This window comes from Coptis chinensis, chromosome 5, assembly GCF_015680905.1.
Source record: "Coptis chinensis isolate HL-2020 chromosome 5, ASM1568090v1, whole genome shotgun sequence".
NCBI lineage: Eukaryota > Viridiplantae > Streptophyta > Magnoliopsida > Ranunculales > Ranunculaceae > Coptis > Coptis chinensis.
Genome location: NC_141460.1, coordinates 52,917,108 through 52,989,196, shown reverse-complemented (window position 1 = coordinate 52,989,196; position 72,089 = coordinate 52,917,108). Strand labels below are relative to the sequence as shown.

Sequence of the window (72,089 nt, the reverse complement as noted above, 5' to 3'; positions counted from 1 at the left end):
AATGTCTCAAAAGCACTATCTGAAACCAAGAAGTGTTCAAGGCCAAAATGAACACAAACGTGAGAACCAACAGTATTCAAGACGGTACTGCGTGAAGATGATTGTCTAGGTTTATACAAACGGCTGACAGTTCAAGGACATTAATTGAAGTCTACTGATCGTCCAATTAAATCCGATCGTCTTTCACTAAGGCAAGTTCAAGGCCTCCCATGCTACTTGACGACTCGCGGTATCTTTTCATTTGTAAAAGAACAGAAATCCGATGTTTATGATAGAAGAAGCCAAATTTTCATTCATATGGGGGATTGTTAGAAAAATGATTTGCTCAAATCCATTTAAATATGAATGAGTAGTTTGTCTCCCAAGTTACCCCACTTAAGATGAAATGAGTTTTTTTTCTTGAAACAGTACGTAATGTGAGAAAAACCTTTTCAAAATGATGCATTTGTTTGAAACAATGCATTATGCCGAAAAGGTGCGACCTTTCGAAATGTGCACTGGTTTGAAATAGTGCATCATGCCGAAAAGGTACAACCTTTCGAAATAGGCACTGGTTCGAAACAGTGCTATATGCCGAAATGGTATGTCCTTTCAAAACATGTGACTTTTCAAAGAGTTGCTTACTTTTTCCCAAGAGTCACTGTGTTGTTTCGAAAAGGCACCACTCACCTATAAATAGTGGATGAATTTGGAGAGAAAAATAAACTAGATCACACAGAGTTCTGATCTTTCTCTTCTCCCTCTGTTCTTAGTCAAATGCTATGTTGTGTTCGCTGAGTCTATAGAATTGAAGTGCTAGCTTTCTATAGAAGGAAATCCGTTCTATCTTGGGAGATAGTTTCCCATCAACCTTCAAGCACCGTGAGGGGGAAAATCTGTCTTAAGGACATAGTGTATCTACACTAGGCTCGGATTTAATTAAGAAGTACAAAACACTTACAATACAAAAGGTTTGTATAGTTTGGTAATTGGTAAAGAGTAAGTACAATTAAGTTGTATATTCCTAACAGCCTCCACATACCATCTTCAGTAGCCAAGGCGAAAATGAAACATTTTGTGCTTTTATTAAGTAACGTGCTATGAAATGTACAAACCACCTTATAACTTCACAAAAGGTTGTTGTAAAGGCTCGATTTGGTGTGAATCTTTACGTCTTGATTGGAGAGGGGAATGTGGACTGTATTTGATTTTGACTGAGTTCGCGTTACATGCGAACTATCTAGTGGCGGAGCAAGGGGAGCCCAGGGTACGCCCTGGCTCACCCTCAACTTTCGTTAAAAATAATAATATAGTAGCACTCGAAAAAAAAAAAAAACGCTAGAAACCCAAACAAAAGAAACCCCTCAGGCACTCAACTTCTCCTCCCTAACTCCCTTCTCAATTATTATATTAAAAGTCTTTTACTCTTCTTGACTTCTTGTTAACCTTGCTTTGTTTAATTTATTGTCTTCTTTCTGATCTTTTTGTATTGATTCCTAAACCATATTATTTAATGACAACTCTTATTTAATTTCTTGTCGTGAATTCACTAAATACTTGGGTTTGCAACTGTAAGGGCAATTTGTCAGTTGTCTATTATGGTTAATTAGGTCCATTTCTGGTTGTATTTAGGAGTTTTTTAGGGGAGTCAATGTGTTCTAGTGTTAATTATGGCTGTCATTATTGCGACTGCCTGAGACCTTAGGTGTGTTTAATTAAATGGCGGAGTTTACGTTTTTTAGTCAAAAGAGGTTGTGTTAGGGACTTAGGGATGAGTTTTTATGGTAGGTGAGATCCCATATTGGTATTTCTTATGAAGATTGAAGATGTTCCAACCCATGCTAGGGTGTTGGAAAATAATGACTGTAAATAGGTCCTTATGTGGATATGACGACTTTTGGTTAGAGGTTGTGGAAATGGACTCATTACTCGTTAGTGAAGCTGGTAAACTCTGTATGTGATCCTGGTTAATGGGACGTGTGCTGCTTCTGTAGGTGTTCATGAAGGAATTTGCACTGTGATCTTGTTCGACTAGTGTTTTCATTATTTGTTCAGTGGTGGGTTTTAAAATGTTAAAATGCTCCTATTGAGATCTTTTACTCGCGAACATGAGTGTTACGGTTGCGGTCCCCGCTTCTCAAGTTCGCAGAGGGTTGCATACCTTAGCGTTGACATTTACCCTTTCACTTCAATATTTCTCGTTGTCTACTGCTTTCTACCGGCTCTTGCCCTCTTCTCTGAGCATTTCATTTTAGAGACTCTTGATCCAATGTTCTTATTGTATCGTTTTATAAGATATTTGATGTTGGAAATATACTTGTTTGTGATTGGGTTTGAATTATTAGTTAAAAGAAATTAGTTATTATTTTTTTTTGTATGTTTGGTTGTCTGGGTGGCTCACCCTCACTCAAATTCCTGGCTCTGCCACTGGAACTGCCTACGTATCAAGTTCTTTAGCCAAACTTGAATCAAGTTAGACGTAGTTCCTCTTCCCTTTATATAGGCAAGATGCCCGTGCTTCCTCCTCTCCTGCGTTAGGCAAAGTTCAGGACTTGAGGTCATTTAATGAGCCATGATGGCGAGTGGTGGCGGAGTAATGGAGCGCGCATCTGGAGCTCCGGTCTTGATGGTGACAATTGTGGCGAACATTACTGTGGTATCACTTACTACTACACTCTCTTCTCTCTCTCTTTCTCTAGGTCTAGCCCTCTCTTGATATGAAAAAACCACCCCTTTCTCTCTCCTTATCTTTCCTCTTTATACAACACTCCACTCTTCCCCTAGCCATCCACCTAGCACTCCATCTTTCGGTCTTATTCTCTCCACGTGTAGGGTTTCCATGCCGTACCTACGAGTCTGTGGTTTGATCCTGTACACCACACCTCTGTATAGTATGTGACTTCGGGCTCATCCCACCACTGATCTCCCATGTCGTGGATCCTACCACCACATATGCCCCCTCTTGAGTCCGCGATCATGGTTGCGATCGGGGGTTCGAGAGTCCCTGCTTTGATTTTATCTTTATGCCGCAGCCTGTCCCTCTATCGATATGCGTCACTGGCCTCACATGTTCGACACGTGCATGAGGTAAGCGTTTCTTCGTATTCTATGCATCCACGTGTCGCCCTTATTTAGGTTCCTTTTAGTGCCCCCTCGATTTCAGCACCTTTCCCTTCCTGTTTTACCCCTCCTTCTTATAAAATCCCACTCAATCTTTCTTTCTCTTCACTTAGTCCCTTGCTCTTCCTCTCGCGTTTCTTCTTCCTAGTTCCTCACACTCTTGCTCTCATCCCTTCGACTGGTGGTGCTGTTACTCTATATTGCTTTGCCAGTCACTAGCGTTCCAGTGTCCGAGATTCAGACTAATTTTTTCCTCTTCCAGGTTGGTTCTTTTCTCTCACTTTCTTTTTCTTGCACTGTCTTGATCTGTTTCTTCTTTTCTTCACCATTTTTGAACTGTGTGTTCTTCTTTTGCCATCTGTTCTGATGTCGGACTCCTACTCCGACAACTATTCCTCTTCTCCTTCTAACACCGTGGCGTCTCCCCCACCCATCGATCTATCAGAGGCCCCCTCTACCTCTGGGCAACAATTTGCCCTTCCACCGCCCCACCTCACAGTCGTAGACCTAATTTAGAAGCGGTCAAAGCTGCTTATGGCATCCTTGCTGACGTCATATTAGAGCATGTGCCGGACTTAACCTATTATCTTCACTTAGTTCCATACATACCGGGGTGTCTAATAGTCACGGTGGGTCAGATTGTTTCTGGATTCTGCCTCCCCTTATCAACCTTGGATGTTGAGGTATGTAACCATTTTAATATTCCTCCTTGCCAAGGCATTGACAACTTTTGGAGACTAATGTATGCCACGAATCACTATAACAAGTCCGAGGTACCCAAAATATCTTGTCGTGACATGGTCGCTCATTATTAGATAAAGAAGAGCACCAAAGATGTCAGCGTGGGTGGGTTACCACTCCTTCTGTGTCCGTCCTAAAAAACAATCGTTTGTCCTTCGTATCACCACCTCGGACAAGACTTGACACCATTATCCACTGTATATATCTGGAAATTTGCTATCTGCGGATCTCCCACCTGAATTGACTCTTAATCATTTTGCCTTTCTGCCCTGTGGTGAGTCCCCTTTTCATCCTCCCTTTGTACGCACAGTTTGCGGCATGAGATCTAATGTTGTGATTTCCTTGTACAGGTTGGAGACCAGACTCAAAGTCGCGCATCTACGCCGACGTGACATCTACCATTTTTCAGAAGCTCCACTAACTAGGATCTTCTCAACCCGCGGTCATTGGAATTGACCCCACCACTGGCACTACGATGTTATCTGACCCTTAACTGTAGACCATCGGTGGATACAACGCCCCTTTTTACTTTCCACCTCCCCCTAAAGAACAGAAACCTTGGGCTTCTCCCCCTCCTGTGAAAAAGCCTCGAACCTAGAAATACCGCCCCACCAAAGCTGATAATCACAGACCCACACAACCCTCTCTCAACTCCCCATCAGCCTCTGCCGACCTTCATTATTACAAATCTCTCGTTACTTGGGAGGATCAATATCTAGCCACTCACTCTCCTTCCGTGGATTCCCCCAGCTCTGATATGGACATCTCGAAGAGGAAATTGTTCGACAGTGACTCTGATGACGATGTAGTAACTGAAGTTCATCCCTCTACCACTATCCCTTCTTCACTTGGACCGCCTCCCAAGCATCTGCGGACCTCTGTGTCTGATGAGCCACCCTCTACTGTGCATGCTCTAGTCCTTGCCGCCCTTGTCCCTCCTGCTCGCCCAGCTCAGCCGCCTGGTAAGGAGCTGGCGGGTAAATATGGCAAAGAGTCCGCTGACCCTCTAGCTGCCTTTTGCCCCACTTTCAAGGTCTACAGCCGCACTGTCAACATTAGTGCCTCGGCCTTGGAGAACTCTGTTGTGGCTTCAGCTCTGTTATACGGGTCGCACCTTCCTAAAGATATCGCTTATGCGAAAGGGGGCTCGTTTGATCAACACAAGACTTCCTTTTATACCAGCTGGGAGAAGGTACTCTTCACTCTCGACTTTATTTTTATTTGTGTCTACTTTTGGTTGTTTTACCCTTTTTCTTCATTTTAGGTGAGCCTGGATATATCCTATATGATCCACGGGCTGTTTGGCGCAAGATCCAAAGTGGAATCCCTGGAGAGGCGCCGATTAAGCCTTGGAGAATTTGAAGGAGACTTGTTCTCGCTTCCAACAAGAGTTAGATGCTGTGGCCCTGTCCAAGCTCAACACCCAGGATCAGCTCAAGAGTGCTGGCGAGTAAATATGGCAAAGAGTCCGTTGACCCTCTAGCCGCCTTCTGCCCCACTTTCAAGGTCTGCAGCCGCACTGTCAACATAAGTGACTCGGCCTTGGAGAACTCTGCTGTGGCTTCAGCTATGTTCTACGGGTCGCACCTTCCTAAAGATATCGCTTATGCGGAAGGGGGCTCGTTTGATCAACACAGGACTTCCTTCTATACCAGTTGGGAGAAGGTACTCTTCACTCTTGACTTTATTTTTATTTGTGTCTACTCTTGGTTGTTTTACCCTTCTTCTTCATTTTAGGTGAGCCTGGATATCTCCTATATGATCCACGGGCTGTTTGGCGCAAGATCCAAAGTGGAATCCCTGGAGAAGGGCGTCATTCACCTTGAGAAGCTGAAGGAGACTTGTTCTCGCTTCCAACAAGAGTTAGATGCTGTGGCCCTGTCCAAGCTCAACGCTCAGGATGAGCTCAAGAGTGCTGGCGAGTAAATATGGCAAAGAGTCCGCTGACCCTCTAGCCGCCTTCTGCCCCACTTTCAAGGTCTGCAGCCGCACTGTCAACATTAGTGACTCGGCCTTGGAGAACTCTGCTGTGGCTTCAGCTCTGTTCTACGGGTCGCACCTTCCTAAAGATATCGCTTATGCGGAAGAGGGCTCGTTTGATCAACACAGGACTTCCTTCTATACTAGCTAGGAGAAGGTACTCTTCACTCTTGACTTTATTTTTATTTGTGTCTACTCTTGGTTGTTTTACCCTTCTTCTTCATTTTAGGTGAGCATGGATATCTCCTATATGATCCGCGGGCTGTTTGGCGCAAGATCCAAAGTGGAATCCCTGGAGGAAGGCATCGCTCGCCTTGAGAAGCTGAAGGAGACTTGTTCTCGCTTCCAACAAGAGTTAGATGCCATGGCCCTGTCCAAGATCAACGCCCATGATGAGCTCAAGAGTGCTGAGGCTTCCTACCAGGCTTACATGGATTCGGTAAATGACTGCCTGAGCCATCAGTGTGAAACCTTCCTTCAGCAACACAATGAAGCCATGGTCGCACTCTCTCAGAAGCATCAAGACAACACTACGGCCCTACTCCAGCAGCACCAGTCCGACATGGATAAACTCCAAGAGCGCTTCAAAGCACTAGCTGACAAACGGATGGCCAAAAAGATTAAGGAAGAACATGATCGCCTTATCAAGGAGGGCTGTCTACTTCCGGAGATGCCTGCCCCTACTGCCGTGTCTGAGGTTGCTATGATCCCCGTGGATCCCCTCTCCTTTACTGAGGTCTTGGTCTCTGGAGATGTCGCGGAACAGGTTGCTGAGGCCATTAAAACAACTGTGGATGCCGCCATTGAGGAAGCCATGGAGGCAGTGATTAATGAAGATGTCTAAGTGTTGCATTTTGTGTCTCTTTAGTTTATTCCCTGTCTTTTTTGGTGTACACTGTGTATTTAGCTACTATATGTTGAATAGGTGTCAAGCATTTGACCCTTTACTCATTTATTCACTTTTACCCTCCGATTGGCTCTTTGATGGGAATTAAACTTATTCGAGTAGTTTTTGGAATGTTTTGTTGGCTCTTTTAGCAAGGGTCATTGTATTACCTTCTCTTGCACATGCCCTTGTTGTCCACTTTTCTGTTGTTGTAATAACTTATATGTTTTTCTGTGCAGTGGGCTTCATGGTTGTATGTTTCACCCCTCCTCTTGAGGGCAGCTCAATTTGCTCTCACATACAATTTAGAACACTACTCCGTGGAGGACTCGTTTCCCCCAATGCCTCTAGTTAATTTGGAGGCAACTCGTTTTGCCCCAGCTCACTTTGGACCTCATGTCCATGAAATGGGCAACTCACCTTGCTTCTAGTTTGATTCGGACTTCATGTCCGCGAAGGGCCAACTCATCTTGCCCCTTGCTTGATTTGGACCTCTTGTCCGCGAAGGAGGCAACTCATCTTGCCCAAGTTCGAGTTGGACCTCACGTCCATGAAGGGCTCATCCCCCTCGCTGTCTTCAGTTGGCTTTTAAGCTTTTCACTAGTAGCAGTATTACTCTATCAAAAGTGCCATTGTATTATATATTTACAAATAGCTCAACTCTCTTGCATTAGACTCACTTTACATTCAAGTGTGAAATTTCTTCAATAGTCTCACATTCCACGACCTCTCTATCAACTTCCCTTCCACAGTTTGTAGCTTGTAGGTGCCGGCCCCTCCAGTATCCACCACAGTATAGGGCCCCTCCCAATTTGGACCCAACTTTCTATAATTCACCTTCTTGGTACTGGGAGTTACTCTGCGGAGTACGGAATCTCCCACTTGAAATTGTCGCAGCTTCACTCTCTTGTTATACTGCCTTTGCAGGCGTCGGTGATATTCCTCTAACCTGATGCGCGCGAAATCCCTTCTCTCCTAAGCCAGATTCAAATCCCTTCCTCAATAGCCCTTGTTCGGGTTGTGGATGCCACCATTTCCGATGGAATTACTGTCTCAATGCCGTAAGCTAGTGAGAATGGAGTCTCTCTGGTGGTTGTCCGCGGCGTTGTTCGGTACGCCCATATGACATGATTCAACTTATCGGCCCACGCCCCCTTCTTATTTTCTAGCTTTCTCTTGAGGTTGTTCATTATGGTTTTATTGGAAGATTCTGCTTGTCCGTTGCCCTCAGGATTATATGAGGCAGAGAATCCTTGCTTCACGTTGTATGCTTGCAAGAAATCTTTAACCTTGGACCTTGTGAATTGAGTTCCATTGTCTGCGATGATGGCATACGGCAGCCCAAATCTACATATGATATTTTCCCACAATAGCTTGATCACCTGCTCCTCCTTTATCTGCTGCAATGTCACGACCTCTATCCACTTAGTGAAGTAATCGGTGGCCGCTAACATGAATCTCCTCTTGCCACTGGCCATGGGCAGCGACCCTACTATATCCATGGCCCACATGGCTAATGGCCAAGGACTAGATACGTTATGCAGCGGTTCGGCGGGAGTGAATATAAATTGAGAGAACCTTTGACACTTCCCACATTTCTTAGCAAATTCTACAACATCTCTTTTAATATGGGGCCAAAAGTAACATTGAGTCAACAGCCGATGTGTAGTGGTCCTTCCCGCTGAATGGCTGATAAAATGTAAATTAGACTTTTCTCTCATATGAATAATTATTTATGCTAGGAATAAGAAACGCTATATGTTTCTACGTTTAATCAAAGTTTCTACTTTCAATTATCATGTAATAAACTTAGAGTAAAGATTTTGTTCCACTCCTAGTTGCTTAGAACGCAACAAGTCTAGCTTTACTAACGTAATCAATTATACAATACCAATGAGAGCAATGTTTTTAATAAGACTAATATGTGGGAATAACTAATTAAGATATTCTAAATTATACTATGGCAATTAAATACAAAGATGTGAATGAGAAGGAATTAGGGAGATTTGAAATCCACCGTGATTAATCTCTAATATGCTAGTACGGAGTTGTTACAATCCTAATCTTTAGGTTTTCACATAAAGATTAGGTATTTTTATCCCTAATTATTCACGACATCTCTATCAACTAATAATTAGCATGTGAGGCAATTGAAATCCATTCTCATGGTGAATTAACTACCCTCTAGAGTGGAATATCTTACTACAACTATTCTACACTAACACATCAAGTCTTCATCAAAGCTTCAATCAAACCCCTCTAATAGAGGTTTAGCTATGAATCATGGGACTATCATGTACATAATAATAGAAAGAAGAAGACATAATGAAGAACTACTTTATTAAGGATAATTTGAATTGAATTAATAGTGGCTAGGCTAATAAAACAATAACTAAGTTTTTAAAACTAAAGAAGAAAACTAATTTATTATATAATGGGAGTCTCCTTAGAGTTGTTCCTTAGTCCTCTTTATATAGGAGAGGGATAGGTTTACAATTTCGTGCATGGGGTTTGGAGCTATGTTTTGGGCCATTAAATCAAGCCCAAAACCTAATTACTTGTTGGAAATTACTGCAATAGCCTTGTTGTCAACTTTTACTCATCTGATTGGATAAAGGCCTAAACCATTAGAATGATCTTTCAGAGCCGGTCGTTTTGACATATAGTAGGCCCAATTCCGAGGTATGAGTCCAAAGATACGGCCTGCAGAAGTTCTGTTGACTTTTATGCTTTATTTCTGCCCGCGTTGACTTTGACTTTTCAGCTTTGACTGGGCTTTAAAAAGGCTTTTTCTCCTTGAAACTTGGGCTTTAACCATAGAACTTCTTAGCAACCAACCTTTTCTCCTTTCTCTTGCAAAAGTGACATATTTCTTCACATATTTAACTCCAATACCTGAAATACACAAACGTACGTAAACAGTACTAACTCTTATTTATTATAAACATAATTAGTCTAAATGTAATATTATTAAGGGGTTAACACTATAGTTTTGGGCTCTTATCAAACCACCCCCAAACAGCATTTTGCTTGTCCTCAAGCAAATATGAGAAATTAAAATAAGTGACAAAAAATAGAGTTCTAACTAATCTCGTTTCGCCGAGTGCGATCGCATAGACCATATGCAATAAGGCCTTAAATCACTATGAATTCCCTAGTGGACGAGTTATAGCCTTGTGAGAGTTTTCCAGAAAAGGTACTCACAAACTTTATTTATACTACAACGACTAAGAAATAAAATTACTGTTTCCTTATTTATTCTCAGATATCTATACATCTCACTAGCAATAAATACAGAATAATTAATTCGAAATCTAAGCTAATACGTGCATAATAATCAATCATCTATGGATAAACATATAATATGTTTTGATGTAGACACTTTGGAAAGGGCTACTATGGAAATAGCCTGCGTCTCATTACTTCATTGTGGCCTGCGAACTCTCCATAACGAGTATGAGACGATTCGTATAGGTCAACGCTCTCTGCATGACCTCTATGAGGCTATTCAGACTAGGCAAGGTACTATTATCCATAGCCAAGACTCTTGTCTAGAGTAATAATGAGTGTTGGGAAGCCATGGATGTTTTTATGGAGCAACATCGCACGTTTCAAGTAGAAGTTCTACGACGTCTGCCGCCTTATGATGGTTCTTCTTCTGCTACTCTGGAAGGCATGAGCGTCGTCAACGCAGGACGGATGACTCTGGCCCTTCCTCATCTTGTGGCTAGTTCTTTAGTTATATTGTTGTTTTTAAGAATATTTTCCTGTTTAGTATTATTTTTTATTCTCAGTTGTAGTTAAGTAGTTAATATTGAATTTTGTGTTTGATTATTATTTAAGTTTAAAGTTGGTTTAATTTTCGGCGTATGCTATGTTTTTTTTTATGAATCCCACACCCTTCCGACTTGTTTGGGGGTGACATTATTTGTTTAGCAATGTCGTTATCATATCCACATTTTCCATTCGAAAACATTATTGCTTTGCTTGAGAACTATTGTTTGTGTGCGCATCATCCCGATAGAGTGTCGCTAGAATTAGCTACCCTTGGTTTGTGCAACCTCAAGGATTAGAAATTAGATAATTGCTATTTTTAATTCCAGTCGAAAAGCTATCAATTTGATTTTGGACTTCGCATCTAGTCTGTTTGGATTTTGGATTTTGGATTTTTCTTTTTCCATCATCTTGCCTTAACAATTTGGGCAACTTGGGGAACTTAGATTAAGAAACTTGGGTTATATAAATACATGGTTTGCTCTAGACTTCACACCGCACCTCTCAATTTCACCTCTTAATTCATACCATAGACAGTACTCGAAGCACGCACGCCCTCTCTTTTGCTTGATAACAGAGCGCGCCCGCGCCCAAGGTCCTAGATCGCAGAATTTTCCTTTGTTAGAATTGAGTGTGCACACCCTCTTCCATAGGCCATTCTGAGCGCGTCCGCACCCGAACTTCAACACAACTCCAGTTCTATTTTCTGGGGTTTTCCGCAGTCACTTTCAGGAGTTCAGTGGTGTATTCATTTGTTATGAAATCCCCTCAAATCATATCGGAGCAGTCCTTTGAAGAATTGCTCGAGAGTGACACCTATGGATATTGGTTTCGCGACAGGATTGTGTAGTTAAGATGGCAGACTCTACTGGTAAGTGCTGACGACTCTTATTCTCCTAAACTTACTGCTTATTTCTATGATAATTGTAAGTTCTTTTATTGACCTGATGGGGAACAAGTGTTCTCCGTCACCATTAATGACAAGATAATGGATTTCAGCAAGGTTTTGGTAGCCTTTTATGTTGGAATGGCTATGCCTGCTCCCCAAAACTCATGGGGCTATATGTCTGATAATATATACCTCTATAACTATAGGTATTTCCAAGAGACTTATGGGGCGGGGATTTTTCATGTATAGGACCAAGGGCATCTTAACGTAGCCCTTGGTAGCCTATCCCTTAACATAGGCACTATCATGTTCTTTATCATGCTGAATATCTTAGGGGAATGACGGTTTTCTTCTACGAATGATGCTGCTAGTAACGTCTTCTTTGCTTTAGCTGAGGGATGTATGCTATATGACATTCCCCAGACCTTAGTGTCTAGTTTAGCACGAGCCCATAGTATGAAGTATAAGTACCTTCTTATGCCTGTCTTGGTTTGCCGCATCATGGTATGTTTCTTTCCTGATTTCTGTACCCATTACACTGATTAGGTTGGAGTTGACATTATGCGACCCATCAATTGCATTATACGCTCTTTTCGTGCTATAACTTTGCTGGGGTGGAGGCTACAACCTCATTGGGTTGCCCCTTACACCCCATTAGACCGAGTGACGCTTAACAGGTTAGCACGGGTTGATGATAAATGACGTGAGGTCTGGCAAATTATCATGGCTTGGCAGGATGCAAAGGAACCTCACTTCTTTATAGAAGAGGAGGACAACGGTTAAATGTTGGATATGAGGTAAGTTTTACTTTTTGTTAGTGTCTGCTTATGTCTCAAGCAGTTTATTTTTTTGTTATTCCCATAACAAGTGAAATTCATATAGAGTTGCATCTGTTTTTCTTTACCTATATTAGTATGTTCTGAATTTGTTTTGCAGGTGTTCTAAAATTTTCACGCGTTTCCATGGTATTTTCTATCCTTCTTATTTCTATACTTTGAGGACAAAACATGTTTTTGTTTGGGGGTGGCATAGAAACATGCATAATTTAAGGCACCTATTAGGATATATATGTATAATATTCACTTTGTTTTCTAGTAAAAAAATAAAAATAAAAGTATTTATACTATGCACTTAAGAATATTGGTATTGTTTCTTTTCCTGTGATGATAGTAGTCTAGAAGTTTCATTTTAGCTCTTAAATTAGAATAGTTTTTAGAAATTTAGGTTAATATGTAGGTAATAATCATTGCATCTTTCCATAAATATATTGTATGAGCATTTATGTTTCTATTGGCAGTAAATTTCTGAAATCTAGGCTAGAATACTTATTCTATAAATCCTGTGAGAATATATCTTAAAAAAGCCTTATATGAGTGAAATATTTGAGTAATGACACAAAGGAGAAGTAAATTCCGAATAGAGAAATCACACATCCACTTGCTTGATCACTATACCATATCCTAAGTGAAAATTTAGGCCATTTTTGGATCGATATAGCCAGAAATTCAAACCTATATGAAATTATTTTCCGCTAGTCGCCCCTCTGAGCCTTTCTTTAGCCTTTTCATAAACCACAATACTTTACCCTTTTACAAAAACAAAATAAAAATAAAATCAGCCTACCCATTTTTGAATGAGTCTGAGAAGTAGGATGAAATATAGAAAAGGATAGAGAAAGACCTGTGGAACACCAAGAATTTATTAGTTGCTCCAAATAAGAAAAGAAAAGAAAGTTTCCATCTAAAGAAAAGAAAAAAATATATATAAAATAAAATAAAAAGTTCGAACTCCAAAAACAGAATAAAATGAGTCAAAAGCCAAAAGAAAAAGAAAAAAAATGGCTAAGGATGGAAACAAAGTGTAGAAGCAAAGTAAGAATACGATTTTCTCTAGCTACATATTTTGAAGATCCTATTATCTCAGACTTGTCCTTTTGAATATCCATTTCCTTCCTTCTTAAAACCATTACCTAATCCCCACAACACCTAATAAAGACCTCTAGCTCAATTAGGAATATGTTTTTTTTTTAGAAGAAGCTAGGGGTTAAGGATACCCCAACCTTTATTCATAGACCGGCTAACTCTTGGGTACACAGTTCCTTCTTTATCCTCCCTTACAATGGAATCCAGAGTTGAGTCTAGGGGAGGTATAAAGTACACCATATCCATATCCAGGTAGTCATAGACTTTAGACAAGTAATCGGCTACCCTATTACCTTATCTAAAAATATAGACTATTTTAACAGACACAAACAATCTACTAATGCTCTGAAGCTCAACTACTAGATTCTTGCAGTGCCACGGCACTTGCTCCTGCCCATTTGCTATGTTAACAGCTCTGAGAGAGTCAAATGCAACTTTGATGTACCTCGCACTGATCTAGCGAGCAGCCTTTAGACCAGCAACTATGGCTTGTATCTCCTGGTATAAGATTGAGGTATGTCGTGATCTGCCATAATAAGCCACCTTTACTTGACCGTCTTCATCTCTTATTAGTCCACCATATCTCGCAATATTGTCCTTCACCGACCCATCTGAGTTAAGCAGTAGCTTGCCAACTTCTGGTTTGACCTAACTACACCACCTGGTTTCCTTCTGTTGGTATCTTGGGGAAATACCCAACCTCTGTAATAGAATTCTCAGTTGGATATTGTCAGGAACTTCTATCAAGCATTTGACCAAGTATTCCTTCATGGTGTGTTTTAGATTTTCGCTAACCTCTTTTGCTGTCTTGACCCAACCCTTTTGCCTTCGCCTGTTCCTCTCACACCAAATGACATGCACCACAGCACAAATCAAGTCCCTAACCACTTCTGAGAACATAGAGTTGCATCTATACAGCTGTAACAGGTAGTTCCATTCTTCTCTTGACCCCAGACTGTCTTTGGTAAGCTCATACTTTCCTTCACTTCCTCCCATATAGCCTTCGAGTACTAGCAATCGAAGAAGAGATGTGACGTACTCTCCTCATGAGAGTGTCATAAGATGCAGACCGATTGAGAAAGGAGCTTCTTTTGCTTCAACCTGTTTTGGGTAGGTAAGCATCCAGCGAAAGCCTACCAGGTCGTAAAGGAATGTTGTGGCACCGTTAACTTCCCCCACACCAATTTGTACCATTTTACCTTTAGTCTGATGTTCTTGATAACAGCATAAGCAGACTTAACACTGAATTCCCTTGTATTGCTTGGTCCCTATATAACAGTGTCCTTGTCTAAGAAGGAATTTATTTCAGTTCCCATGATTAGATCCTTAACTTCCCCATCAGGAAGTCCTTGTATCACTTGGTTCCACTGATTGTCTTCAATAATGACACTCACCATTGCATTATCTGGAATGATCTCTCTTAGGTTGGCTCGAGCAGTGGCCATTTGGATTAGCGGAACAGAGTGGCACCAAGGGTCATGCCAGAAGCTTGTACTCTCCCCATTTACGATCAGATATCACAAACATCATAGCTAGTTGTCTATGCTTCAGAATGCCTCTCCACACCCAAGATGAATCTATTGGAGCCTTCATAGTCCAAAAGTTCCTCCCTCTTATTTGTTGGTCCCATGTCCAGTTGACCCATAAAGAGTCTCCTTTCTGTGCAATCTTCAACACTAAACCACATATGGCAGCTTTATTCCAAGTGATAGGTTCCAAAATCCCCAATCCACCTTGTTCTTTCTCTAGCCTTAGAGTCACGTGATTTACATGGTGCATGGCCCTCTTCATGTTTGGCCCGACCCAAAGAAATCTATTACAAATCTTCCCAACCCTTTCAAGGACCGTCTTTGGTAACACAAAAGTTTGTGCCCAATATGTTTGAAAAGACGAAAGGATAGATTGCACAAGTTGTAGTCTTCCTCCTCTGGATAAGGATTTATTTTTCCAGTTGGAGATGCGCCTAGTGATCTTTTCAATAAGGGGGAGACAATCCTTTCTGCCCAACCCAGTAGAGGTCAGAGGCAACCCCAAGTATGAAACTGGTGGAGAGATAAGTGCGATGCCTAGGATGTCTGCCAACTTTTTGCTTTCTTCAAGCGACAAACTGCCAGTCATCATGGTTGTCTTTGCATAGTTAAGGTTCAACCCAGTAGCCTGAGAGAAATCTGAGAGAATATCCTTAACTGCATGAACAGAGGCCGGCTCACCTCTACAAAACAAGAGTACATCATCAGCAAAGCACAAGTGGGAGATTTTCTCCTGTTTGCACTTTGAGTGGGGGAGAAAAGCTTTAAAACTCATTCCTTGGTTTAGGAGACTGCTCAGAACCTCCATGACTAAAACAAAGAGGTATGGGGAGATGGGGTCGCCCTGGTGCATACCTCTTTTGCCATCAAAATAACCTTCTGGGGTTCTATTCACTAAAATAGAATAAGAGGGAGAGGTGAATCACATCTTTATCCATGTTATGAAGGCTTGTGGGAACTTAAATCTGTGAAGAATCAACTCCAGAGCACTCCAGCTAACTGAATCATAGGCCTTCTTTATATCCAGCTTTATGGTACATTTCGGAGACCCTCGCTTTCGTTTGTATCCTCTCAAAAGCTCATGGGCAAGGAGAATGTTCTCTTGTATAGCTCTCCCAGGAACAAAGGCAGATTGGTTACATGAAATCAAAGAGGAAATACATACTTTTAGCCTGTTTGTTAGAATCTTAGCAACACACTTGTAAATGATATTACAACACGCAATTGGTCGAAATTCATCTACTCTAGCAGGGGAAAGGCATTTAGGTATTAAACATATTAATGTGGCATTTGTACCTTTCTGTATGCAGTTATGATAAAAAATATGTTTAATAGCTTCTGAGAAATCCTCGCCCACTAGGTGCCAGCACTTCTTGAAAAAGTAAGCATTGAATCCGTCTGGTCCTGGAGCTTTTTTATCATCCATCTCAAACATTGCTTGTCTTATTTCCGCTCCTATAATAGGGGCCGTGAGTTGTACCCCCATTTCTTGATCAACTTTATTCACAACTAACCTGTTCAGGAACTGTGAAGTACAAGTTGTTGTAGACGAGACTCCCAAGATCCGTGTGTAGTAATGCACAAAGGTACTAACCATATCAGTCTGCCCTTCTCTTCTGTTGCCATCCATATCCTCTATAGACCACAACCACCTTCGACTCTTATTTTCCTTTACCACATACTTCATCCAGTCGATATTTGTTCTATGCTTCATATCCATTTCCTCCATTATGATCAACTGGATCAACCTATCTCTGACAGAAATCTCAAGCACACCAGCCACTTGATCGAGAGGGTTGGACTTGAGCCGTTCTTGTATCACATGTAATTGAAGCCTCGTTGCTTTGACTTCCCTTTGAAGGTTTGAGCAGTTCACTCTAGCCCATTGCTTTAAAGAACTCTTTAAGAGCTTAAGTTTTTTAAACATGTAAGGAGGGCTCCCTTGTGTAGGTATAGTCCAACTTGCCAATAAAGTTGCCTGAAAATCAGAGTGCATACTCCAAAAATTACAAAAGCGAAAAGGTGGTCGAGGTCTAACCACGTGAGACAAAGTAAGCATAATGGGACTGTGATCTGAGAATGCTCCCTTTGTTAAGAACTCTACGCTGGATGTGGTCATCTGGTTTGCCCAGTATATAGAAATCAGGCATCGGTCTAACTTGGACCATTTTATAGTAGCTCCTTCTCCATTGTTTGTCCAAGTGAAAAAACATCCTGTAGCTTGATGGTCATACAATCCAGTTTCATTCAAGCATCTAGCAAAAGGGACTATTTCCCTTAGACAACAAAACATTATTAAAATCCTCCATCATGCAGCTTGGAGTCGTAAGGTTATGGTGCAAGGCACTTATTTCCTCCCATAGACATAATCTCTCTGCCCGAACATTGTTAGCATAAACCACAGTAAAGTTAAACTGCCTAGCTTGTTGGAGCATGGTCACAGTACAGTGGATCATCTGAGCACTCTCCACTTGCTTGACTACCTCCAAAACATTAGGATCCCAGGCTAACCATATTCTCCCCGAAGGGTCACTAGAGTAATTATTCATATGCTCCCAGTTTGGACAGCAAATACTCATAATCAACTCAAACTTATCTCGTCTAACCTTAGTTTCTAATAAACCCAAACAACTTAACTTCTTATCTCTTCTAAAGCTATTTAGATCTTTAGCTTTGTTTAAGTCGTTCATACCCCTTATATTCCATATACATACCTTCACCATTATTTAAGACTTAGACATTTAATGACCCTTGTTCTTTTTCCCCGACCCTCTTGGCCTGCCCACTTTCTTCTTACCTCCCTTGTTATTTTGAGTCTACCCTTGTTCACTAGGTTCCACCTCCATTTGACCAGCTTGTTTGTTTCCTTTTTGTTGAGTTTTGGATCTTGTTTCCATTGCAGGGGATACATTTGATCTTGTTACCATAGGTGCAGAACTGCTATCCCCAAAGAGTTCCTCCTCTAGTTATGATAAATCATCCTCGAGCTCCTCCCCTTCCTCTACCAGCTGGGCGTACATGTTATGCTGTAATGCATAATTTACCTCCTCCTCATTTGTTTGCGGACTTCATAAGGGGGTGTATCTGCTGCAAATTCCAGACTTGTGTGCTCTCCTATTCCTTATGGACCCAAGAAAGTACACATCACTCTGCCAGGAGACATTAGTTGGATTTGGCTCATATCCCTTTGCTCTCGCTAAAAAACTGCAGCACTGTTCCTGGGTTCTACCCTCACCCACTGAATGAATGGAACGATTTCCATTCCTGTCACCATTTCTTCTCTCTGTGGGTTTATGGCATTCTCAGCCCCCCTAGTCTCACTTACATTTTCCTCCTCAGAGGTATGTTCCACTGTTCCAGTGCCTACTCCTAGTAGAGTTGCTTCCACGTTTGTTTCTCTCTGTGGCTCTGTCCACCTCTCTTGAGCTGGACGCCTTGGTGCCCAAGCTCTTGTGGTTCGTCCAGTGCATTTATCAACTACATGCCCAAACTTATTACATTTTGTGCATGAGATCGGCTTCCATGGGTACTCCAGAGGGATTCCCACCTCTCGGTTCCCAACTTTCACATTGATTACGTCTTTGTATTCATAATTTACCTGAAACTCAATACAAAATCTAGTAAATGACAACCTTTTCCTTTTCGCAGTGGCATCATCCATGAACATTGGCGTACCACCTACCAACTCGCGAGATACGACAAACCTTCAAAAGTCCACATCTCCTTCGGCACATCCATAAGTTTCACCCATAAAGGAACAGACGCTACTTTGTTCTTGTAACTATCCACCTCTACTGTCCAGGGCTTAACCACAAATACTCTCCCCGCAATGAATATAGGGTCTTCATCTAGAATCATCTAACAGTCCTCTGAGCATGTAAAATTCATGTAGAAAAGGTCTTTATCGGTGGTAATGTCAAAAGCTCCCTTCAGCTTCCATTTCTTCTGTAAATGTTCCTTAACTACTGGAAAGGAGAGTATTTTATCTAGGAAGTAACCTACTAAGTATTCATCCCACTCCTTTATACCTTGTTCTAGCTAGTGTAGTCAAGGCGCAAGGCGCGGAGAGGCGTTTTTCTGTGCCTCGCCTCAGTCAAGGCGCGGAAACTAATATGAGGCATGCGCTTTATATGCTTTTGTGCGCTTTTAAGTGAGGCGCAAGGCGCACCAGGCACACGCCTGACTTGAGTTGTTTATTTAGGTGTTAGTATTCAGTATTCACAAATCTCTAAAGCATCCAATGGTCAAAAACTCAAAATAGACTACAATTTTAATAAGAAAAGATAATAAGAAAAGTAGAAAACAAAGAGTCACAAAAACAAAGAACAGAGTAACAGACTCAAGTCACTCAACAGAGTGAGTACGAGACCAAAGAAGTGAAGAACAACTGAAGTACTGGAATACAAAGTTACAGAGTGAGTACGAGAAGTCGAGAACAACTGAAGCATCTATTTTTATCCGCTTCAAGCCTTCAACCAGGTATTTCACTATTTCTTCTTATGTTTTTTCTTAAATCCATCTCGATCTCTTTTTTTTTAAATGATAAGAAAATAAAATGAAATAAAATAAAAACTTATGCCATAACTTTGGCTTGAAGAACAAAGTAATCATAATTTCGTCAACTTCTGCATTTTTTCAGGTGATTAACTAAACATGAGTGCTGATGGAAATGGCCACAATGCTAGTAATGTGGGGGATGGTAGTGGTAATGGAGGGGAGAATAGCAGTAAGAAAACTAATGTGGGATGGAAGTATGGCTTTTTAAAAGATAAGAACAATTCGAACGATGTGACATGCGTATTCTGCAACAAAACTAGTAAGGGTGGAATTTACCGTCACAAACTGCATTTTATTAGAGGAGGTGCACGCCAAGTGACTGGATGTAAAGAAGTGCTAGCAGCTGTGAGAAAAGAAATTCAGGAATTTATAGATACAAAGAAAATGGCTAAATCATACTCGTCTACTTCAAGTGCGTTTGATCCTTTTGATCGTGATGTGTTAGGGGACGATATTGATTTCGATGGAGCAGATGAAGTGGTTAATTTGGGGGATGGTGTTTCTGGCAGTAGTTCAAAAAAATGAAAAGGTACAATGGATGCTTTTGTTATTCGAAAAGTGGACAGTAATCGAAAGAAAGTGAAAGTAAGACAGACTACTATTGATGAGGCACTGGATCCGAGAAAAGTTGAATATGCTATTCAATTCATAGCTAGGTGGTTTTACAGTGGGTATCGCCTTTAATGCCGCTAGGTTTGAGAGCTTCAAAGTCATGATTGAAGCTGTTGGGCAATGCCCTGGAATGAAACCTCCAAGTTACCATGACTTGAGAGTTCCTTTGCTGAAAAAAGAGGTGGAGAACACGGGTAAAATGTTGGAAGCAAATAAAAAGGAGTGGGAAACGACATGTTGTTCACTTATGTGTGATGGATGGACTGATTGAAGGAATAGATCATTGGTCAATTTCTTGGTGAATAGCCCTAAGGGAACAGTGTTCTTAGAGTCAATTGATACTTCGTCATTTTCGAAGACTAGCTTTAAAGTGTTTGAGATGGTGAGCAACGTGATTGAGAGGATTGGACCAAAGAATGTGATACAAATTGTGACTGACAACGCCTCAAGCTATGTATTAGTTGGTATGTTAATCTAGTTTAGTTATTTAATACATATTATTGACATTTTACTTTTAAATATACTATTTCTACATGCATGCTTGTATTTATTTTTTTTTAATTATTTGTAAATTGTGGTAGGAAAACATCTGGAAACCCATATCCCTCATTTGTTTTGGACTCCGTGTACGGCACATTGCCTTGATCTTACTTTGGAAGATATTGGAAAAATGCCAGATGTGTTGAACATCATAAAGAAGTTAATTAAGTTGAGTGGGTACCTCTACAACCACCTCAAAGCACTAGACATGATGAGGTTCTTTACACAAGAAAGGGAGTTGCTTAGGCCTGCCAAAACAAGATTTGCAACTTCATTTTTGACCCTCGAAAGCATACACAAGCAAAAGGGGAATTTGAGAAAGATGTTCACTTCAGAAAAATGGGATTATACAAGGCGGCATTGAACAAAAATGAAAAAAAAGAGTCAAAGAAGTGGAACAGATTGTTTTGTCAGAGTACTATTGGAATGGCATTGTTTATGCTCTCAAGTTAACTTCTCCACTAGTTAAAGTCCTCCGAATGGCAGACAGTGAGAAGAAACCCTCTATGGGGTATATGTATGGGGCGATGAAAAGGGCTAAGGATGTAATCAAGGTATCATTCAATAACGACAATGACAAGTATGATGCTGCTTTTGAAATCATAGATAAGAGATGGAATTGCCAACTCTATAAGCCATTGCATGCTGCTGCCCACTTGCTAAACCCGGAGTTCTTTTACAGCAATCCCGATAAAATTGAGGAAGATGCAGTAATCGCTAAAGGCATTCTTACTTGCATTGAAAAGCTAGTGCCTTCCATAAGTGAGCAGGTTTTTATTACAAACGATCAATTACCAATGTACAAGAGAGCTGCAGGCCTATTTGGGAGTAACTTGGTAGTTATAAATCGAACGAAAGTAGCACCAGGTATGCTATTTCTTAATATTTTATATGTTATAATGAGTTCAATATGTTAGATACCTAGATCATGTTATTGTACAAGCTTAAAGAATCAAATGAGTTATATATAATTACTAATTTGTTTTATACCCTTTATTTTATTTTATTTCACTTTTAAATATAGCTGAATGGTGGAGAGCATACAGGCAAAGTACTAAAGAACTGCGAAGACTTGCAATACGCATACTTAGCTTAACAACTAGTGCTTGCGGTTGCGAACGTAATTGGAGCATATTTGAACATGTAAGTAGCATACTAATATTAGTTATTACTAATGTGACCCATCAAATGTTTGTTGTTTCAATGCTATTCCTATCATATGACATATAGTTTGCTGATCACTATCAAATCAATGTGGTTAAGTGTCGAGGTTCATGGCTTTTTAAATGAATGCATCAAATTTATGGTGTTGTGTATTGACTTGCATTTCTTTTGGGAATTAATAGATTCACTTCAAGAAAAGGAATAAGTTGGAGCAAACAAAGTTGAATGATTTGGTGTTTGTTAAGTACAACCAAAGCTTGGTAGACCGTTACAATATTAGGGACGTCGTTGATCCTATTTCACTTACAAAGTTGATTGAAGAGTCTAATGAGTGGACCACCGGAGAACTATATGTTGATCCCAAAGATAAAGTGCATGATGGTGCTGACTCACTACCGGGGGATGTGGAAATGGCTAGTGGCCTATTTGAGGCATCTAATTCTATGCCAAATGTACCACAAGCATTGGCATCAACTAGTGAAGGCAGAAGCAAATGTACCACAAGGTCTGCACCAAGTTCTTTTACGTTCACTCTTAGAGATGAAGAAGACGAAGAAGAAGAAGCAACGACGGAAGAAGTTGACTTAATTGAAAGTGATAAAGAAGCGGACCAAGAAGACGGAGAGATGAATGTGCTGGAGGATGATATTCAATTTGATGATGAGTATTAGACTATTAGTTATGTTTTTTAGTTAGGCTATCAGTTGAAATTTAAGACCAAGGCACTTGAATCTCTTTTGTTTATTTAGTGTTTGACATTTTGGAACTTTGAACAAGTGCTATAACTAGCATGATAATCAGATTTTGGATTTTTGGAACTTTGAACAAGTGTTGTAACTTCATATATCTCATTCTACGTGGTGCCTTTTTGTGTTTGAAAACTCATGCATTTGAGTTCGCGATCTTCAAATCATGTTGAAGGTTGCTTGTGATAATTGTACTTAAATCCTTTTATCTGCAGCAAGGAAAGGCCTGGATAGTACAAGAGCCATACTGCATCACAATTTCACATTACCAGGCCTATCTCGAGTCGTCTCTGGCATCGATGTCTTTGAAGTTTGATCAATTGATCCTAAGTTCAACATTATTGCACCTGGTGCCGACCAAATTGTTTATTTTCCCTACACACAAAAACAGAAGCGATTAACCTCATTTCATCCTGCCATTGAAGATTTACTCTACAATAAATAGGCCAAGAGCTTTTTTTTTATTTTATTGTTTTTCTATTTTTTTAGTATTGTGCGCCTCACTTCAATCTGGCGCGTGCCGCGCCTTGCCCCTTGTGACTAAGGCACGAAGAAGGTGTTGCGCCTTAGGTGTGTCTTAAAGCCTTGACTACACTGGTTCTAGCAACTCAGACGAAAACTGGGCCACTCCATCAACCAGTTTAAAGGCAACTGTAGACTCAACAGCTCCAGTCCTTCCAAACAAAGCACTCCATGAATTATTTTGAGCATCCCCATAACTATTAGAGTTCGTTTGCTGAGGAGGGGGGGGGGATTACTTGTTGACGCCATAGAGAAAAGTCCTTTTCAGAACTCACCCTGTTATTCAGGAGAGGATTTTACCCGAAAAGGCAACAAAAAGGAGAGAAGAGACGATAAGAATTCTTTCCCAGATAAAATTTAACTAAAAGCGGTAAAACTAAAGGCCTAAAGGATCACCACAACAACTTAAGTTATATCACTTCCGTTTTCCCATAACTTGGTCCCCATTGTTAGCTATTGACAAAACAGTATTTGCAATAGTAAGTGGTAGATGTGTTTGATCGACTTCGGCTTCCTTGTACGTCATTGAGTTTGTAAGGAAAAGTGTGCCCACTGCATACTGGAGTGAGTGAAACTTGAGTGGAAAAATCAGAGTGTTTTTGTCTTGACATATTTGTGAGGACCTACTTAAGGACGCTATTCCAAAGTTTCAGAAATGGACCTGTTATTGCAATTCATAGCATAGTTCATCATCTCAGCACCCAAAACCTCAGGCAAATGCCAATCCCTCTGAATACATTCCCGATAAATACGTGCATTTTCATGCAACTTCAACTTAACCTTACCAGTCTTCGGAACACATCCCCAGTACAACATAACCTTCATAATCAATGTAGGGAAGGCTATGGTAAATTTACCAACTGCTCTAATCTCATTTAACAAAAAGTCAAGGATGCAAAACCCATACCTCTTTTCCTGAAGGGTTCAAAGAATGTGTAGACAACTCAAATTGATGTCACTTATTTTCGTGGTGGCAATAACATTCCTACCAACCAATTGAGCCACAGCCAGCTGGTTCCTTCTCAGAGACGTCTGATGAACACAATGCGAACCAGGGTTGTAAAGTCCTTCCAATACAGTCTCCATCATCAAAGGACCGATTCCACCAAACTGAGATTCTTGCATTGTGACTACGATGTCTCTTTGCTTAATGCCAGTAATCTCAGACAACACTGCTGTAGTCAATTCCTTCCGACTACCATTCACCTTTACAAAAATCCTACGACCATCAATCTCCCTCTTCTTATAAAAATCAAACACCAAATCAGTGTGATAAAAATCATCCGTAGAATACCATAACCCTTCCCACTTCCTAATACACATTTCAGTACCGAAAAGGGTGAAAATTGTTGAGCAGTAAAAACTTGTTCCGAAAGAATCTTTAGGGGTTGAGGAGCCATTGAGTTTTGGATTTGGAAATTGTGGTGAATGTAAGGTGGGGGATAGTGAATGAATCACTCGATTGAAATTTGAACTGGGTTTGTGTGGAGGTTAGGGCGCGGGCGCGCTCAAGGTTTTCCTTGGTTGGTGTTCTTGAGCGTGGAGGCGAAGAAAGAAGAACACGTGGGGTTTTTTTTAGGGAGTCACGTGCTGGGCATGTGACCACATAGGGTTTAAGTCATTTGGGACCAAGCCCAAAACAATTTCATAATACCCATCCTGTCCTATGCCTCGTAAAACTTAAAAACTAAAATTCTTGATTCATTAACGGTCTGATTTTTTTCGAATGAGCTATGAAAACGATCAGCAGAGAAAGTACAATCCAATGATATATAAAAAAAATCAAATCTAACCGAGGTTGACCTATAAGAAGATGGAAAACACATCGAAACGCGTGAATGACATAAGTTATATGATCAAAAGAAATCTAAATTCATAGATAGTGTCAACTCGACTCAAAGTACAACTAAACGACATAACTAACAAGAATAGGAAGCTGAGCGATCAAGAATGGAAAGACCAAACACCCCACCCTAAAACAAATTTTTGAAAACATGGTTTAGAAAATTTGTTTAAAAACGTGGGTCTTTTAAAGTTAGATTTCCAAGACTTGCTAGATTACTGTTTATAGGTATATATATATATATATATTTTCTTTTTATGAATAAGGTTTAATATAAAGGAAAATAATAAAACAATAAAGACATAAATCACTCCATAGAGAAACATGACTCAAAAATCGAGAAAACATGCACGAGTAGAAAACGTGAATTATGTTAAACGTGGACTTAGGATTCGGTACTTACAGCCACACACTCCAAAGGGAGGGTCTGGTTACCTTCATGGTGCACTTACCAATATATGGAAATGAGAGGAAGTACACCAAACATCAAAGGTCAGTCCTCATAGACAGGCTCCTGTAAAAGGACATCCTCCATATCTGGGGACATTAATTCGTAAAAATGTTTTAAACGTTGGCCATTAACTTGAAAGGTACTGTTGTCCTTGGGATTTACCAAGGTGATTGCCCCATAAGGGGTGACTTCAGTAACCAGAAAAGGACCAGACCAACGGGTTTTTAATTTCCCTGGGAAAATATGCAGACGGGAGTTGTAAAGAAAAACCTTTTGACTAACTACAAACTCTTTACGCAAAATCTGTTTATCATGAACACGTTTCATGTTAGCTTTATAATCTTTCACGAGATCATAAGAAGCACTACGGATTTCTTCCAGCTCATTTAATTATAATTTGCGCTTTACACCTGCCTCATCCATATTGAAGTTCAGACTTTTTATAGCCCACATAGCATGGTGATCCAATTCAACGGGCAAATGACAAGGTTTTCCAAACACAAGTCTAAAGGGAGACATTCCTATAGGAGTTTTAAAAGCTATCTGATACGCCCATAAGGCATCTGTTAGACGCTTAGACCAATTTTTCTGATCAGGATTGACTATTATTTCTAATATTTTTTTAATTTCCCTATTAGAGACTTCTACTTGGCCACTAGTTTGTGGATGATAAGAAGTTGCCACCTTATGGGTAACTCCGTACTTCTTAACTAAAGAAGCAACAACTCTATTACAAAAATGCGTTCCGATATTACTGATGATGGCTTTAGGGATGCCAAAACAACAGAAAATATATTCCTTAACAAAAAACACAATTGTCTTATGGTCATTGCTATGGCAAGCCATGACCTCTATCCATTTGGAAATGTAGTCCATGACAACAAGAATATAAATAAAACCATGGGAAACAGGAAAATGACCCATGAAATCAATGCCCCATACATCAAAAATTTCTACTACCATAATGGGATTTAAAGGCATCATATTACGTTTAGTGATACGCCCAAGTTGTTGGCAACGAACACATGTCTTGCAGTGAACTTGGGCATCTTTAAAAAGGGTAGGCCAATAAAAACCACATTGAAGAATTTTAGCTGTCTTTTTCATACCACTAAAATGGCCACCACACTCTTTGCCATGGCAGAAGCATAAAACCTCATTATATTCCCACTGGGGAATACAACGATGAATAATCTGATCCGCACAATACTTAAAAAGGTAGGGCTCATCCCAGTAGTATAGCTTAACTCTGGCTAAAAATTTTGTACGTTCATTTTTTGACCAAACACCAGGAATAATATCAGAAGCTAAATAATTCACAATGTCAGCATACCAAGGTACAGAAAAAATAGAATAAAGATGCTTATTAGGAAAAGAATCAGGTATGGACTAAGAATCATTATCACTGTCATTTTTTTAGTCTAGATAAGTGATCGGCAACTACATTTTTGACCCCTCGTTTATCTTTAATTTCTAGGGTAAACTCTTGCAGAAGAAGAATCCATCGGATCAATCTCTGTTTAGCATCCTTTTTGGCGAGAAGGTACCTAAGAGTTGCATGGTCAGTGTAGACTAAGGTCTTTGAACCAACCAAATAAGGACAGAACTTATCTAAAGTATAAACCACAGCTAAAAATTCCTTTTCCGTAGTAGTATAATTTCTTTGAGCATCATTTAAAGTTTTACTAGCATAATAAATAACGGTGGACTTATCATCTAGTTTTTGGCCTAACACAGCACCAACAACATAATCGCTAGCGTCACACATAAGCTTGAAAGGTTTTTAGACAAATTGGGAGGCTGTATAATCGGTGCAGATGTTAAAGCGGCTTTTAAAGTTTCAAAAGCCTGTTTGCAGTCATAATTGAAATCAAAGATGGTATCTTTTAAAAGTAGATTAGTTAAAGGCCTAGCTACTTTTGAAAAATCCTTGATAAAACGCCTATAGAAACCTGCATGGCCTAAAAAGGCTCTAATGTCATGGATAGTCCGTGGTATAGGTAAAGACGCCATTTTATCTAATTTGGCCTTATCTACTTCTATGTCGTCACTAGAAACAATATGACCTAGCACTATTCCTCTTTTTATCATAAAATGACATTTTTCGCAATTTAAAACTAGATTCTTTTCCTCACACCGTGTCAACACTTTGGAAAGGTTAGACAAGCATTCACTGAAAGAGTCTCCATAGAGAGAAAAATCATCCATGAAACTTCCATGAAGCACTCCACTAAGTCACTAAAGATATGAAGTATACACCGCTGGAAGGTACTAGAAGCATTACAAAGGTCGAATAGCATTCATTTATAGGCATATGTTCCAAAAGGACATGTGAAGGTAGTCTTGTTTTGGTCGTCGGGATCTATAATGATCTAAAATTAGCCAGAGTAGCCATCTAAAAAACAATAATAAGCATGACCAGCTAGACATTCGAGCATCTGATCTATAAAAGGTAAAGGAAAGAGATCCTTCCGTGTCATGGCATTTAAGCGTCTGTAGTCAATACAGATCCCCCATTTCATAGGAACTCGTGTGGAAACACATTCACCCACAACATTACACACAATGGTAACCTCTAATTTTTTAGGAACTACGTGAATGGGGCTTACCCATTCTCTATCGGAGATGGGATATATGATACCTGCATTGAGTAATCATAAGACTTCTTCCCTAACCACCTCTTTCATGGCAGGGTTCAAGCGACGCTGAGGTTCACGTGAAGTCTTTGCATTATCCTTCAAATGTATGCGATGTGTGCATATACTAGGGTCAATCCCTTTAATGTCGTCTAGGGACCAACTGATCATGGAACGATGTTCCCTAATCACCCTAATCAAATGTGCCTATTCATTAGCAGATAACTAAGAAGATATGATTACTGGATGACTACCATCCGGATAAAGCTAGATATATTTCAACTCAACAGGAAGATGTTTAAGCACATGGGTGGGATGAATGGGTAAAAACGCTTTCGGAGGGTCCTCCACTAGTAGAAAAAAGGGTTTTTGTGACTGTTTTAAAATGTTATTTGTGACTGTTCTGTTCGAAACGGTCACAAATGGCAGAAAAGTGTTTTTGTGACTGTTTTAAAAAGTTTTTGGTGACGGTCGAATCAGAAACTGTCACAAATGTTTTTTTTTCTAAGTAAGGGCATATGTGTGGAGTAATATTTGTGACCATTCTACTAAAAAGCGGTTACATATTCCCCGCCTTTATGTGATGACCCATCCATTTTTTGGTCCCCACAACTCCACCCATTAAAAAAACTACGCCCGAAAAAACACCACGCTCACTCTCACTCACTCTTCGTGCCTCTTATGAACACAAAAAAAAAAAAATAACCTCAATCTCTCCGACTCTCTTTTCACTCACCCTCCATCGATTGAAGCATTCTCTAGTCCACGATCTACATTCTCAAAAATGTTCACTCACCACTCTCAAAACCTAACGTAAACCGCTCTCAATCCAAAACTGTATCATCACATCTTTAATTGATCCCTCATTTTTACTCCCCAACCAAAGAAGAACTATCATCATCTTCAGGTGACACTACACCATAACATGATATTTGTAACACACATCTTTTTTGTTTTGTAACACTCTTTTGTGGTTGGTAAGCGTCTACGCTAGTTGAGTGTTACTTTAATTAGGTTGATTTTCTAAAATTAATTTGTAACACTTATTAATTGCACCAAACCGTGTGGAAAGGGTTGCAAATCCAAAAACCCATAACAACTTCGAAATTTCGGGAGAACACAAAATCGAGCTCTATTAATTATTTTCTTCGGACCAGATCTCTTTCTCACACTTCTTCTTCTAAACTTAGGTTTCCTTCTCAATGGTCTCTTTTGCGGACGTTGTTCAATCTTCTCTCTCACTGCCGATTTAGTAAGTACCTATTCGAATCTTCAACTTTCACTTTCGAATTATGTTTTCCGTATCCTAGGGATTCCATTGCTAAACTAGGGTTGATGCCAATTCGATTTTAATTTTCTTGCTTCAAAGGTGCAATTTTTTATTTTGAATTTACTTGGTACTGCCTTCATTCTATTAGTAATTAAGAGTCCTTTTGTCTGATTCAAGCTAGAACAAAAGGAAATATTTAACTATACCCAAAATATATTGAATGTAACCATAACTAATTCTTGGGGGTTCAAGTGGTGATGCTGGATCCATCCTCACTCGTGATTATGAGCTTCACTATAGAAGTTACGAGGATCATTTAGTTCCTTGGGGTATATTCCAGACTCCAAATTTGCTTCCGGATTAAAATGGTAAGCCTTCCTTCTATGGTTGCACTCAGCACAAGGAGGACTACCAAACTGATGGAATTCGTTCATACAGTTTTGTGGTTCCAAATGAGGTTGAACTTTGCGCGATCCATCTAGGATCGTGGTAACGACCGATATCAATTGGAGTTTGATTCCTTTGCAAAGCCATCCTACACTGCCACACCTACTACCATTCCCTTTGAAACCATTTCGGGGTGACCAAGATTAACTGGAAAACCACCACTCTCACTAGGTATTGTTCCAATTTGAACCCGGACCACATTATCGACAAAAGGTGACCGATTATCAAATTGTGGCTGTGGTTGATGACTAAATGACTGCCTCCCATACTCCTCCTCCTGAAGCCCTATCGGTAAACTCCCCAAATCCCATAACGATATCGACCGGAAGGCGGAGAAAGTTGAAACTTCGGGCTGCCCGCATCATGGCCCACCATGATGCCTAGCGAAATAATACCCAGGACTCGAAGGAGCTTCCATTTCACTATACCTCGACTATGAGGTTGTTGAATTTGCCTGCACCATAAATGCGGAATCCTAAGCTGCTGCCGTAAATTAAACTAAGGCATTAGGAAACAATTTAGCTAGTCACTTGCTATGGGTGTATTACTTAAATAGATTAACCTACCATTTGAGAATAGGGAAACAAAAATAATACAAAATGAAAGAGGTAAAATATGAAAAAATAAGTCTTTATCATCACTATTCCAAGTTACTAGCTTGTTAGATTTTCTTGCAACATGGTTTATAATTTATTCGACTTTCTAAGGGTCTAGCTTTTTACTCGTGAATCGAGCTAAACTCTTTTATTGGTTCAAAGGGTGTATATCTTTGTTTTATGTCTGCCTTGAGACCAAATTAGAGGGTACTATAATAAATTCAAATTCTACCAAGGAGAATACTGGTCTGTGGGATGTAATAGTTACATCAGAGGCATATGGTCCGATATAGGGAATCTGAACTAGCTTTTCAGTCTTTTGGGCTCTTTGTCTTGTTCATATCCTTCATGCCTTTATCATGTTCTCGGGCACTTGCATTCTTGACACTATTTTTCCAAATGAACGATTATTGCTACCTTTGTCTCCCTCGTCTATATCTTTTTATCATGCCTAAAGTTGCAATGAGAAATAAGCACCGACTTTGATTCAAGTTTCATTTCCACGATTACTTTAAGAGATCTCTCATTGGTGACCCATTAATTAAGTTTGACTGGTTCATGAATGTGCCCTGAATTGGGCAATCAAAATTCTGTAAAACATATAAGTTCAAGGAGGAAAGTGATGGAGAGAGTTTGGTGCAATGACTAATTCGTTGCTACCACAACCTTTTATATGCATCATCGCGGCTTTTCTTAGGATCATGCCATTTGGCACCCTAGTTCGATCTATTGGTGTTCCTAAGACAAACACAAGAAGTTGAATTTGTTGAAGTAAAATGAAGTGTTAGCAGGAAAACCTTGGAAAGGATGGGAGGTTTGAATCACGCATACCGATAAGCGAGAGATGTATAATTTGTTACCCTCGCTCAGTATATTTTGTTGTTCGATCCATTGTCGGTTTAAAGAAGAGATGTTTCGGCTTCCTTCCCGTTTATTGGCTCATGACTTTGGATTTGATCTCACTTTCTAGGTCGTCATTTGTTCATATTTCATTTACCTAATTTAGTAAATATATTAACAAGGACTTATGTTGGGTGCAACATCGATATAAGTAGCAATGTAGCCAAATCGAAGTTCGAAACCCACCGTAGGTGTTATGTTTACCTCTACCGTGTACATTTTATTTTTATTTCTTTTAATTATTTGTTGTTATTCATATCTTCGCGATAGATTAATTGGTGTTAAGGATGCAAATGCATTGAATGGACTTCGATAATTTGATACACATTACATTCATAAGAAAGTCTAATAGAGGAACTGTTAATTTATGAAGACATTAAGGGCCTGTATTTACATTTTAAGTAACAATTCTTTTGGGAATGAAAATATTGATCTATTTCTTTTGTAAAGTCTCTTCTTTTTGCATGCCTTTTTTGAGTATCTTTTCATTGTGCTCACATTATTTGACCCCCCACTATTAAGCACGCATACAATTGTTTTGAGTAGCTTCTCTTTGTATTATGTTAGTTTTAAAAGTTAGTACTACCTTTTGTTCAACCGGACAGGTTCCTCGAGCATCGACTAGTCTTTGTGTCATTTGGGATGGACTTGTTTCAAGGGAAAGGAAGTTTAGGACCGGGTCAAGATTGAGCTTTTCCTGTAATTAGTGAGAGTCGAGCAAGTGATACATTGCTTAGGTTTTTGATACTTGTGCAAGCTACAAGGTACACAGTTTAGAGTAATTTCTTTTTGGTGAGAGTGATTACATTCTAATTTAATATAAGCAAATTGGCTCTAAATTCATTTGTTTAACCTAATCACATAATTGCAGGATTACAGAAAAACCGAGGGAACCTCGCAGGTTGAAAAACTGAAGGAACCTATTCTAGATGAAGTTACCTCAGCCTTTTAGCGGTACCCACTTAATATTACAAGACATGAGACTTCTTCAATTGTGGTTTTCGTGTGCAAGCAAGTGAGTTAACATATCGATAGGTCTAGATATTTACGACTTTCATTAGCAAAAATTGTGCAAAACGGATGTCTTATTTTTCTTCTTCCTGAATCTAGGTAAATGAACTATCATATTTCTAGGCTTCGTTGTAATGTGCCATACTAACCCTTCGTTTCTCCTTTGACAGAAGCATCTTTGTTGAACACAACCGATCGAGCTTGTGGGACTGTTTTCCCCTTATGAGGTATCTCAGATTTGACAAGGATATTTATTTCCATTTTGTGTACCACTTGTTTTTTTATCTTTTTGTTTGTTTGTTTATTTGTTTGTTACTTTATGTTTCTTTTTCTTTGTTGTCATACACTTTGCTCGAATGAGCATCTGAATCGAGTCTATTGTTTTCAAAGCTTGGTGCGTATCACCTAATATTGCATTGAGACTGTCATTTGGCGAGCCCTTTTTAAGTCTCTAGGTTCGCTACATGGTGAATTCGTGGTCTTTTCAATTTTTCCAGAATCTACCTAGCTCATGCAACTTGGTGTATTACCTTAGTCCTATTTTTTTTGGCTGTTTTCGAGATTTCAGTCTGTACCTATAAACCCGCGCTACATTTTCAGTTGTCTACTTCAGTATATACTATAGTTTTGCAATTGTGCTAGATTGTGTCATTGAAAATAGAGGCTTCATTCCGGTGGATTCTTCTTTGATTCTTTGACTATTTTGTTATGTTCCTTTTGTTGCCATGTTGAGAGGCTCTCACCCTCTTTGAAAGGGCAGATGCGTAGGCCCTCCCTCTCTTTCTATTATCAAATAATTTTTTGTCTTAATATTGTTTTTCTTTTCATGAAAATGTTTGTGCATAAAAATGGCATGATAGTAAGCTCATTCAGTCCGTATCGTCAAAAATATATTTATTCATTCAATACGTATTTCGTGAATGGGGTCCGGGTAGATCATCGTAACGTTGGTTATTTAGTATTCATTTGATAGAGGCAAGACCGACATGAGCATTTATGTGTCGTTGTTCATGCATTTTGGTTCAACTATTGAATATCACTATTCTTTCTTTTGCTTCTCATGTCTCATTTATTGCTCCTTTGTTTAGTTTAGTTTTGTATGGGCTTATGCTTAGTTTAATTGTTTTGAATATTTTTTCTTGCTTTTTAGTATATTGCTGATGAGAATTCGATGAATATACATATTTCTCTATTGGAGTGGACGGATGACTTGGAAGTATTTATATTGAAGGGTTATGGGAAATCAATAAACTACCACATGGGATTACCATTGCTTCAAGATGTCGTTCAGTCCATGGGGCAAGCTATAAAGGCTAAAGAAGGTATTGTATGTTGTCACAGCTTGTACCGATTATCTTAATAGGAAATTGGATAACAACTTTCCCCACTTTTTGCAATTTTAAATGACATACCCAAGTGTAGTGTTGCGTTAAGTGTGTTTAGGCATCATAGTACCATGATATCAGACTTTGTTTTTGTGTACATTTGTTTATCCACAACGATAGAAGAATTGCTCATAGCTGTTTTTCCTTTTCTTGTTTTTGTAGAACACCATACTCCGGGATCTTATGAAAAGGCTAGACTTTGATTTGCTCATCTTTGGCTTGTTGTACCTTTCTCTTGTCCGCTTGGCCTCTTTCTTGATGGAGTGGTGAGCTTTTATCATGTTTGGCTTCTCATGTGTTCGTTTTGTACGTAGAAAACATGTTGACATGCATGGTTAAGACTTGCATCTCCTCTGCATCTACTACTGCAGTCTTGAAAATGAGATTTAGTTATAGTTTCTCTAGAAGTATAAATTTCTTCCTATACTGATGTATACTTTTTGAGTTCAGAATTTGCACAAATACAACGGGATGAGGCTCTGGAATTACCATTAAAGCCTCCACACAAAAGAAATTGGAGGGGAAGCACTGTGGCACCTTTTGCTGGGAATAATATACTTGTTCTGTAATTAGCAATATATATGAGTGTTACTTGAAATTTAATGGATTATATTCAGATATGTAGTTTATGAGTGTTTGCAGGGCCCCAATTTTGGAGGTTTTTATATATATTCACGTATTTTTTTTTTTTTTTTTTTAATAAAAGAAAACAATATATACATATCACTGTTTTATCCAAACCGTCATGACTAATTGTGCTTTTTATGACCGTTAGAAAAGATGAATGCGTAACCGTTTATTTAAAACCGTCACAAATTATATGATTTGTTGTGACGGTTTTTGAGCAGTTGTTACCGTTTTTTATGGTAGAGAGAGGCTAGTCTAGAACAAATATTTGTGACGGTTTTGGAAAAAATAAATGACTCTCACTTGATCACGGTTTTGGGGAAAAAATGCTGACAAAAGACTTTTTGTGACTGTTTTTAACAGTGATATAAAGCCTTTTTTTTTGTAGTGCTCGTATTGAGTAGTGAAGACTTGTTTAGGTAAGAGGTCTTCAAACTCAGAAGATGGAGCTACAGAAGGATCTAAGATAGGAGTAGACTCGAAAAGGTCATTGACTTCCTCTACGTAGGAATCGTCGTCGAAGTCAGAACTTTCGAAGGAAAGGAATTGGTGCATCTGATTCTCTAGAAATGTGTTGTTGAAATAATCTTGAGCTAAGCTCTCGATCATGCTAACTTCTCCATCGATAGTCATATTGGGTAATTGTTGCATCATTTTGAAAACATTTACCTCAACAGAAAGATGGCCAAAGGACATGGACATCGAACTATCGCGGCAATTTATGAGCGCGTTGGTGGTTGCCAAGAAAGGACGCCCTAAGATGATAGGAACAGAGTAGTTAGCGACTTCTGTGTTGAGGATAACAAAGTCGGCTGGATAGTAAAAATCTTAAACTTTAACAAGCACGTTTTCAACAACAACCTTAGGATACTTAATAGAACGGTCAGCTAATTGCAATGTCATTTTAGTTGGTTGCATCTCTTGTAGACCTATTTGTTTATATAGATAATAAGGGAGTAAGTTAACATTCGCCCCCCAGGTCTAATAGTGTAGTCGTCATGTGGATATCCCCTAAGGTGCATTGTACAGTAGGATGACCAGGGTCCTTGTACTTAACGATTCCATTATGTTCAGATAGAGTGGAAAACTGTTCAGTTGAAAAGGCATCTTTTGAAATGTTTGTTTTCGCCTAGTAGTGCACGACTCCTTTAGAAACTTAGCATATTGTGGTAATTTTTTAATAGCTTCAAGAAAAGGTAGGTTTATCGTTAGATTTTTAAAAATTTCTCTAATCTCGTCAAAATTTGTATCCTTGTTTAATATGGCTAGTCTCTGGGGAAACGGTGGTTTCTCTCTATATTTAGCATATAGATCAATAGGAGTTTTAACCTTGGCCGCTTTCCTCTTGGGTTGTGGTTTAACTGGTACCTATATAGGGGTAGGATCTTCAATTTATATTTCGGTAACTAGTAAATTGTTATTTTCATTGACCACTGGTGGTGTAACAACGAGCATAGTTACGGTGTTATCAATCACTTTGCCAGAATGGAGAGTGGTGATGACATTTAACTCACTTACGTTTAAATTTTCATTACTAGTATTACCGGTTACTTCAAAGGCTGTGTTTGGCATTTTAGGATTAGGTATAGCTTGACCTGGAAACACACCTTTAGGTTGGGCTTTATCTTGCATTAACTGTTTTAAGGATTGTTATATGGATTGTAAAATTTGTTGTTGAGTTTGCATGTAGGCATCGAAACGATCCGGTTGTGAAGGTGTAGTGGCCACAGGTGGTTTGACAGGAACTATCTCATGTTGATTATTAATGGGTGGGTTGTGATAGTTGTTATTAACCGGGACGATACCTCTATTATTATTATTATTATTGTACTTATTATAATTAACTTGTCCTTGTACTTGTCTTTGTGGAGCTGGGTTGTAGTTATTTGCTGGCCTAACATTTTGATTATTAAACCCCGGAGGTGTAACTTGTTAATTATTTCGCCAACCGAAGTTAGGGTTTTGTCTCCAAGGTACGTTAGGTTGGCTATTTATGGAGCAAATATTATCTGGCTATGCAGGTGGTTGTTCATAGACGAAAGGACAATAGGAGTCGGGATGCTCAGGACTCAAATAGAAATTACATGGAATAGAGTTGACGTTCATGACAGGAGTAGACTTATGTTGAACAACAATGACTTCTACCTTTTTAGTGAGAGATTCGATTAGAGTTCTAAGCTCGGGATCAGATTTAACCTCAAACATACTGGCAGCCTTGGTTGTGGAAGAAGAATTAGCGGAGCGGGGGATGTCGTTACTCCCCCAATTATTATTACCCTTAGATTGATCTTCTAAAAACTAATAAGCCTTTGAGGCTCCTTTACTAAGGAAACTACCCCCAGTCATTATATCAAGGACCTCTTTATAATGATGTAAAAACCCTTTGAAAAAGGCACGAACAAGCGTGTCTTTCGCAAGGTTATGATGTGGACACTCAATAAGAAGATCAGTGTACTGGTTCCAGGCCTCTGAAAAGGATTCATGAGGGTTCTGGTGGAAAAAATGAATCCGTTGAATCATTTCATATGTCTTCAGCGGTGGGTAAAACTGTTCCATAAACAGTTGAACAAGTTTGGCCCATGAGTCCACAGAATTATGGGTTTGGGCAGTTAACCAAGACTCCGCCTGATAAACATAAAAAGATAGTCTTACTCACAAATAAAGTGATGAAACTCTAAACGCAAGTAAAACTATAAACTAAACTGTTACTTATCAAAGATATTTGTTTTCTACTCTCGAATCTATTGACGTAGAGTTGGAATAGAAGATTCGTTCCACTCCTAGTCCTTTAGCATTCAAGTTTTCTACAATTAACGAGTCTATCCAAAGTCTAATGAGAGTAATGATGGAATTTATACTACGATGTGAATTCAAATAACAAGATACGAATAAGCGAAATGACAGGATGCTAAGGGTTTGAACCTGGATAAAGAATTAAAGGGAATTGAATCCACCTTAACTCGACTTAATCAACTAATAAAGAGTCGTCGTGATCCAAATTGCAATGCTTCGCATATCAAAATGGTAGTTCTAATCCCTAATTATACACGGCATCTCTACCAATTAATAACTAGCATGTGAGGTCGTCCACCCATTCTCATGGCGAATCAACGACCTTCTAGAGTGGAATAAACTTTCACGACGATTTCTAAGTTAACAAAGATCAAGTTTCATCAAGGCTTCTTCAACCCCTCTAATGGAGGTTTAGCCTTGATTCATCAAGCTATCATTTCCCATTGAATTAACACTAGACATAATATAAAGATTTGAACTTTACTAATTTTGATTAAACAATACTTCAAATCTAATTAATAACTAAGAATTGAATAACAACAAGAATTGAAATTAGATCTACAAATTTAAATGACAAAATCGAAATGAACAAGAATAAACTATTTTATTTATCTAACCAATGAAGAACAATGATTCAAAGAATTAATCTAAAACAAGGAATGAAACTAATTAATTTAACTAATTGAATTCAAAAACTAGATCTACAAGCTATTTTAATGGCTACTTTTTATTCTAAGCTATCTAACTATATCTTTCTTAAGAGCTAAGTCTTGTTTTATGTAAAGGAGGAGACCAGATCCACAATTTTATGCATGGGCTGAGGTCTCATGTTTTGGGCCGGAAAATCGAGCCTAAAGCCCAATTTCTTCAGTCCACAGAGCCCGTTTTAGCTGGCTTTGACTTTAGCAGACTTTTCATCTACTTTTGCTCCTCTGATTGGGTCAAAGCTTATACCATTGGAAAGCTCTTTCCGAGTTGGTCGTTTTGACGTAAGGTAGGCCCAAATCTGAGGCCTGAGTCCAAAGATATGGTCTTCGAAAGTTTTGCTGACTTGTGCACTGTTTCTACCCGTGTTGACTTTTCAGCTTTTGACTGGGCTTCATAAAGGCTTGTCTCCTTGAATCTAGGCCTTTATCACAGAACTTCTTAGCAACCAACCCTTTGCTCCTTTATATCGCCAAAGTGGCACATTTCTGCACATAATTAAGTTCCATGTTTGAAATACATAAAAGCACGTAATTAGCATTAACTCTTATTTATTACTCGTATAATTGGTCTAAAAGTAGTATTATTAAGGGGTTAAAACAACAGTTTTGGGCTCTTATCAAACCACCCCCAAACAGCATTTTGCTTGTCCTCAAGCAAATATGAGAAATTAGCATAAGTGACCAAAAATGGAGTTCTAACTAATCTCGTTTCGTCGAGTGCGATTGTATTGACCATATGCAACAAGGCCTTAAACCACTAGGAATTCCATAGTGGACGAGTTATAACCTCGTGAGAGTTTTCCAGTGAAGGTACTCACAAACTTCATCTATACTACAACGACTCAAAAATAAAACTATTGTTTTCTTATCTATGTCTCAATTATCTATACATCTCACTAGCAATGAATACAGAATAATCAAGTCGAAACCTAAGCTAATATATGCATAATAATCTATCATCTACGAATAAACATATTTACAATGAGTAATACTATAAGGTGAAGTAGCAGGTCTGTTTCTAAAAACTCGAAATAGCGTCCTTAAGTAGGTCCTCACATAAATGTCAAGACAAAAACCACTCTGATTTTTCCGCTCAAGTTTCGCTACTCCAGTGTGCAATGGGCACACTTTACCTTACAAACTCAATGACGACACACAAGGAAGCCGGAGTCGATCAAACACATCTGCCACTTACTATCACACTAACCTATTCCTAATTGAGCTAGATGTCTTTATTAGGTGTTGCGGGGATTAGGAGATGGTTTAAGAAGGAAGGAAATGGATATTCAAAGAGAACAAGTCTGAGATAATAGAGTCTTCATATTATGTAACTAGAGAAAACCTTATTCTTTACCTTTTGCTTTTACACTTTTGTTTCCATCCCTAGCCATATTTTTATTTTCTTTGGCTTTTGACTCCTTTGATTATATATTTTTTTTTGGAGTTCTAACTATTTATTTTCTTTTATTTATTTATTTATTTTTATTTGGATGAAAACCTCCTTTTCTTATCTGAAGCGACTAACGAATTCTTGATTTCAAAAGTTCTTCTCTTTTCTATTCTTCATCTCTATTCTCAGACTTATTCAAAGAATTGGGTAGGTTGATTTTTTATTTTGTTTTGTTTTGTAATAGGGTAAAGGATTTGTGGATATGGTATAGTGATTAAGCAAGTGGACGTGTGATTTCTCTATCTGTATTTTACTTCTCCCTTGTGTCATTTATCAAATGTTCCGGTAACAACCTTCGTCTTTAAGTCATTGATATCTTAGAACGATTTGGGGTTTAAAAGGACTGTGGGAATGGAGTTTGAGACTCCCTTACTAACAAAACAGTAGTGGTGGCGCGGGGGGTGGCATAGCAGTTTGAGTTTCATTTGGTTTTGGGTGATTTTCGGTGGTGGAAATTTTTGGGATTGGTGGAAGAGTGTTTTGGAGAAGATTCGAACTTGGAATTGTATTGTGGGTGTGGGTGTATTGAGGTTTATTTTTATTTTTGGTTAGGTTTTTAAATTTGGAAATGACGGAATTGGAAAGAATTGCGATTCTGTTTGTTTTGGAGGAAGGAGACGCACGCGTGTGCGTTGGGCCCAAGCCCAAAATGATTTTTCGATTTTTGTCGATTTTTTTTAGCGCAACTTCAAACTTAAATTGCCGCTTCGTTACCGGGCCGATTTTTGTGAATGAGGTATGGAAATGATTAGAAGAGAATTTCCAATCCAATGATCCATAAAACACTCTATTCCGACCGTGGGTGACATATAAGAAGATGGAAAATGCCTCGAAGTTCGTGCATAATATAAGTTATGCGAATGAATGAAATCTAACTTAATAGAAAATGTCAACCAGAATCGAAATACGATTAAACGGTCTAAACAACATAAATGGAAAGTTTGACCATCAATGAAAGAAAACTCAAACACACCATCCCCAAACAAATTTTAGAGAACAGAGTTTAGAAAATTTGTTTTAACAATGGGTCTTTTAAAGTCAGATTCCCGAGACCTTTAACAATTAATTGGATATATTAATATCTATACCATGTAGTTTTCCATATATTAACAACCTAAAGAGTTGTGGGTCTTTTCATAAATAATTACCATGGAATGCACCCCTAAACAGAATCAAGCACCAAGATTCTTTACGACCCAACTTATTGACATGAAAGCAAAGTCTAATGGATCTAGAATGTAACCGCGCATGTACCTTCTTTTTCGCCTTTGAACGAGAGGGTTTCCAACTGAATGATCATGAGAAAATGGATATTTGTGGAAGATATGGTGGATATGGAGGAATTTTAGATGTAAGGAATGGAAGAAATGAGAATGTAGGTTTGGTATAAAACTCATTCATGGTGTAGGTGGGAACTGTCTCAATTCTGAAAATGAAGGTGTCAAGTGCCTTTCCCTTAGGAATTATTTTTGTATTAAGAGGATTTCAAAAATTATTAAGTACAGAAGAAACAAAAGGGTCAAGCGCAAACTCTAGGTTCCTTTGAAAGGGTGGAAGGTGGGGAATATTAGTGAGGGAAAATGAATGAGTGTCAGCTAGAACTCTCAGGTCTAGATCATTAGAAGCCTTGAGATATGCCAGACATTCCTCAATAGGTGGGTCAAAAGAATCACTGGGATAGAGGGTGAAAAATTCATCTTCCGTCATAGCGTCAAGGGATAAAGGGATGTTGGCAGGGTGGGACTCGCGAGGTGGCAGAGAAGAGTTGCAAAAGAGTTGAAGGAAATCTACCTCAATTTCCTCTACGTCCAAGGAGTATTTGTTGAAGTTGGAACTTCTAAAGGAAAGGAATTTGTGCATCTGGTCATTCGGAAACGTGGTTTTGAAATAATCATGAGCTAAGCTCTCGATCATGCTAACCTCTCCATCAATATTTGTATAAGGCAACTGTTTGGTCGTCTTAAAAATGTTAACCGCAACGGAAAGATGGCCAAAAGACAAGGACATTGAACCATCGTGGCAATTTATAAGTGCGTTGGCAGTTGCCAAGAAAGGGCGTCCTAAAAAGATTGGAACAGAATCGTTAGCGACTTCTGTATCTAGGATAACAAAATCCGCAGGATAGTAGAAATCCTAGACCTTAACTAGCACGTTTTCCACTACACCCTTAGGATACTTGATAGACCTATCAGCTAGTTGCAACGTCATTGTTGTAGGCTGCATTTCATGTAGACCTATTTGTTTATATAAATAATAAGGGAGTAAATTAACACTCGCCCCGAGGTCTAATAAAGCAGTGGCCGTGTGAGTATCCCCTAAGGTGCATTGTATAGTAGGACGACCAGGGTCCTTGTACTTAACTATTCCATTGTGTTCTGTTAAAGTTGGAAACTTTTCCGTTAAAAAGGCATCCTTAGGAATCTTTGTCTTACGCCTAGTAGTGCACAACTCTTTAAGAAACTTAGCATGGTGAGATAACTTTTTAATTTTAATCGCTTCAAGGAAAGGTAAGTTAATCGTTAGATTTTTAAAAACTTCCTTAATCTCGTCAAAATTTGTATCCTTGTTCAACATAGCTAATTTATGAGGAAACGATGGTTTCTCTCTATATTTAGCGTATGAGTCAACTAGATGTCTAACCTTTGCTTTCTATTTCTTAAGTTGTGGTTTAACTGGTACCTCTACAGGGGTAGGATCTTGATCCTGTTTTAGGTATCTAGTATAATATCTAGTGTAGGGACTACTGGTGGGGTAACTATAGACATAGTTACTTTGTTATCCACCACTCTACCTGAATGGAGAGTGGTGATGGAATTTATCTCACCTACGTTTGCATTTTCGTTACTAGTATTACTGTTTACCTCAAAGGCTGTGTTTGGTGTTTTCGGATTAGGTATCGCTTGTCCTGGAAACATACCTTTTGGTTGCACTTTCTCTTGAGCTAACTGCTGTAAGGAAAGTTGGATGGCTTGTAAAATCTGTTGTTGAGATTGCATAAAGGTATCAAAACAATCCGGTTGTGGAGTAGTATTTGCTACTGGTTGTGTGATAGGAACTATGTCACGTTGATTATTAATGGGTGGATTTTGGTAGTTATTATTTATCGAAACGATACCTCTATTAGCATTATAATTATTATTGTTATAATTATTATAATTACCCTGACCTTGTGCTTGACCTTTGATAAGAGCCCAAAACTGTAGTTTTAACCCTGTAACAGTCATACTTTTAGACCAATTATGTGAGTAATAATTAAGAGTTAATACTGATTACGTGTTTTTATGCGTTTCAGGCTTCAAAGTCAATTATGTGCAGAAATGTGCCACTTTGATGAGATAAAGGAGCAATGGTTGGTTGCTAAGGAGTTATGTGATTAAAGGCCAAGATTGAAGAAGACAAAGCCTTTCTAAAGCCCGGTCAAAGCTGAAAAGTCAAAGTCAACGCGGGCAGAAACAGCACACAAAGTCAGCAGAACTTCCGAAGGCCGTATCTTTAGACTCAGACCTTGGAATTAGGTCTACATTATGTCAAAACGACCGGCTCTGAAAGAGCTTTCCAATGGTCTAAGCCTTGGCCCAATCAGAGGAGTAGAAGTGGACGAAAAGTCTGTCGAAGCCAACTATAACTGAAGAGGCCTTTTTGGACTGAAAGTATTGGGTTTTGGGCCTGATTCTCTGGCCCAAAACATGGATCCAAGCCCATGCACGATTTTTGGATCTGAACATATAAAAACCAAAGCTTAGCTCTTTGTTAATGGTAGCTAGTTAGACCTAAAACTATAGATAATTCTAGATCTAGTTTTCATTAAATAAAAATTAAGTTTAGTTTAAATTCAATTCTTGTTTTAGATTAAACTCTTAGAATCATTGTTCTTCATTAGTTTGATAAATAAAATAGTTAGTTTGTCAATTTCGATTTTTGTCATTTACCATTGTTTAGATCTAAATTCCTTTATTACTTGTTATTCATTTCCTAGTTATTACCTAATATTTCAATTATTGTTTAGATAAATTGCATAAAGATAGAATTTTTATATGATGTCTAGTTTTAAATCAATGGGAAATGATAGTAGTATGAATCAAGCCTAAACCTCCATTAGAGGGGTTGAAGAAGCCTTGATGACGCTTGATCCTTGTTAAACTTAGAAATCGTCGTAATAATTATTCCACTCTAGAAACGATTAATTCACCATGAGAATGGGTTTAATCGCTCACATGCTAGTTATGAATTGGTAGAAATGCCATGTATAATTACGGATTAGAATTACTATTTTGATATGCTAAGCATTAAATTTGGATCACGACGAGTCTTTGTTAGTAGGATTAAGTCGAGTTAAGATGGATTCAATTCCCTTTAATTCTTTATCTAGATTCAACCCCCTTAGCATTCTATCATTTCGTTATTCGTAACTTGTTAATTGAATTCACCTCGTAGTATAGAATTCCCCTCGTAATATAGAATTCCCCTCGTAAATCTCTCATTAGACTTAAGACCAATTAATTAGACTAGAAAACATTCCATACTAAAGAACTAGGAGTGGAACGAATTTGTTACTCTACTCTATTTCGATAGAATTGAGAGTAGAAAACTTGATAAACCTAGGCACGTAATAAGTTTTAGTTTACTTACGTTTTGAGTTTTATCGTTCATTTCGTAGGTAAACTATCATTTTTATGTTTTATCAAATGGCGCCGCTGCCATCTTAGTTACCTTTAGCATTGTTTTCATAGTATAATTAGTCATTTTTAAGTCCCATTAAACCCACCCACCCTTGTTTGATTCATACTGTGGTTGTCCGTTTCAGCATTGAAAAGTTTCGCGAAAAATTACATCGAAGCGCGACCAGCTTCAAAACGGAGCGCACTGCTAAACGCTGGAACCTTGAGCGACCGCCCAAAACCGAAAGTCGCGACCGCCCTAAAACACTGTAACTTGAAGTTACACGGAGTTACCTGCGCCCAAAGTGCACCGCGCTAAAATTTGAATTTTGCCGGATTTCCACAGGTTTGTTTCAAACTTCGAGTTTTTAAGTTTTTCAGTGTTCTAACTTGTTATATACACTGAACACGCGTAAACAAGACGCTATTCATAAGCGAAGCAAGGACGTAATCAGGTATTCCTTTCTTCCATACCTCGCATCTCCAGTTAGAGGTTTATACTAATATATCAAGATTGTTTGGAGGGTTGTCGTGTTTAGACTTAGACTTGCATGAGATTAAGGTCCGTGGGAGAAAACACCGAGCGTAATTAACCGTCAACGCGTCAACAAATAAATCTATCGAGTATACCAATCACTACACCTCTAGCTACTATCCCACCCACCCCACACCGACATAATGGTGAAGAAAGAGAGACTCCTCTCTCCGATTTTTACAAAGCCTTGAGCGATAGCCTTAAATCTTGCATCGTTCTAGCAGACCCAGTGGGGGATTTTCGAATTCCCCCAAACATATTTAATTTGTTACCCGTTTTCCATGGTTTAGACCATGAAAAACCTTATCAACACATGCGTAGGATTGACCAAGTCTTTACTACATTCCACCATCCTACGGTTGGTGCTGAACAAATGAAACTGAGGGTGTTTCTTTTCACCTTAGCCGATAAGGCAGCGTCTTGGTTAACTGCCCAAGCGCCTAACTCTGTGGACTCGTGGGCTAAACTTGTTCAGCTGTTTATGGAACATTTTTACCCACCCCTAAAGACGGATGAGATGCTTTCCAAGATTCATTTTTTTCGACAGAATCCTCATGAATCATTTTCTGAGGCTTAGAATCATTTCACCGATCTGCTTATAGAGTGTCCACACCATAACCTAGCAAAAGACACGTTAGTTCGTGCCTTTTTCAAAGGACTTCTACATCACCACAAAGAAGTCCTTAACATAATAAATGGGGGTAGTTTCCTACAAGGCCCAAAATATCGATATCGATCAATATATCGGTGTACCAAAAAACCGATACATATCGGATATATCGGATATATCTATTTTTTTCATGACCAGCCCAAACTATATAAAATATCGGAAATATCGAAAATATCCGATATATCAGAAATATTGGAGGAAATAATAGCAACATTTATTTATCAAGAAAACCATAAAAAAATATTGACAAATAATTAACCACAATGTCATAATCTAATGTACTCAAAGTCTCAAATTACAAAATAAGATAAATAAGTTACATCAAGTCATCAATACATAAACGAGTGACGTGGCTGGTCAACTTCCATACCCGATTCTTGAATCCTAACTGCTTCACAATACCCTACCCAAGTGTATACAGAGTTATACCCACCGTCGAGAAATTGTCGAACATGCCACTCATATTTTTGTGTTGGAAATTCTAACATGATTCCAATTCGAGGAGTGTTGGTGTAACTATACATTGGGCGCAATGCAATAAATCTAGGTGTAGTTCCAACAGGTTCATAACTTGGATAGAGTTGTCCATATGTTGGTTCAGGTTGTGGTGCGCCATAAGGTTGTTGATCAGCCCCCATCCAATATCCATATGAAGAACCATATGACGCACTACTTGCAGGCTGACTGATTATGCCACTAGAATAATCGTTATCTCTTGATTGGTTGTATCCCCAGCCACTACCATCTACACTCTCATTGTCATGGTCATGTGTCCCTGAACTCATACTCATTGCTTCAAAATTAGAAGAAACTGAATCAATATCAACATCATTTCGTATAATGTGTCCTCGTTGTCTTCTTTGACCAACACTTCCATGCCCTGGCTCATACATTCTTTGGGAATTGTCATTAAGAACTCCTCTACGACTATTGTTTCTGGGTGCAACCTCATATACTTGTGGGTCCAATGGAGTTTCCTCATCAGTTGAGTCATGCAATTGAACATTAAAATTACCTCCACCACCACCACCACCACCACCACCACCACCACCACCATTGTTGTCACCATCACCACTACCACTATCATCATCATCAGTATCAGGTTCTTCTATCTCATCATCACTAGAGATGCTCTCAGATAAATTATCTTGTGTTTGGAGAGGTGTGTCAAATTCGGGGCCCAAACTGAAACTAGGCGCAGCGTCATCTTCTCTTATTACTCTGTCGACCATATCTTCAACATCTGGGTCAAGCCTACCTGATTCCGTATCCAACACAGGCGCTAAAAGATTTTTATCAATAACCTAGTCAGCCAATGGATCAACTTGTTCACTATCCATAAATACTTGGGTGAGGTCAATAATTTGATCATTATCTGTATTTTGCGCACGTCTTTGCTTCAAACGCAAGTTGTAGTGGACCTTCACCAACATCATCAATTTTGGCGCGCCAATATGGTTCCTAAGTTTCGTGTGAATTAGACCGAATGTGCTCCAATTGCGCTCACACCCAGATGATGAAATTGTTTGAGAAAAGATTTTGATCGCCAACTCCTTTAGCTCTTCTGTATCACCATCATACAACTCCCACCATTCAGCTGCATTATTTAAACAAAAATAACATATATTAATTATCTATAGACAATGCATTTGAGTGATTGAGATTTGAGAGTATGAAAAAATTATTTCATTTACCAGGGTGTGAAATTGCTATTCCAGCCTGCGCTGCAGGTGTACCAAATTCCCCAAGATGATCCCGAAACGACATCATCTAATAGACCAAAGTGTTAGTGACCCAACATAAATGTAAAATTCAAATTCTAACTTGAGAACATCAATATTCTTATTTTTTACGATGCAATGCTTTTGCTTGTTTGCTACCATCACTAAATAACACTTTTGCTACTTTTATAACCTGCTTTTTTGTGGGGATCGGAGAATCCGAGCTTCAATGTGTATTGGTACTCTGGGTTCAGATACATTGCTAGTAGAAATAAACATAACTTTTAGGAATATTTGAAATAGAAATAATTTAATTAACTCAAACTAAATCAAGTAAACTCACCAGCTGTGTGTAACACATGCAGTAATTGTTTTGTCCATCTTTTGTCGATAATATCAAGGACCCAACCACATCCAGGGATTTCAGAGATCTTCTCCCTCATTATTTCAAAGGCTTGCTATACATATGGCATTGTTGGCTTCTTGTCACCATCCAACAACCTTAGGCATCTGTACAAAGGTTTAAGAATTTGTACAACATAGTTAACATCATTCCAGAAATGCTCTTGAGTGACTTGCTCCACAACCATCATACCCTCTATAACACCCCGTGTTTTATTTCTTTTATTTTTCCTAATAATAATAATAATAGATAATAGATAAAATAAAATAGGATAAATGTTAGTGGAAATAGGAGACGTGGGTTTATGGGATAAACTTTCTTCCCTATTTTGGGGGTTTTGTTTTTAACAGAAAGGAAACAAAATAGAGTTTTCTCACGAGAGTTTCGGGAGGAAAAAAACACAATGAGGGTTTTAAAAAAGAGAGGAGAGTTTTGCTGAAAAGGTTTTGAACGAGGAAGATTATCTTTTCGCGTGATAGTAGACGTCGGGCTTTCGGGGTTTCGCTTTCGGGAAGCAGTTCGGTTTTAAAACGGTGAGTAGTTATTTTTTTACTATTTCACAAATCTATAATTTTCCGTGTATCGGTGTATACGGACAGTTTTCTCTGTCTAAGGTTTCTGTCTGTTATTACGATTCAATTTCCTGTTTTTATTTGGCGTTTTGTTGTATTTGGTAAAATTGACTGGAGTGTTAAACAATTTGAACTGTCGAAGCTCTGTCGAAGCTTCGAGAAGCCATAAATGGCGTCGCCCAGCCAAAGAAACGGAATCGTCCCGTTCATTTTTGTTTAAACTGTGTTTTTGTGATGTTCAACTGTTGTGTTGTTGTTATGGAATTGATTGATGATTTGGAGAGTTGGGAGGGGGCTGTTGGAGCTTGGAGAAAGCTTGAACTATGTTAATGGCGTTACTGTGATACTGAAGGATTTGGGTTTTTGTTTTCTTTGTGTGTTTGAACTGCGACTTGGTATGGTGGTAGTGGGGCTGTTGAGTGAGGGCGGTGGGGAGCTTGAAACAAGCTTTAATGGAGGTCGAAACTTTAGAAGCTAGTTGGTAATGGCGGCAACAAAGAAATTTCGCAGTAGGTTATGTGAACATTGGTTGTTTTGGTTTTTGATGCAGGTTAGAATGATGATTGATGTCGGGGAAGTAAAGGTTTGGTGGAAGGGTTAAATACTAGTTTAGTAGGGGCGGTGAAGCTCTAAGCAGCCATTAATGGCGTCGATTTGTTTTTGTCAGTATAAGGAAATCGGGTTATAATGGTATCGGTTGATGGGGGTTTTCATGGGGGTCAAAACCGATAGGATGATGGAGGTGGTCGAGTGGTGGATTCATGGTGGTTGACGGTGGAGAGGAGTTCCTGGAGAGAAGTTAGTGAGGAAGATGACACTGTTCCTTAGTAGGGCTTGGGCCGAGATTGGGCCGAGATCTATTTTGTTCTTGGGTTAGACCAAATTGGCTTGGGTCGAAACCAATTAGACTTTGGGCTTTTGGGTTAGAAAAGTTTGGGACTGGTTGGACTGCATTTGACTTGGCAGGTTGACTTTGACTGTTGACAAGAGTTGACTTTGAACAGGGTTGACTTTTGACCAGTTGACCCAATTTAACCTTTTAACTCGGATTATGATTTTGGGCTATTCGGATAGGTCTAGGGCTATTAGCATGATTGGCTTTAGGCTAAGACCTTTCTAAATATACTTGTGTACGTATATTTACTGTTTTGTGATTTTTCAGTCTTTTACGATACACAACGTTATGACACTTATACATTCATGAAATTAATAACGCGTAAACCAAAAATAATTGAATCAAGATATTCCTACGTTCTCTGAAATAATCTATGCAATAAAGTACAATAATGCGTAAACAAAACTTACCGCACCCTTTTAGAACTCTCCACGCCTCAAGTTTTGGATTTGAGTTTTATGACTGATTATGTCATATATTAGGTGGGCATTTATTGAATGTGCCATAAATGGCCCGTTAGCGTTATATATGGGTATTCATTGAATGTGCCATGAATGACCCGGGTATTCATTGAATGTGCCATGAATAACTAGATTGTTTGGATTGCCCTAAAGAGGAACTAAGTTATTCGCCTTGCGGGTTAGTTGTATTCCTTGAGTGTACGGGAATGTAGGATTGGGTATTCCTTGAATGTGGCAGGAATGACCCAGGGTATTCATTGAATGTGCCATGAATGACCAGATTATTTGGACTGCCATAGAGAGGAACTAAGGTATTCGCCTTGCGGGTTAGTTGTATTGTTTGATTATGCGAGTGTTTGGGTTTACTTTTGAATACATAATATAATATCTATATAGGTTATATAGAAGTTCTAACTTTCTTTTGCAGGAGGGTAGGACTTAATAACACTTTGTGAAGGGACGCGGTCCTACCCTTATACAGCAGTAGATATCGGTAAGTTTTAATGCAATGATTTAGATATTAAAACGAGTGATTTGAATGAGTTAATATAATGGAAGTTTTGCTTGGGAAGACACTATGCCGATTGAAATGACGGAACTATCTGTCTTCCAAGCTGAAAAAGATTAAGTTATGGGAAATATAAAGTGATTGTTTGGATAATTAAAGTATGATAATGTTTATATGTGGTTAGTCTACTCATACCAGCAAATTCCATTTTTGCTGACCCATGTTTGCTTTGTTTTGGCAACGTGGGTGTGTTCTTGGGAACATAGGTGGAAGGCAGTGGAACCATGGCGTGTGATTTGGATTCTTGCCTGGAGCAGTCCGTTAGTTCTTTTATTAGGTCTGTTATTATTGGAAGGATGTAATAACGTAGTTTTCTTTTCATATGACATGAGAATACGATGTTGAGGACCTGTTATTCTTAGAATGTTATATTGATGATTTTTTTTTTATGGAAGATAGACTTGCATAAAGTAATAAAGAGAATTTTGGAGATTGAATTTGTGGTTAAGATTTTAAATGATGTGGGTTTTCGGTTTTGGCATGTGTAGTATCCACCCCGTCATAGCCTGGGTTTTTAGACAATTGAATATAGTGATGTTTGAGATATTTATATTTCAAATATTCATTTTTTTTAATTGTTTAGAAATTCGGGTTGTGACACCCTCTATAGACTTAGACGATGGGGTGTCGAGATATCTTTGATCCATGAACATCTGCCTAAGCGATATCTTTTTCTGCTGGAGACTTTTGAGAGACAAGTAGTTTGTGGCGAATCTAGTTGCTGCAGATCTAACTATTTCGCCACCACATGTCTCCCTCATTAATGCTAAGACCCTGGATGCATTGTAAATGAACTTTGTAATTGAATGAGCTTTGCTGATACACCCCGCCACCCGATGATACTTGGCAATATCTTTTAACATCAAGTCTATGCAATGACAAGCACACGGTGTCCAAAATAAATTATATCCTGGTGTCTTCATCAGCAATTTTCCAGCCTTTTTGTAGGCAGAACCTTGATCAGTTACTATCTGCACCACATTTTCTGCACCTATCTCATCAACAACTTCTTTCATTAACTTAAATACGGTTTTGTGATCTTTCGGCTCAATGCTGATATCGAAAGACTTCTTGAAAATTGTTTCCCCATCACAATAAACCATAAAGTTAATGAGGGATATCTTTCTTGTCCCAGACCAACCATCACACATGATGGTGCATCCATAAGTTGGATAATTCTCTGCCACTTCTATTTCGAATTTGTCGATATCATCATTTTCCATCTTTAAATATTTTCCCAGTACCTCTTCAGCAGTTGGTCCTTTCACTCCAGTAGGACATTTCGTGATGAAATCAATAGTTGGTTGGTAGTATGGATTGTTTGTTGTTAATGCATGTGGAGGTACTCCGGCAAAATTGAACCATGAACTGATCCGTCTACCCAACTTCTGCCTCCATGTCTTCATTTTACCCATGTCTTTGACACTAGGTTGGTCGTGTCCCGGCTGTCTAATAGTGTATGGATCAATTGTTTCTTGTCTCATGGTTTTGGACTTCCGCAAACCCATGAATCCCTTTCCTTTGTTGCTTGATCCAGAGCCACTTCCTGACACAAAAGTAGTACGATGCTGAAAATTTCTTGCATGTTCTCCTTCCCTTTCTAGCTGTCTTTCTTCCCATTGGTCAACTACAGAGTTTCTTCATGCATGTTGCATGCCCTGAAACTCCTCACCCCTCCCTTCGTATGCTCTTGCTTCTTCTTCTGCGTCAGAATCACTGGAATCATCGTCCAAATGAGCGCACATTGTCTCCTCGACTCGAGTTTCACCCTGCCTTCTTTTAAGTGTTTTATTTGTGCCATCCTGTAGTAGGTCTCGCATTGCAATTCTTACTTGTCCGGGGACTTGCGTACACCTTGCCACTTGGTTACCAATCCCAGATAAGTCTTTGTTTTAGGGCTTAACCGACCCCACCACTATGAAATTCTAGTTGGCAGTAATTGCATTTAAACTTCCCCTTGTTGTTATCCAACGGTACGCCATGAGACCAACCAATATTTGGTTTCCTAACCATTTTTCTCTTAGACAAATATGTAACTACGAAACAATTTTTCCGAACACGTTGAAATGCTGTACGTAGACAAATATAACTAATTAATCAAAATGATCGAGCTATGCATATAACAACATAAAAGTCCAACATTCTCAATTTATCATTCATTTTTCTCAACGTAGGTTTATTCATTTTCTCAATGTAGATCAATTTAGTTCTTATGAATTTATGAGATTTCTTTTATTTTAACATAATAGCTACCTTAATTTATAGATAACATAATAGCTACATTAATTTTTGTAGGAAACTAATTAAATTTTCTTTGTGATCCTATCATATGCCCCCATCAAAATGATCCCTTATGAGGTTTAGTAGACTAGTACTACCTTAACTGTTGAGTCAATACCCATACCACGACAGTTTATTGCCAGCAACATTGGAATATAGACTCCTCAACTCTGCACAGAATACCAATACCAACAATCGATGAAAGAAATTGTTTTGATCTGCCGTAACTTTGGACATATACTACCACCTTAGGTAGGCACCGCCATCAAACTGATAACAAAAAGGATTGGAAATAGAAAAGGTAGAGAAAGATTCAATATTTATCACTACTTAACCTAACCTCGGTCAAGATATATTTATCTAACCAATCGCCTAGACCTCTTCATCTGTTTTTCCCGATGTCATCTTTCTTTGCCAGATTAACCCTTGTAACCTCAATCGAATCTCAATCAAAACCACTACAAAACACTTGTCCAAAAGGTAGAAAGATAACCAAGACGAACAATACCCATAAAAAACACTGATCAAATCTATTCCGGTAAAAGCAATCAACACTAATCACTAGGTAGCTAGCTAAGCACAATAAAAGGAAAGAAGAAGCTTTAATTCAAGACCGAAAATTTCGGACAACAAATTGATATGTCGCTGAAATATTTCGTTTTTTAAGCAATCCAAAATCGAAAGATTCGATATTTCGCAGTCGAATATTTAAGCCTTTTTAGCCCGATATATATCAGTAAAATCAAAATATATCATTATTTCGACGATATAATCGATATTTTAGACTTATTCGACATATATCTTTTAATTTTGTTGACTTTGACCGATGTTTGACTAATTTTTTATTATTTTTTCTGATATATTGATATTTCCGATATATTTTGTTTTTTGAAGTGTCTGAAATATCGTCCGATTTCGAAATATTGCCTTGGAATCATGGTAATTTACATTTTTAGTTGTAAGGTGCATTTTGGTCACACATGTCCTACCATTTGGAAAAGCAATTTGGCCCATCCGCCCATGCCAATAGTGAGACCCTATGACCTTATCTTATGTCCAATCCGTTCTTTTCTCTTATGTCCCATATCAAGTCCACTTTTTGTTCTTTTAGTTTTTTTTTTGTCAGAACTATAAAGTCATGGACATTCACGAAAGGTTTTTCATCCCTCTACATAAGTAATTAATTACATAGTATTATCCAAATGTAGGAAACGGTTTGGACTTGAGGGCCTGCTTTGGGCGGTGCTTTGAAGTTTGAAAGGTGTTGGTGCTGACTTTTCATAGAACAATATTTTATTTTTAGGTACAAGCGTACGGGATGCTAATAGTCTAATACAATAAAACGTTGATGACGACAATGTTTTTAAGTATAAACTAAATGAGTGTATAAACTAAATAAGTGTTTCTTCATCAGTTCATCCTCAAAATTCAACCGACATCTCTCATCAAGTAACACACTGATCATGAAGAACACGTTAGTATTATTATTCCAACACATTTTTTGTTTCGTTTACTCACTTCATCATGGGCTCCTTTTATTTATTTGTTAACGAATTATAATGTGGTAGGTCTAATGTCTAGAAGAAAGAAAATAATCTTACTTAAATCAAGCATGAATAATGAAATTTGTAGATATATCATATAAAAGTTATAAACAACTCACCTAGCACTCTCAAGTTCAGATTGAGTAACATTAACAACAGTACCAACATTAACAATTTGTACATCACCATATAAATTATAAAGTAATCTCATGATCAAAGTTATTGAAAGCTCATCTGAGTACAGAAAATGAAAATGAGTACCTGGATACAGAAAATGCTGCTATATTTTTTCCCCGTGGGTTATTGAAACTTGAAAGCCATTTGAGTAGTAAACTTTGGTTTATGTTGGTGATGAGTTGGTGTGAAGGTTGAGGAGTTAGGAGAGATGTTTTTTTTTTGTGAAGTTTTTTTTTGTAGATGTTTTTTTTTTTGAGGAGAGTTGGTGTGAATTGTGAAGGTTAGCGTGAATCCCGTGTTTTTTTTGCTGACAAAGTGAAAATGGAATGAACTAAAAGTTTAAAAGAGATGCTAAAACAAAAACTTTTGTTTTTCACTTTATTCCAAACTGTAACCGAGATGCTAAAGCAAAAACTTTTTTTTTTCATTTTATTCCAAACTTTGTAACCAGCGCCCACCCTTTGTTCCAAACACTCTAATCTCACCGATATATTTCGGACATATCGGATATTTCGCCGATATATATCGGATATATCGGAAATATCGGAAATTTTCATATTAAAAAATGGTCAAAAAGTCAAACGATATATATCGTAAATATCAGATATATCGATTATATCGGCGATATAAAATTTTATATCGGAAATTCCGATATATATCGGAAAAAAAGGGTACTATATTCGGTAGATATATGTCGGAAATATCGATATCGGTGTACCAAAATACCGATATATATATCGGCGATATATCGGATATATCGTCGATATTTTGGTCCATGGTTTTCTAAGTAAAGGAGCCTCGGAGGCTTACAAATTTTTAGAAGATCAAACTAAACGCTAATAATAATGGGGGTAGTGATGATATCCCCCGCTCTGTTAGTTCTTCTTCAACAGTTAAGGCCGCCCGGTATGTTTGAGATGAAACCCGATCCGTAACTTAAAAATTTAATCGAATCTCTAACTAAAAAGGTTGAGGCTATTTCGTTTCAACAAAAGCCTATCCCCCGCCATGAATGTAAACTCCAACCCATGTAATTTCTGTTTGAGTCCCGAGCACCCGACTCCTATTGTCCTCAGCCTATGAACAACAACAATTAGAGCAAGATAATGTTTGCTCCATTAATAGCTATCCTATTCCTAATGCCCCATGGAGACAACATCCCAACTTTAGTTGGCGAAACAATCAACAAGTTACATCTCCAGGGTTTAATTACCAAAATGTTAGGCAATCAAACAACTATAACCAAGCTCCACCTAGACAAGGACAAGCTCAGGGGAATTATAATAATTATAACAACCAAGCGCAACCACGACAAGGTCTAGCACAAGGTCAGGGTAATTATAATAGTTATAATACCAATAGAGGTATCGTTAGGTTAACAATAGTAACTATCACAACCCACCCATAAATAATCAACGTGAGATAGTTCCAGTCGCACCACCTGTGACTACTACACCTACACAACCGGATCGTATCGACGCCTTTATACAGGTTACCCAACAACTTTTCCAAACAATGACTCAATCAAACCAACAGATCTTACAATCCTTAAATCAGGGCATACAACAATTAGCCCAAGAGAAAGCCCAACCAAAAGGCGTGTTTCCAGGACAAGCGATATCAAACCCTAAAATAGCAAACACAGCTTTTGAGGTTAACGGTAATACTAGTACGGAAACTGCAATCGTAGGTGACCTAAATGCCATCACCCACTGGATTCGGAAGAGTAGTTGATAACAAAGTAACTATGCCTATAGTTACCCCATCAAGATACTCCTACACCGGATATCGAACTAGATACGAAATAGAAATCGAAGAGCCTACCACCGTAGAGGTACCGGTTAAACAACAAACTAAGAAACGAAAGCCAAGGTTACACATCAAGTCGAGCCATACGCTAAATATAGAAATTAAACCACCGTTCCTCGAGAAATTAGCCATGCTAACCCGGGGATACAAACTTTGAGGAGATTAGAACGTTTTCAAAAATCTAACGATAAACCTTCTTTTTCTCGGCTATTAAAAGCTACCTAACCACGCTAAGTTTTTTAAGGAGTTGTGCACTACTAGGCGTAAGACCAACATACCTAAAGGCGCCTTTCTAACTGAGCGGTTCCCAACTTTATCCGAAAATAATGGAATTGTTAAGTACAAGGACCCGGTCGCCCCATCTTTGTAAAATGCACCTTAGGAGATTCCCACACTACGACCGCTTTATTAGACACGGGGGCGAAAGTGTTAACTTACTCCCGTATTATTTGTATAAACAAATAGGTCTACTGAGGAATTGCAACCTACAAGAATAACGTTGCAGTTAGCAGACAGGTCTATAAAGTATCCTAAAGGTGTAGTGGAAAACGTGCTTGTTAAGGTTCAGGATTTCTACTATCCTGCAGATTTTGTTATCCTCGATACAGAAGTCGCTAACGACTCTGTATCGATTATCTTAGGGCTTCTTCTTCTTGGCAACTGCCAATGCGCTTATAAATTGCCGCGATGGTAAGATGTCCTTATCTTTTGGCCATCTTTCTGTTGAGGTAAATGTTTTTAAAATGATGAAACAGTTATCAGAATCGTCTATAGATGGGGAGGTTAGCATGATTGAGAGCTTAGCTCAAGATTATTTTAACAAATCGTTTCCCGAAAACCAGATGTATAAATTCCTTTCTTTTGGAACTTCAGGTTTTTTAAATGACTCCTACTTAGAGGAAGTCAACACCATCCTGGAGTCCACACCAATTGTAGACCCTTCGGTTGCCCCATATACTGAGTATGAAGACTTGCTACCTAACCAAGTATTCATTATGCAAAATGGGGACCCTGATGAAACATCTATTGACATTCCTTTCACCCCAGTGCTTAAACCTCTTCCCCCGGAGTTAAAATATATTCAACTTGATCCGGATGGTAGTCATCCGGTAATTATATCTTCTCAGTTAACTAAGGGTGACGAGACATATTTAATCCGGGTGATTAGGGAACATCGGTCTGCGATTGGTTGGTCCCTAGCCGACATTAAGGGAATTGACCCTAATGTTTGCACTCATCGCATCCATTTGGAGGATAACGCGAAGACTTCTCGCGAACGTCAGCGTCGTTTGAACCCTACCATGAAAGAGGTGGTTAGGGAAGAAGTCTTACGATTACTCGATGTGGGTATCATATACCCAATCTCTGATAGCGAATGGGTAAGCCCCAATCATGTAGTTCCTAAGAAATTGGGAGTTACCATGGTACGTAATGGAAAGGGTGACTATGTTGTCACACAAGGTCCTATGAAATGGAGAATCTGTATTGATTACAGACGTTTAAATGCTATGACACGAAAGGATCACTTTCCTTTACCTTTTATAGATCAGATGCTCGAACGCCTAGTTGGTCATGCTTTTTATTGTTTTTTGGATGGCTACTCAGGCTATTTTCAGATTATTATTGATATTGATGACCAAGAAAAGACTACCTTCATATGTCCCTTTGGAACGTATGCCTATAAACGAATGCCTTTTGGCCTTTGTAATGCTCCTGGTACCTTCCAGCGGTGTATGCTTCATATATTTAGTGACATGGTAGAGCGCTTTATGAAAGTTTTCATGGATGATTTTTCTATCTATGGAGACTCCTTCACAGACTGCTTGTTTAACCTGTCTAAGGTTTTGACACGGTGTGAAGAAAAGAGCCTCATTTTAAACTGGGAAAAGTGTCATTTCATGGTGAAAAAGGGCATAGTACTAGGTCACATTGTATCTAGTGATGGCATCGAAGTAGATAAGGCCAAACTAGATAAGATAGCGACTCTACCTAAAACACGGACTGTCTGTGATATTAGAGCCTTTCTAGGCCATGCAGGTTTTTATAGGAGTTTTATTAAAGATTTCTCGAAAATAGCTAGGCCTTTAACTAATCTGCTTTTAAAGGATGCAATCTTTGATTTTAATTTTAACTGTAAGCAGGCTTTTGAAACTTTAAAAGCCGCCCTAACCTCCGCACCAATTATCTGACCTCGATTGGTCTAAACCTTTCGAACTCATGTGTGATGCTAGTGATTATGCAGTTGGTGCTGTCTTGGGACATAAACTAGATAATAAGTCCACTGTTATTTATTATGCTAGTAAAACCTTAAACGATGCTCAACGGAATTATTCAACTACCGAAAAATAATTCTTAGCTGTCATTTATGCTTTAGATAAGTTTTGTCCTTATTTGGTTGGCTCTAAAACTTTAGTTTACACGGACCATGCAGCCCTTAAGTACTTTCTTGCAAAGAAGGATGCTAAGCAGAGATTAATTCGATGGATCCTTTTCCTGCAAGAGTTCACATTAGAAATAAAGGACAAAAGAGGGGTCGAAAACTTAGTTGCCGACCACTTATCTAGACTTACAAACGACGATAATAGTGATTCTGAGTCCATACCGGACTCCTTTCTTGACGAGCATCTGTATGCTATTTTTTCAGCACCATGGTATGCTGACATTGTAAATTATTTAGCGGCTGATATTATGCCTTATAATTGGTCAAGAAATGAACGTAGGAAGTTCTTGGCCAGAGTTAAGTTATACTACTGGGATGAGCCCTACCTTTTTAAGTATTGTGCGGATCAGATTATTCGTCGTTGCATTCCCCAGTGGGAATATAATAAAGTTCTATCGTTCTTCCATGACAAAGAATGTGGTGGCCATTTTAGTGGAATGAAAACAGCTGCTAAAGTTCTTCAATGTGGATTTTATTGGCCTACCCTTTTTCAGGATGCCCAAGTGCATTGCAAGACGTGTATTTGTTGCCAACAACTTGGGCGAATCACGAAGCGTAATATGATGCCATTAAATCTAATCTTGATAGTAGAATTTTTTGACGTTTGGGGTATTGATTTCATGGGTCCCTTCCCTGTTTCCCACGGTTATATTTATATTCTAGTTTCCGTGGACTACGTGTCTAAATGGATAGAGGCCATGGCTTGCCGTAGCAATGCCCATAAGACAGTTGTATTTTTTTTTATTAAGGAGTATATTTTCTATTGTTTTGGCATTTCTAAAGCCATCATTAGTGATGGTGGAACACATTTTTGCAACAGAGTTGTTGCATCTCTAGTGAAAAAGTATGAAGTTACACACAAGGTAGCAACTCCTTATCATCCACAAACTAGCGGACAAGTAGAAATTTCTAATAGGGAAATCAAAAAGATTTTAGAAACAATCTGAAAATCGATAGAAAAAGATCTGGTCGGCGTCTATCGGATGCCCTATGGGCGTATAGGACGTCTTCCAAAACTCCTATAGGTATGTCTCCCTTTAGACTTGTATTTGGGAAACCATGTCATTTGCCCGTTGAATTAGAGCACCGTGCTCTGTGGGCTATAAAAAGCCTTAACTTCAATATTGATGAGGCGGGTGTCAAACGCAAGTTGCAATTGAATGAGCTTGAAGAAATACGTAGCGATTCTTACGATCTCGCGAAGGATTATAAAGCTAACATGAAACGTGTTCATGATAAGAAAATCTTGTGCAAAGAGTTTGTGGTCGGTCAAAAGGTCTTGCTTTATAACTCTTGTCTACATATATTCCCAGGGAAACTAAAAATCCGTTGGTCTGGTCCTTTTCTGGTTACTGAAGTCACCCCTTACGGGGCAATCACCTTGGTAAATCCCACGGACAACAGTACTTTTCAAGTTAATGGTCAACGGTTAAAACATTTTCACGAACTTCTGTCCCCTGATGTAGAGGAAGTCCTTTTACAGGACCCCGTTTATGAGGACTGACCTTTGTCATTTGGTGTACTTCCTTTCACTTCCATATAGTGGTAAGTGCACCATTCAGGTAACCGGGCCCTCCCTATAGAGTGTGTGGCTATAAGTACCGGATCCTAAGTCCACGGTTCACATAATTCACGTTTTCCACTTTTGCATGTTTTTCTCAGTTTTTGAGTCATGTTCCTCTATGGGGTGAATTATGTATTTATTGTTTTTCGTGTTTCTTATAATAAACTAATAAAAAAAAATATAAAAAAAAAAAATTCTAAAATCATAGAAATAGTAATCCAACAAGTCTTGGGAATCTGACTTTAAACGACCCACGTTTAAAACAAATTTTGTGTTTAAAAATTTGTTTGGGGGTGGGCAGTCGGTCTTTCCATCTGGATTGCTCGAACTTTCCATTTGTGTTGCTTAGGCCCATTAGTTGTAGTTCATTGGGGTTGACGTTATCTAAAACTTAGATTTCCTTCGTTAAGCGATAACTTACGCCACTCCGCACTTCGAGGCATTTTTTACCTTCTTATACGTCACCCATGGTTGGAATTGAGTGTTTTATGGATCATTGGATTGGAAATTCTCTACTGATCATTTCCATAACTCATTCGCCAAAATCGGGCCAGTAACGAAGCGGCAAATTGAATTTGAAATTGCGTAAAAAATGGGAAAATTTCGGGATTCAAATTGGGCTTGGGGCCCAAACCCGCGCGCAGTGGCAGCGCACCTGCGCCCCCTCTGTTTCCATGAACAGTATCGCGCTAACAACCCACCACCGCCATTAACAAAATTTCAACCTTAAACACCAAAAATAAAAAAAAAAAAAAAAAAAGAAAGGAAAACCTAACTACACCCTTGCCAACCATTTTAATCAAACACAAATCTTCTCCAAACCATTACCACCACCAACCCCAACAATTTTAAAACTCCGAAAACAGCCACCAATTCAAGCTTCAACCACCACCGTACCCATCATCGCCACCACCGTGTCTTTGGTTGTTTTACATCAAACTCGCCTCCCCCACCGTTTACAACCCATTGGTTGTTTCAAAAACTTCAATGGCGCTAGGACGAAGAATTTTGCCGGAGCACGCGTTTGCTGCCGACAGCTTCACGCCATTTTACGACGCGGAGATGATTAGGAGGGATTGGAACGGACTGTGGTACTCGACTGAGGAGTTCTATCACTATGATTTGGTAGAACAGTTTTATAAGAAGTGAGAATTGGAGGGGGATAAGATTTTCATTAAGGTAGCAGGAACGAGGAGGAAGTAACGGTGAGGCGGTTGTTGGTCGAGTTGTTAGGAATTACGCTGAAAGCAACCTAGAAAGCGACCATTCAGGAATCGATTAATTGGAGTTCCTGCTTTGATGAAAGATACAGTCATACAATCCGAAATCTCATTGCGTCCGCTAATCAACCCTGAGAACCAATCAACTGGCTGTAGCTCAGTGGATTGGTAGGAACGTCCTCGAGAAAGACAAAGTCAGCGATATCGGTCTGCAATGTCGCGCGTTCTCGGATTTTGCAAGCGAATAAGTATAATTTCTGCATCCTCGATTTAATTTTTAATGTGATTAGAGGGTGGGAAAGAGCTTGGCCTCTTCTCGTATTGATCACTAAGATCATGCTCTCATTTAGAGCTGTCGCAAAATCTGCTCCTATTAAGATAAAATTGCATTCTAATGCAAGTATCTATACGGATTGCATCCAAGAGACTTGGCCGTTGTCCGAAGAAAAGGTGGTTGAGTCGGAAGATGAAAGGGAGGATATGACATGACTGGATGACGATGCATTAGATAGTTGTAGTTCTAATTTAGAACGCATGCAAGTGTTACAAACTGGCTTGCGTTGCGTTTATGGTATTTGTGAAGATATCCGAGATAGACAGATTGTAGTTCGAAATAAGCAAACGAACCTTCAGACGAGACTTGAAATGCTCGAAAGGGTTCAGGATGATATCTTGTATAACATGGAGACTATCCACCAGCATCACCAAGCCGAGTATGCAGTACTCAGGATTGAGATGGAAGCACAACGCTTGTTCCGAATAGAGATGCTACGACGCATGCCACCCGTGGAGGATTCTGTTTCAGCTGAGTATGAGAGGCATGAGCGTCGTCGCTGAAGGACAGATGGCTCAAGCCATTCTCCATCCCAGGACCAATCTCCATCTCAGGGTTCATCTTCATCACATAACTAGGTGTTCACCATCAGTTTGTGTTCGCTGTTATTTCATGGTTTTTTTTATTAGTTGAATTTTAATTCAGTTGTTAAATTTAGATATTAATGTGTTTGTTTTATGTTGTTTGGATTTAAATTTTAGTTTTAATATAATTGGTTATTTTCGAGTTCTGCTTGTTTTTATCATTAATCCCACCTTCCCGACTTGTTTGGGGGTGGTAATATTTATACCGAGCATAATTCGTTATATGATCATCTGCTGTAAAGTTGTCTTGGAGGAAAGGTTGAGAATTTGGCCGATATCGGCATATCTATGATTATGTGTGGTGGTAGCATGAAATCTAGGAGAGTTTAGAAATTACTATTCTAAATCCAGTATAAAAGATACTAGGATTTTTAGAAAATCAAGAAGATGGTTTGTTTCCGTTTTCGGGTTTGGAATTTTTCTATTTTCGGAAATTGCCTTAAAACAATTTGGCAACTTGCCGATTCATTTTGGAAGCTCAGAACCTATTTAAACTCCCTTCATTCTACACTAACAAACCACACTACACCCCACCATCATCCCTCACCTTTCACTCCAAGCTTTTCCTTCTTTTTCCTCTAAACTTCTGCTTCAGCACTTACGAGCGCACCTGCGCCTCAGTAGAGCGCACCTGCGCCCTGTACACTTTTAGAAAGTTTACTCAGAGCGCGACCCGCACCCTCCTTGAGCGCGACTCGCGCCCAAACACTGTAATTCCAAAAACCCACGAGCGACCGGCGGCTTCAAAGCGAGCAGCGCCACCGCCATCTGTGAACACGGAAATTCCAATTTTCTGAGGATCATTCCAGGATTTTTGGAACTGTTCAAAGAGTCGTTGAGATGACATCTCCTATAGTCATACCTGAACAGTCTTTCGAAGACGTGTTGGGAACCGAGACCTATGGACATTGGTTCCGACCACGGGATCCCGCGATTAGGATGGCGTCATCTACTGGTAAGTGATGACGATTCATATTCACCACAACTTACTGCTTATTTCTGTGACCACGTTAAATTCTATTTTAATCAGGATGGAGAACAAGAATTCTCCGTCGTAGTCGATGACACGACACTAGAATTCAATAAAAATTTGATCGCTTTAGTTTCAGGATTACCAATACCAGATCCTGTTCACACATGGGCATATATGACCGATAATGCATACCTTTATGATTATACATATTTCCATGAGTATTATGAGGGAGGGGTATTTCGAGTAATGGACTAGGGGCGATATAGCATTGCCCTTGGTAGCCTTTCCCTAAACGTAGGCACCACCATGTTATTCATCCTGATGAATATTTTGGGGGAATGGCAGTTCATTTCTACAAACAGTACTGCTGGTGACATTTTCCTCGCTTTAGCTAAGGGACGTCGCCGATATGACATTCCCCGAGTTTTAGTCGCTAGTCTTAAGAGAGCCCAAAACATGAGGCGTAAGTATCTTCTTATGCCTGTTTTGGTAAGCCGCATCATGCATAGTTGTTTACCTGTATTCTGTGCACAATTCACAGATTGGAAAAGGGTTGAAGTCATGAGACCCACCAATTGGGTGGTTCGCTCATTGTGAATAATGACTTGGCCGGGATGGCAGGTGCAGCCTCATTTGGTCGCCCCGTACATCCCATCAGACATAATAACACTTAACAGATTAACATTAGTAGATGATAAATGGCAGCAAGCTTGGCAAGTTATAATGGACTGGCAGGATGCGAAGGAACCTCATCTTTTTAATGAGGAGGAGGATGCTTAAGCGGGAGATAAGGTAAGTTTTTAGTTTTGTTATTGTCTGCTTATGTCCCAAGCAATTTAATTTTGTTAACCCCATAATGGGTGGAACTCTTATAGAGTTGCGTCAGTATTTTTATTTTCCCTATATTAGTATGTTCTAACCTTGTTTTGTAGATGTTCCTGAATTTCACGCGTTTCCATGGTATTTTTTCTACCCTCTTTATTTAAATGCTTTGAGGACAAAGCATGCTTCTTGTTTTGGGGGCATAGAAACATGTGTAATTAAGGCATATGTTAGGATATATATATATGTATAACATGCATTTGTTTTCAAGTTAAAAATTTAAAAAAAAAATATAAATAAATAAGTTTATGCTATACACTTAGGAATATTGGTATTGTTTTCTTTCTCTATGCTCTTAACAATCTAGAAGTCTCACGAAGCTTTTGCATCAGAATAATTATTAGAAACTTAGGTTAATATGTAGGTAATAATCTTTGCATCTATCTATAAATATATTACATGAGTATCTATTATTGTTAGCAGTAAGTTTCTGAAATCTAGGCTAGAGTACTTATTCTACAAATCCTGTGAGAATATAGCCTAAAGCCTTATATGAGCGAAACATTTGAGAAATGACACAAGGGAGAAGTAAAATCCGGATAGAGAAATCACACGTCCACTTGCTTGATCACTATGCCATATCCTAAGCGAGAATTTAGGCCCTCTTTGGATCGATATAGCCAGAAATTCAAACCTATGAATTATTTTCCGCTAATTAGCCCCTCGAGCCTTTCTTTAGCCTTTCATAACCCACAAATCCTTTACCCTGTTACAAAAACAAAACAAAATAATAATAAAAAAAAAATCAACCTACCCAATCTAGAATAAGTCTGAGAATAGAATGAGGAAGAAAGAAGAAGAGAAAAACTTGTGTAAACAAAAGTTAGTTAATTGCTTCAGAAAATAAAGAAAAGAAGTTTCCATCCAAAGAAAAGAAAAATAAAAATAGAAATAAAATAAAAACTCTGAAAAAATAGAATAAAAGGAGTTAAAAGCCAAAGAAAAAGAAAAAAAATATGGCTAAGGATGGAAACAAAGTGTAGAAGCAAAAGTAAATAACAAGGTTTTCTCTAAGTTACATAATATTAAGACTCTACTATCTCAGACTTGTCCTTTTGAATATCCATTTCCTTCCTTCTTAAACCATCTCATAATCCCCACAACACCTAATAAAGACCTCTAGCTCAATTAGGAATAGGTTAGTGTGATAGTAAGTGACAGATGTGTTTGATCTACTCCGGCTTTCTTGTTGTCATTGAGATTGTAAGGTAAAGTGTGCCCACTGCACACTGAAGTAGCGAAACTTGAGCGGAAAAATCAGAGTGGTTTTTGTCTTGACATTTATGTGAGGACCTACTTAAGGACGCTATTTCGAGTTTTCAGAAACGAACCTGCTAGGCATTTCATAGTATTACTCATAGTATATATATTTGTATCATAGACGATTGATTATTATGCATATATTAGTTTAGGTTTTTGACTTGGTTATTCTTATTCAATTGCTAGTGAGATGTATAGATAGTCGAGACATGAATGCGGAAACAATAGTTTTATTTCTTAGTCGTTGTAGTATAGATGAAGTTTGTGAGTACCTTCACTGGAAAACTCTCATGAGGCTATAACTCATCCACTAGGGAATTCCTAGTGGTTTAAGGCCTTGTCATATGTGATAAGCACCCAAAAGTGTATTATGAAACCCCATTGAGACATATAAATTTGGTTAATTATGTGTTTAATAATCATGAAATAAATATGTTTTCATACTTTTGCAGGTATTTGCAGTAAACATGGAAATATTGGTTAAACCTGCAATAAAGCACGAGGAACGGCGTATATATGAATTCTCCCAAATCCACGAAGCATCAAACTTCCAAAGCTCCTACCTCTCGAACCGGGACTCGAATCGACAAGAGAGCTGCTTTCGGACAATCGAGGCGATGAACTCTACGCGATAAAGTGGGGAAGTTGTAAAACGCCAAAAAAATACCGAACCACCACTGGACTGCATATGGGCCCACTATACGGGGCCACAAGATTGGATGAGTCATCAATCATGGAGCATGTCAAGACAAAAATAACAAATTATTGGTGCAAAGTTGACACCTTGCATGTAATAAATTAGATTAGGTGTTAATAGTGAAAAAAAGGCAAGGTGTCACTTTGTTTTAATGTGGTGGATAAAAATAAATTAATGTGGTTTGATGATTCACGTGGGAGGAAATGAGATTTCTCTCAAATGGAGAAGAAATTAGACAAGGGTGGGGGACACTCCATTTACTCCCTTGACTTATTTTCCTCACATGGCATTATTTTAGTTCCTTAGTGAAAAAAATCATAAGTTAGTTTTTAGTTTTTGTAAGAAGCTTGTAATAGTTTTAATGGAGGAAACACTTGTTTTCTTCTAGAAAAAATATATATCAGTAAGTTTGATTGTTTATCTTCTTCCTTTCTCTATCTCTCTTTTGTTTTTTTAGTTTATAAATCCTTGTCCCAAGGATCATGAGCTAACTTCCCTTTTGGGGAGTTAATCCAACTCATGTGAGGGTAAATCAATTTTTGTTGGTTTGGTAGGTTGTTAGGAAGAACAACTAGCTCTACACCCTATCCCAAAATGATAGTTGGTGTAGTGTCTAGTTAGGAATCAAAGCAATGAGCTTAGAGATAAGTCATTGCTTAGTTCCACTTGCTAGCATGTGTGAGCTCTTAAGTGAGCCATACATGCTAGGGATCAAATCTTTACTTCCATTAGGGGCTTGTTTATGAGTCTAGGAAGGATCAAATAACCTTTTTCAAATCAACAACTAATGATAGTTTCACATGAGGAGGATTAACTCTCCACCTTTTCTTTCAAATCTCTATTTTGGTATTAAGTGCATGTTTTCAAACTTTAATGTCTTTCTTAATGTTTGTGTAGGAAGGAAAACCTAGCATTAATATTATAACCTTACTCCTTAGTTCCCTTTATTGTAACATCCAATTTGTAGTTGTTATAAACTTTAGGTTAGTTCGAATCCTTATTCTAACTCTACGAAACGAAGATCGTGAGTAAGGAACTTTGAGTGCTTTTGCATCAATTTAGAGAGTTCAAACCTCTAAGTAGTAGTAAACAAGCATATATCAATATGGTCAATGCAATCGCACTCAGCGAAATGAGAGTAGTTAGAACTCCATTTTTGGTCACTTATTCTAATTTCTCATATTTGCTTGAGGACAAGCAAAATGCTGTTTGGGGGTGGTTTGATAAGAGCCCAAAACTGTAGTTTTAACCCTGTAACAGTCATACTTTTAGACCAATTATGTGAGTAATAATTAAGAGTTAATACTTATTACGTGTTTTTATGCGTTTCAGGCTTCAAAGTCAATTATGTGCAGAAATATGCCACTTTGATGAGATAAAGGAGCAATGGTTGGTTGCTAAGGAGTTCGGTGATTAAAGGCCAAGATTCAAGAAGACAAATCCTTTCTAAAGCCCGGTCAAAGCTGAAAAGTCAAAGTCAACGCGGGCAGAAACAGCACTCAAAATCAGCAGAACTTCCGAAGGCCGTATCTTTGGACTCAGACCTCAGAATTGGGCCTACCTTATGTCAAAACGACCGGCTCGGAAATAGCTTTCCAATGGTCTAAGCCTTGACACAATCAAAGGAGCAAAAGTGGACGAAAAGTCTGTTGAAGCCAACTGCAGCTGAAGAGGCTTTTTTGGACTGAAAGAATTGGGTTTTGGGCCTGATTCTCTGGCCCAAAACATGGATCCAAGCCCATGCACGATTTTTGGATCTGAACATATAAAAACCAAAGCTTAGCTCTTTGTTAATGGTAGCTAGTTAGACCTAAAACAATAGATAATTCTAGATCTAGTTTTCATTAATTAAATTAAGTTTAGTTTAAATTCAATTCTTGTTTTAGATTAAACTCTTAGAATCATTGTTCTTAATTAGTTTGATAAATAAAATAGCTATTTGTTAAATTTCAATTTTGTCATTTCAAATTATAGATCTAGTTTTAATTCTTGTTGATTATCATTTCTGAGTTGTTAAATTAGATTGAAGTATTGTTAGTTAAATTAGTCAAGTTAGAATTTTGATATGATGTTTAATTATAATAATATGGGAAATGATGGGTTGATGAATCAAGGCTAAACCTCCATTAGAGGGGTTGATGAAGCCTTGATGAAAACTTAGTTGTATAAGTGAAGAATCGTTGTAGAGTCTATTCCATTCTAGAATGTCGTGTTTCACCATGAGAATGGGTAAACGACCTCACATGCTAGTTATAATTGGTAGAAATGCCATGTTAATTAGGGATTAGAACGAGCAATTCTTATAGTAAGAACGTAAGGATTGGATTACAACAGTCTATGCTAGGTGATTAAGTTGGATTCGAGGTGGAATCAATTCCCCTCTAATTCTTTATCTAGATTCACATTCAGTATTCAGTATCATTTCGTTATTCATAACTTGTTAATTTCATTCACCTCGTAGTATAGAATTCCCCTCGTAAACCTCTCATTAGACTTAAGACCGATTAGTTAACTATGAAATCATTCCATGCTAGAGAACTAGGAGTGGAACGAATTTGTTACTCCACTCTATTTTGATAGAATTGAGAGTAGAAAACTTGATAAATATAGATAAATAAAATATAAGTTTTAGTTTACTTACATTTTGAGTTCATCGTCCATTTCATAGGTAAACTACCTTTTTATCATTTATCAGTTTGCAAGAACAATGCGTGACTTAGGGTTATCGTTTAGGGCTTTGTAAAAATCAGATAGAGGAATCTCTGCTTCTTCAGCCATTGATGCAAGTGTAGTGTGTGGTATTCTAGATTGGGGTGTGTGTTGACATTTATGATAGAGCACGTTAGATGGTTTTCTCTTACCCGACCTTAATCTCATGCAAGGTTAAATCTAATATGAAAGAAACACTAACAGCAGTCAAACAACAACCTGATATACCAGAATTAAAACTCCTATGACAGAAGAGACGAGGAGTGAAAGAAAGAGTACCTAAATGCCTCCTTGCTATACGTGTGAATAACATCTTTAATACGAACCTGGTTAAAATTTAGCTTTCTTCAGAAGGGCGCAGGCGCGCTCCGAGTATTGCACCTTTTTCCAATAACAAGAGGGCGTGTGCGCTTAGAAATAGAGTTAACAAGGGTGTGGGCGAGCTCTGAGTACTGTACCTTTTTCCAGTAACAAGAGGGCATGCACGCTCAGAAATAGAGTTAACAAGGGCGCGGGCGCGCTTCGAGTACTGTTTCAAAATTTTTTCCAGTTGACTTCCAGGAGCAAAAATCCATTATTTTTTTTCAAGAAACAACACACACGGTCATATTCGAACCAAAGGGTGGGTGGGTGAATTGGGATATTGTAGACGTGAAAAACTAAGGGAATTTAATTCTAAAACAACTAAGATGGCAGCGACGCCATTTGATAAAATGTAAATTACACTTTTCTCTCCTATGAATAATTATTTATGCTAGGAATAAGAAACGCTATTTTTTTCTACATTTAATCAAAGTTTCTACTCTTAATTATCATGTAATAAACTTAGAGAAAAGATTTCATTCCACTCCTAGCTGCTTAGAACGTAACAGTTTCACTAACTTAATCAATTATACAATACCAATGAGAGTAATGTTTTTAATAAGACTAATATGTGGGAATAACTAATTAAGATATTCTAAATTATACTATGGTAATTAAATATCAAGATGTGAATGAGAAGGAATTAGAGAGATTTGAAATCCACCATGATTAATCCCTAATATGCTAGTACGGAGTTGTTGCAACCCTAATCTTTAGGTTTTCACATAAAGATTAGGTCTTTTTATCCCTAATTATTCATGACATCTCTACCAACTAATAATTAGCATGTGAGGCAATTGAAACCCATTCTCATGGTGAATTAACTACCCTATAGAGTAGAATATCTTACTACAACTATTTTACACTAACACATCAAGTCTTCATCAAAATTTCAATCAAACCCCTTTAATAAAGGTTTAACTATGAATCATGGGACTATCATGGACATACTAATAGAAAGAAGAAGACATAATGAAGAACTACTTTATTAAAGATAACTTGAATTGAATTAATGGTGGCTATGCTAATAAAACAATAACTAAGTTTTTAAAACTAAAGAAGAAAACTAATTTATTATCTAATGGGAGTCTCCTTAGAATTGTGCCTTAGTCCACTTTATATAGGAGTGGGCTAGATTTATAATTTCGTGCATGGGCTTTGGAGCTATGTTTTGGGCCATTAAATCAAGCCCAAAACCTAATTACTTAAGTCCAAAAAGGGTTTCTCTATTAGAAATTATTGCAACAGCCTTTTCATCTACTTCTACTCCTCTGATTAAATCAAGGCCTGGACCATTAGAACACTCTTTCTGAGTCGGTCGTTTTGACATATAGTTGGCCCAATTCCAAGGTCTAAGTCTAAAGATACGGCCTGTGGAAGTTCTGTTGACTTTTCTGCTCTATTTTTGCCCGCGTTGACTTTGACTTTTCAGCTTTGACTGGGCTTTAAAAAGGTTTTTTCTCCTTGAAACTTGGGCTTTAACCATAGAACTTCTTAGCAACCAACCTTTGCTCCTTTCTCTTGCAAAAGTGACATATTTCTTTACATATTTAACTCCAATACCTGAAATACACAAACGTACGTAAACAGTACTAACTCTTATTTATTATAAGCATAATTGGTCTAAATGTAATATTATTAATGGGTTAAATCTACAATTTTGGGCTCTTATCAATGGCGCCCACAATCTCCCCCATGTAGTTCTGCCAGCACCTCTTATGCCAACCTTAGACCTAGACATTTTAGTAATGGCCCATCGAAATTCTTTCGATACAACTCTCCACCCAACAAAGTGTATCTCTGGGAAGTCTGTTCTAATCTTCTCTTCTTTTTCTTCTCGGTCACCTCCCTTCCTGCCAAAAAATTCTTGATATGATCTATCCACCCCCATTTTTTTTCTGCGGTATGAAATACCTCTTCCGGTCCCTCAATACTCGGTTTTACCAACCTCCTTACTTTGATAGTTTTCTCTTCTGATCCTGGTATAGCCGCAGCTACATAGGCCAGGGCGTCTGCATGTCGGTTCTCATCGCGGTTCAAATGTATGAATTTGATCTTTGTAAACTTCGCATCCCTTTTATGTAAGACCTCTAAATACTTTGCCATTCGCGGACATCGGGCAGCAAACCCGCCTTTCGCTTGGCACACCACAAAGTTCGAGTCTGAATACACCGTCAATTCTTTCACCCCCAAATCCTCAGCCATTCTCAAACCCGCTATCGCAGCCTTATACTCCGATTCATTATTCGATGCCGCAAATCCCAGCTTCATAGTTTGTTATATTCTGTTGTTATCTGGCATAACCAACACGACCCCTATTCCGCTGCATGCATCTGTCGATGATCTATCCGTGAATACTCTTTATCTGTTCCTCTCATCCCATGGATCTAAAAGGTCCTGCTCTAATTCTTGTTTGGGTTCCATGACCATCTCCTCCCCCAAGTGGGATCCTCGATCTGCCGAGAACTCCGCCACCGTCTGTGCCTTCTCACTGTCCTGATTTGATATTGGATTTCATAAGAACTTAGCATCACTGCCCATTTCAGCATTCTCCCGGACTTCTCTACCTTTAGCGCTTGCTTGAGGGGCATGTTCGTCACAACCACCACTAAATGTGCTTCGAAGTATGGTTTCAACTTTGAGGCCTAAAATATCAGCGGCAAAGCATACTTCTCAACTTTGTTGTACCGGGTCTCTGCATCTAGCAAGGTTTTGCTATGGAAATACACTGGCTTTTCCATCTTATCCACAACCCGGATGAGGACTAAGCTAACCGCGTACTCTGTAACCCCCAAATATAGATATAATTTCTCCCCCTATTCCGGCCGCGATAACAAGGGAGCCTTGCCCAGGTAACTCTTCAGTTCCTGAAATGCCTTCACACATTCTGATGTCCATGCAAAGACCGGGGTATTCCTTAACAATTGATACAATGGTCTACACTTATCGGATGATTTTGAAATGAATCTGTTTAATGCCGCGACCCTTCCTGCTAACCATTGTACTTCCTTAACATTCTGAGGAGAGGGCATTTCCACCAATGACCTCATTTTCTCGGTATTAGCCTTTATTCCCCGATGAGTAACAATGTAGCCCAGAAACTTTCCTGTGGTCACTCTAAAGGTGCACTTCTCAGGATTGAGTTTCAAATTATGTGTCCGCAGTATGCTAAATGTCTCCTTTAGGCCCTCTAAGTGTGCTTCCTCCGACATACTCTTTTCCACCATGTCATCTATGTATATTTCAATTTCCTTTCGAATTTTGCTCTCGAACATATTTTCTCCCAACCCCTGGAAGGTTTCCCCGGCATTCTTCAATCCAAATGGCATCCTTGTATAACAATATGTACCCCCCTCTACCATGAAGGACGTCTTTTCCTGATTCGGTCCGTACATCGCGACCTGATTGTATCCCATAGAGGCATCCATAAACGAAAATATTTTGAATCCTGCTGTTCTATCCACTAACTCATCGACTCGCAGCATGGGGTAATTGTCTTTAGGACATCCTAGGTTGACTTCTGTAAAATCGACACACATATGGACCTTGCTATTTTTCTTTGGTACCGTGACGACGTTAGACAACCAGTCTGTGAACTCCACCTCTTTGATGATTCATGCTCCTTTCAACCTTGCAGCCTCCTCCCGAATCCTCTTAGTATACTTTGGTCTCATGCTCCTCATCTTCTATCTC

At 38.7% G+C, this 72,089-nt stretch overlaps 2 protein-coding genes and 1 pseudogene across 2 annotated transcripts; 1 reads left to right on the top strand and 2 right to left on the bottom strand.

The window, feature by feature from the left end:
• The first annotated feature begins 19,911 nt into the window (after positions 1 to 19,911).
• On the top strand, positions 19,912 to 22,364 carry LOC147497911 (uncharacterized; annotated as a pseudogene).
• Positions 22,365 to 45,165: 22,801 nt separating this feature from the next.
• Positions 45,166 to 52,307, bottom strand: LOC147497909 (uncharacterized). The gene is made up of 5 exons (XM_086560186.1): positions 50,162 to 52,307; positions 47,005 to 47,259; positions 46,794 to 46,923; positions 46,635 to 46,710; positions 45,166 to 46,537 (listed from the first exon to the last, which is right to left on the bottom strand). The coding sequence occupies exon 5, from the start codon at positions 46,170 to 46,172 to the stop codon at positions 45,270 to 45,272; it is 903 nt and encodes a 300-aa protein (XP_086416312.1). The 5' UTR covers positions 46,173 to 46,537; positions 46,635 to 46,710; positions 46,794 to 46,923; positions 47,005 to 47,259; positions 50,162 to 52,307; the 3' UTR covers positions 45,166 to 45,269.
• LOC147497910 (uncharacterized) lies at positions 46,245 to 50,975 on the bottom strand. Its single transcript, XM_086563054.1, has 3 exons — positions 50,160 to 50,975; positions 46,635 to 46,710; positions 46,245 to 46,537 (listed from the first exon to the last, which is right to left on the bottom strand). Exons 1-3 carry the CDS (start codon positions 50,973 to 50,975, stop codon positions 46,245 to 46,247), a joined length of 1,185 nt encoding a protein of 394 aa, XP_086419180.1.
• Positions 52,308 to 72,089: the final 19,782 nt, after the last annotated feature.

Excerpts from the sequence above, each read along its gene's own strand:
- LOC147497909 (XM_086560186.1), bottom strand. The coding sequence starts at position 46,172 with ATGGTCGACAGAGTAATAAGAGAAGATGACGCTGCGCCTAGTTTCAGT.
- LOC147497910 (XM_086563054.1), bottom strand. The coding sequence starts at position 50,975 with ATGGGTAAAATGAAGACATGGAGGCAGAAGTTGGGTAGACGGATCAGT. Across the intron at positions 46,711-50,159 it reads CGTCTAAGTCTATAGAGGGT|ATGATGTCGTTTCGGGATCA; the intron begins GTCACAACCCGA and ends TTGGTCTATTAG. Across the intron at positions 46,538-46,634 it reads AATAGCAATTTCACACCCTG|CTGAATGGTGGGAGTTGTAT; the intron begins GTAAATGAAATA and ends TAAATAATGCAG.